This window comes from Jaculus jaculus, chromosome 6, assembly GCF_020740685.1.
Source record: "Jaculus jaculus isolate mJacJac1 chromosome 6, mJacJac1.mat.Y.cur, whole genome shotgun sequence".
Lineage (NCBI taxonomy): Eukaryota > Metazoa > Chordata > Mammalia > Rodentia > Dipodidae > Jaculus > Jaculus jaculus.
Window position 1 is genome coordinate 99,843,195 of NC_059107.1, and position 56,633 is coordinate 99,899,827.

A 56,633-nucleotide genomic window follows, 5' to 3' on the forward strand; every position below is an offset into this window, starting at 1 on the left:
ATGGGATATGGTTTACAATTACGCAAGTTGTCCAAAAAAAAATATATATATATATATATTGGCTTTTCAAGGTAGGGTCTCACTGTATCCCTGGCTGACCTGGAATTCACTATGTAGTCTCAGGGTGGGCTCAAACTCACAGCGATCCTCCTAACTCTGCCTCCCAAGTGTTGGGATCAAAGGCGTGTGCCACCATGCCCAGCTAATAAAAAAAAATTGTATAAAAAATTAAAAAAAAAAGTAAATATGGCTCTTCCCTGACTTTTGTTTTGAAAAAGAATCTTGCTACGAAGCTGTGGCTAGCCTACTTGCTATGAAGCCTAGGTTGTCCAGCCTTGAACTTAAAAAAAAATTTAATAGGCAGTTTATTTTAAATTTATTTTATTATTTATGAGAGAGAGAGAGGGAATTGGTGTGCCAGGGCCTCTGGGTACTGCAATTGAACTCTAGATGTGTGTACCATCTAGTACATATGTGCGGCTTTGTGCATATGGATCACCTTGTACATTGGGCTTTAGGGGGTGCTGGGAGCCGAATCTGGGTCCTCAGGCTTGGCAAGGAAATGCCTTAACCATAAAGCCATCTCTCCAGGCCCTATTTTATTTTTATTTGAGGAGGAGGAAGAGAGTGAGGATAAATGAATACACCAGGGCCTGTAGCCACTGCAAAGGAACTCCAGAGGCTTGTGCCACCTCGTGCAGTTGGCTTTACCAGGGTACTGGGGAACTGAACGTAGGCCATCAGGCTTTACAAGAAAGGGCCTTTCACTCCTGAGTCATCTCTCCAGCCCAGCCTCGAACTTTTGATAATCCTCTTGTCTTGGCCTCCAACTTTTTTTTTTTTTTTTGGTTGGGGGGTTAGGTCTCACTGTAGCCCAGGCTGACCTGGAATTCACTATGTAGTCTCAGGGTGTCCTTGAACTCATGGTGATCTTCCTACCTCTGCTTCCCAAGTGCTGAGATTAAAGGCGTGAGGCACCACGTCCGGCTTTCCAACTTCTTCTCATAAAGATTACAAGGGGAAATTCTGCCTTTTGGGAGGCTGAGGCAGGAGAATCTATTTCAGACCAGTCTGCACTGAGGAGTGACATTCTGCACCAGAACAACGAACAGAGCTCCTCACCGCCGCCGCAGGCGTAGGTTCGGAGGAGCTGGGGACATCTGCTGTTGTCACGCTCGCGAGGTCGCTCCTGGGCCAACGCTTCGGGTCCTGTGACCGCAGGCTCGCCAAGTAGTTTCTGCCCGGCGACCTCGTTCCCCTGAGAGCCAGCTCCTCCGCACGCCCAACGCCCTCCTCCTCCGGAGACTACATCTCCCGGCAGGCAGCGTGGCCCCTTCCTGCCTCCCTCTCCCGCTCCCCGGCCCCGGCCGCGGCGTGACGTGAAGGTTCCGGGAGCCGCGGGCTTCAGTTCTAAGCCACCCGGCGGGCCGCGCAGGCGGGGTGCAAGGGCGAGAGGAGCCGCGGCCCCGCGCGCCGCCCCCGCGCTCCCGGGCGCCGCGCCCTCCCTCCGTCCGGGCCGCCGTCCTCGTCTCTTCTCCCTCGTGGGCCGCGCGGAGCCCGCAGCCGGCCGCACCAAGGCCCAGGGCGCCGGGGAGGGCCGCGCGCATGGCCTCCGCGGGCGCTCGGCGGCTCCCGGCCGCCCGGGGCTGCTGCAGCTTCTCGCTCCGCGCGAGCGCGCGCCGGGCCCCGCCTTCGAGCCCTCGGCTCCGGCCGCCGCGACCAATGAGGTGAGGAGGGAGGCGCGGGCGTCCGCGGCGCGGGGAACGGGGGGTCGCCGGGCTCCTAGGACGATCCGCGGGTCGCCCGACGGCCCCTGGGCTTGCAGGCGCTCTCGGAGCCGGTGGCCGTGGTGTCCCGGGAGCCCGAGTGCATCTTAGAAGGAGAATGCTTGTGCAAGCTGTACCCTCGGGGTGGGTGCCGCTTCTCTGCCCTCGAGGGCACCCCCGAACGTTCGCTGATCTGGAGGGCCCTCCTGGGGGAGGTGGGGACTGTGACACTTCCCGAGGTTTTGCTTGAGCCGAAGCCGCGGCCCCCGGCAAAACCGACGCATCGGACGGGCCCTTCTTTTTCCCCACCCTGGCTGGCCCTGTCCTCAATTGCCCTCGACCTTTCGCACTCGTGACTGCTTGGCCAGAGAGGCCGGCAAGCTGCAGCAGGTGCTGAAGGGGAAAAAGCATGTCTCAACGACCTTTCCTCCTGGATGCGCCCCTCTTCCCCTTCAAATGGCTGAATACAAAAAAAAAAAAAAAAAAAAAAAAAAAGCTTCGTGACGCTGTTGCTTCTTTTCTTCTGGCCTTAGGTTTCTGATTTCCTGCAATCTCCTCTTGCCACGGACTGCTCCAGTCTTGGCGGCGGAGGCTGGCCTACCTCCCAGTCGTTCTTTCATGGGCTTTGCCCCCTTCACTAACAAGCGAAAGGCTTACTCGGAACGTAGGATCATGGGGTGAGCAGTCTCCTCTTCCCATCCAAAGCAATGATCATATCCACTCTATAACGGTTCTGATAGTGGACAAGATTACAAGATTCATCCCTGGCCATCCACAAACAGGAATATTGCTGATCCGGTCTCTTAAGAATTTTTTTAAAAAAAAACAACTTTATTAGCATTTTCCATGATTATCAAAAAAAATCCCATGGTAATTCCCTCCCTCCCCCCCACACTTTCCCCTTTGAAATTCCATTCTCCATCATATTACCTCCCCATCTCAATCATTTCTTAAGACTTTTTTAAAAAATATTTTATTTATTTATTTGAGAGAGAGAGGAAGAGTCAGAGAGAATGGACGTGCCAGAACTTTCACCCACTGCAAACGAACTCCAGACGCATGCACCCCTTGTGCATCTGGTTTACGTGGGTCTTGGGGAATCGAACCTAGGTCCTTCGGCTTTGCAGGCAAACACCTTAACCACTAAGCCATTTCCCCAGCCCGACTTTTGTTTTTTAATTTTTGTTTATTTGAGTGAGAGCGTCAGAGAGAGAAAGAGGTAGAGAGAGAGAGAATGGGCACCAGGGCCTCCAACCACTGCAAATGAACTCCAGATGCATGCGCCACCTTGTAAGTCTGGCTTACATGAGTCCTAGGGAATTGAGTCTCGAACCTGGGCCCTTAGGCTTCATAGGCAAGCGCTTAACCACTAAGCTATCCCTCCAGCCCATGTAGCCCAGTCTGGCTTTAAACCTGCTATGTACTTGAGGATGACCTTGACCTTTTGATCCTTTTGTCCTGTATGGTGACTTTAGGTATGTTACTATGCTGGTTTTATGCAATACTGGGTAATGAACCCAGGATATTGGGCTATATTCCCAGCTCTGGTTTATGTTTTCTTTGAGGGTACCACTATGTACAGTCTTGACTGGCCTGAAATGCACTAGGTAGACCAGGCTAGCCCTTAACTTGCAGTGACTTCTGCTTCACTCTCTTGAGTGATAAAATTACAGGCAAGCACTGGCAAGATAGATACCATCTCAAAACAAAAGTTCAAAGTGGGGCCTGGTAGCATAAGCCTGTAATCCCAGCATCTTGGGAGGCTGAGGTTGAAGAACTGAAGTTCCAAGGCCTCCCTGGGCTACAAAGTGACTTTAAGGCCATCCTGGGTAACTGAGTGAGACCCTGACTCAAAATAAAAAGTAAGAAGAGTAGAGAATGCAGCTTAGTGGTAGGGCATGTGCCTTATTCTGTAGGTACCAATCCCTGTACTCCTAGCATTCCAGAGGCTGAGAGGGGAAGATCCTCATTCCAGCCAATTAGTCTGGGATACAGGGTGCATTTGGACCTTGTGTCAGAAAAAAAAAAAAAAAAAGAGAGAGAAAGAGAAAGAAAGGGAGAGACAGGGGGTGGGGGAGACACTGGGTGTGGTGGTGGAAGCCTTTAATCCTAGCGTGAAAGAAGCAAAGTAGGAGGATCCCTGGGAGTTCAAGGTAGTTTCAGATTTCAAAGGGTTTTCACTCTAGTGCAGGCTGACCAGGAATTCACTATGTAGTCTCAGGGTGGTCTGAAACTCATGGGGGATCCTCCTACCTCTGCTTCCCTGGGCTTGAAGGCATGAGCCACCACTCCTAGGGTCTCTAGCCCACTGGAAGTGAACTCTAGACACATGCAGTACCTTATGTATCTGGTTTATGTGGGCCCTGGAGCATTGAACCAAGGACTTTTGGCTTTCTTTGTAGGCAAGCTCCTTAACCACTAAGGGATCTCTCTGGCCTTAGTCATTTTTATTTTTTTTTGATGTAGGGCCTCACTCTAGCCCAGGCTGACCTGGAATTCACTATGTCGTTTCAGGGTGGCCTTGAACTCAAGGTGATCTTCCTACCTCTGCCTCCCAAGTGCTGGGATTAAAGTCATGTGCCACCATGCCCGTTGTAGTCTTTTTTATTTTTAATATTTTTGGTTCACTTTTATTTATTTATTTGAGAGTGACAGAGTGAGAGAGAGAGAGAGAGAGAGAGAGGGGCAGATAGATAGAGAATGGGTGCACCAGGGCTTCCAGCCACTACAATGAACTCCAGTTGCATGCACCCCCTTGCGTATCTGACTAATGTGGGTCTTGGGGAATCGAACCTTGAACCAGAGTCCTTAGGCTTCACAGGCAAGTGCTTAACCACTAAGCCATCTCTCCAGCCCAGTCTTGTTATTTTTGAGACAGGGTCTCATACATTCCAGAGTAGTCTCAAACTCACTATGTATCCAAGGATGACACTGACCTTTTTCTTTTTGATTTTTCGAGGTATGCCCTGGCCCTTTTTTTTTTTTTTTTCTAGGTAGGGTGTCACTCTAGCTCAGGCTGACCTGGAATTCACTGTGTAGACTCAGGGTGGCCTTGAACTTGTGGTGATCCTCCTATCTCTGCCTCCCGAGTCCTGAGATTAAAGGCATGTGGCACCATGCCACTGCAAATAAATTCCAGATGTATGTGCCACTATGAGCGTCTGGCTTATGTGGGACCTAGAGAGTAGAACCTGGGTCCTTAGGCTTCGCAGGCATGCACCTTAATGGCTAAGCCATCTCTCCAGCCACTCACCCTGTTCTTTTGAAAAAAAAAATGTTATCTTCTTATATGTTATTATATTCTGTCTTCCTGTTTCTCTCAAATATTAAATAAAAATATTAAGGGGCTAGAGAGATGGCTTAGCAGTTAAGGCACTTGCCAGTGAAGCCTAAGGATTCAGGTTTGATCCCCTAGTACCCACATAAGGCAGATGCACAACGTGGTACATGTGCTGGATTTTTGTTGTTTTGTTTGTTTTTGTTCAAGTAGGTGATAGGGTCTCACTCTAGCTCAGGCTCATCTGGAGTTTACTCTGTAGTCTCAGGGAGGCCTCAAACTCACTGCGATCCTCCTACCTCTGCCTCCCAAGTGTGCCACTACACCTGGCTTTATTATTATTTTTATTAGTTAGAAAAAAAGAGAAAGCTGGCATGGTGGTGCATGCTTTAATCCCAGCACTCAGGAGGCAGAGGTAGGATTGCTGTGACTTTGAGGCCACCCTGAGGTAGAGTGAGACCCTACCTTGAAAGAGAGAGAGAGAGAGAGAATGGGCACATCAGGGTCTCTAGCCACTGCAAATAAAACTCCAGATGCATGCGCCACCATGTGTATCTGGATTACATGAGTACTGGGGAATTGAACGTGGGTTCTTAGGCTTTGTAGGCAAGTGCCTTAACTGCTAAGCCATCTCTGCAGCCTGATAAAAGTATTGTTTTGTCCCCCCACCCCACCCCACGTTAGGTTTCATACTAGCCCAGGTTGACCTGGAATTTACTATGTAGTCTCAGGGTGGCCTCAAATTCACGGCAATCCTCCATCCTCTACCTCCCGAGTGCTGGGATTAAAAGCGTGCTTCACCATGCCTGGCTGATCACAGAGACATGAATGTTTGCTTTTGACAAATCATTCACCCAATCTTTAGGATGTCTAGTTTCCAAAGGTGTGTGGTTAGTGGGTGAAGGTATTAACTGAGGGCCAATGGCAGGGAGGAACCTGACCCAGATGGCAGTGCCTTGGCCTGATTCCTCTTCTCCTAGGTACTCAATGCAAGAGATGTTTGAGGTGGTGTCCAATGTCCAGGAGTATCGTGAGTTTGTGCCATGGTGTAAGAAGTCACTGGTGGTATCCAGCCGTAAGGGTCACCTCAAAGCTCAGTTGGAGGTTGGCTTTCCACCTGTCTTGGAACGTTATACCTCTGCAGTCTCCATGGTCAAACCTCACATGGTCAAGGTGAGGTCTGTCTGGAGGAATGCACCAGTAAGGTTTTTGTGTTCCTTAGCATCTTAACTTTTAAGGAGTATTTTGCCTTTTTTCTTTCTTGCATGTTGTGTATGCAGTGTGCTTGCATGCTCATATGGATGCATTTGTTCAAGTGCATGCTCACGTGTGCATGTATGTGTGTAGGCCAGAGGTCAATGTTATCTTCCTCTACTGTTCTACACTTTCCTCCCAACCTGCTTTTTTCAAGTCAGGGTCTCACTCTCGCCCAGGCTGACCTGGAACTGTAGTTCCAGACTGGCCTCAAACTCAGTGATCCTCCTTTCTCATCCTCCCAAGTGCTGGGCTTAAAGTCATGCCCCACCATGCCTGACTTCCACCCTTTTTTTTTGTGGGGGGGGAGAGGGTATATATATATATATAATGTGTCTACCTGATATCTTCTATGACTCTTCAGTGACCATGCCCTAGTTTTTAAAATTTTTATTATTTATTGAGTGTGAGGGGTCAAATAAGGTCTTCATGGTTGCATAGGAAGTGCTCTGTGATCACTAACCCATCTCCCTCATCTGTCCACCTTATTTTTTTGAGACGGGGTCTTTCACTGAGCCTGGAGCTAACCAATTTGGCTACTCATACTAACCAGCAAGCCTCAGGGATCCTCTTGTCTCTACCTTCACACAGGGATTACAAGTGTCTACTAACTACCACATCCAGTATGTAAGCACCATGTAAATAGGTGCTTGGATCTAAACTCATCAGCCTGGGCTAGAGTGAGGCCCTACCTCGAAAAACAACAACAAAAAATTATATATAATTTGAGAGGCAGGTAGAGGGAGAGAGAGAATGGGCACACTAGGGTCTCTGTAGCCACTGCAAATGAAGTTCAGATGCATGTGCCACTTTGTGCAACTGGTTTAAGTGGGTCCTGGGGAATCAAACTGGGGTTCTTTGCAAGCACACACCTTAACTGCTAAGCCACCTCTCCAGCCCACAGTAAGCATTTTTTTTTTTTAAATTTATTTATTTGAGAGCGACAGACACAGAGAGAAAGACAGATAGAGGGAGAGAGAGAGAATGGGCACGCCAGGGCTTCCAGCCTCTGCAAACGAACTCCAGACGCGTGCGACCCCTTGTGCATCTGGCTAACGTGGGACCTGGGGAACCGAGCCTCGAACCGGGGTCCTTAGGCTTCACAGGCAAGCGCTTAACCGCTACGCCATCTCTCCAGCCCCACTGTAAGCATTTTATCCAGTGATCCTTCTCCTTAACTTTGGTCCTTGTTTATGACTTTTTTTCTTTGTTGCAGTAGGGTCTTGCACTAGCCCAGGCTGACCTGGAATTCACTATGTTGTCTCAGGGTGGCCTTGAACTCATGGCGATCCTCCTACCTCTGCTTCCCGAGTGCTTGGATTAAAGACGTGCCCCACCACGCCCAGCTGTAATGACTTTTATTTCTACAAGTTATGTATTTCCCTAATATAAAAGGAAAGGAAAATAGCCTTTAAACCCTCTAAACCAGACACGGTATATGGGAGGAATGGCATATATTTCAGACTTACAGATCCAGGGGACGTTTCATAATGGCAGAAGAAACTGGGCCCTTTACCAAATCCATAGAGAAACCCACCAGCAGCAGCACAAGTATTTACAATGAACAGCCAGACAACAGGGACCCAGGCAGAACTCAAGTTCTTAGCCTACTGGAGGCTGGAGTTCAGACCCACCCCCAGTGACACCACTTCCAACCAGATAGCTGGAAATACAAGTTATAAGCTTTTACAGAACACGTGGTTCTGTTGGGGGACATTCATTCAAACTACCACACCCCCCAATACCCTTCCTTTTGCTTTGTGTGTACATGTGTAGGGGACCACTCCCCTCAATCCCTCCAATTTATTCTTTGAACCTAGCCCTGGGATCACAGGTGCATGCTACCATGCCAGCTTTTGGTGTGGGTACTGGGGATCCAAACTCAAGTCCTCATGCCTGTGCAGTAAGTCCTGTATGTACTGAGCCAAGTCCCTAGCTCTTCTCAGTTATGTGATTTAACTATCTAATTGTCCTATTCTAGGCTGTTTGCACCGATGCCAAGCTCTTCAACCACTTAGAAACTATTTGGCGATTCAGCCCTGGCATTCCTGCCTACCCTCGAACCTGCACTGTGGACTTTTCGGTGAGTCAGGTTCTGTGTCACAGGCCTAGGAGGAGTGGGTATGAGGGCACAGCTGAGCACTAAGCACTTCTCCAAACCACAGGCCTGAATTTTTATCAGACCAACACTCTGCTCAGGCCCAAATCAGGGTACTTGAGGGAAGGGAGGTGCAGAACAAGCACTGTGGACCTGTACTCTTGCATTTGTCCAGGGATTATTGAACATGGCATTGGTTCTGATGGTTTCTTATGCATTCCCAGATATCCTTTGAATTTCGTTCTCTGCTGCACTCCCAGCTGGCATCCATGTTTTTTGATGAGGTTGTCAAAAAGAATGTTGCTGCCTTCGAGCAACGGGCAGCCACCAAGTTTGGTCCAGAAACAGCCATCCCCCGTGAATTGATGTTCCATGAGGTGCATCAGACTTGAGGCAAAGGACTGCTCCCTGTCTCTGCTCTACTCTCCTTTCCCACCCAACACTCATTTGCTGGCTGGAAATGTCCTGGATGAAAGGCAGTAGATATGGACATGAGAAAGCCTCATATGCTCACAGCCTTTCCATACTGAATAAAGGACTGTGATTAGCTCTGGCCAGGTCAGATAACCTTCATACCTGACCAAGGGAATGTAGTAATGTCTTGAAGGCTTTAATAAAATTGAGCTTTTCCTTGCACAGAGGTACTGGGTGGCAAATAACTTGCCCTGCCTGAAACTCCTCAGGAAAAAGGCATCCATGCTGCCTGACAAGTAGAGTGAGGAGCTGCTTCACTGTCAGTGCCACAGAACAGGAGGAAAAAAGCACTGAACACAGTTGTCTGTATTCATGGGTGTACCTTATTTATTCTTCCATGTGGCCTGAGTTTTTATAAAACTTTAATAAATCGTGACAGTGTGAATTTGCCTTTTCTGTATTGTTTCTTATGGGGATAATGTATACGTAACAGAACAGAAGAAAGTCACAGCTTCTGGGGATGTACATGTGTAAGAAGGCAGCCTCTTGGACACAGTGTCCCTGCTAACTATAGTAGCACATTCTGTATGCCAGGATCCAGTGCCCACCCTCTTGCCTATTTATAGACTTTTTCAGAAGGTCAATTACAGTAGGAGTCTCAGAACAAAATCATAGGGTCTAAGCTCCCATATTTGATACTTTGAGGATCACCCTGTATTTTGGGGGCCTCCTTAAGGCCACAGAGTAGGTAGGATGCTCAGGATAACTTACAATGTACTTAGTTCAGCACTTTGCTAACCAGGTACTTTTTCTCATAATATTCTCTCAGGCCTTATGTAATAGCAGGCTCAAGCATTGTTAATAAAAACATTTATTTTTTATTTTATACAGAACAACCTGAAGTCTATATCATGACTTAACAATTACCCAGGGGTTTACAGTGTGTTCATCTTAACATCATGTTTTTGGGATTTGGGTTCCACACAAATACAGGCAAGACTTTTGGGAGGAGGGGCACAGCAGGAGTGTATTTCAACCCTTTTTCAAAGAAAAGGCAGTAGAGCATTCTGAGTCACTGAAAATCTGTGCAAATTGGGTTGCTAAAATAAGCACTGTACTGTGACCTCTTACAGAAGGGGCAAGAGAAAGACATTGATAAATAAGAACTTTTTTTCTGGTATGAGATGAGAATGGGAGGTTTACTATTTTGAATGTCCCCAGTTCTAGTACCATCCGACATTTAAAGGGGACCATAATGCAATTTTGAATCATTTCTTGTTCAAAAAGAAATGCTAGAACCCCTGGGACCAGAACATGAAGGGGCTGATCATTCCTGAGCCCCTGTCCTATGTGCCGTAGCACAGTAACAGGAGAAAACAAGGTCAGAGTAGTGGCTTATGTTCCATGGAAAGAAAAGGCCTAGTTCACATTAAGTACTGATAAAGCCAAATGACTGGGGAAACCACAAGTCACACAGACCTGCTGAAAGAGGACCCAATAGAGACCCACAGGGTGAGACACAGAGCATCCTCAGCTTGAGGCACAGCAGGTAGAAAGTCTGGAGGTTTTAATATAGTTGGAATCAGAACACTCCAAGACTTTAATTTGAATGGGAGAATAAAAAAAAAAGAAATAAAAATCAAATGCCAGTCATAATAAATGCCATGCCATTGTGGCAACCTGGTAGCATAAAAAAATTGCCAAAGCATGCCAGGCTAACCAACCTCTGTGCATGTTCAAGGGCTGTGGGGACTGACAGAACTGACAACTCAATACGACTCCTGTGGGAACGAGGCGCACAGGCCTGGTGTGTTGATCTGGCAGGACGCGCAGAGTGGAAGCAGAAGCTTCAGCGTGACTACAGTGTCTCGGAACCTGCTTGGACTTAAGGACAGAGGAGCCAGACTCTCTCTAGAGATGGGGTGGCCAAATCTAACCCATACCACATGCACTAGTCCTGGACATCCTACAGCTCATACCAGGCAGGGAAAGGGGCGCTGGATAGGGAAGAAGGGGGTCACTTCATCTTTGAGTCTTAATTTATATTTTAACTTCAAACATTTTCAGTGCCTCAGATACAATTTAATCTTAAGTCTTTAAAGGCCCCCTGAAACAAAAAAAAGTATATTTTTAAATTTCCTCCTTTTCTTGTAGTCGGTTTCCCCCCAAAATCCCATTCTACCCTGACTTAGAGTCCACAAACTTCATCAGACCATCTGTGCTCATGGACTTGGGCCTTTCTAGAGGGAAGCCCAGGGCTCGGCTCCAGATGAGTTGTGCCAGCACCCCCAGTGCCCGTGACACCCCAAACAAGACTGTGTAGTAATTCATCTCCGTCATGCCGTAGTACTGTAAGGTAGAAGAGAGAAAGGCTTTGTTAAAGGCCCATAGACAGCTTGGGAGTTGGTTCAGTGGATAAAGTGCTCATGTGCAAGCATGAAGAGCTGACTTCAAACAGTTAGGACCCATATAAAAGCTGGGCATGGTGGCACATGTCCGTTAATTCCAGCAGTGGGGAGGCAGAAACAGGAGAATTGCTAAGGCTTTCTGGCTAGCTAATGTAGTTCAATTGGTGAGCTCTAGGTTCAGGGTAAGAGCCTGTCTCAAAAAATTAAGGTGTAGCCGGGTGTGGTGGTGCACGCCTTTAATCCTAGCACTCAGGAGGCAGAGGTAGGAGGATCAGGTGCAAGGCCACCCTGAGACTACAGAGTTAATTCCAGGTCAGCCTGGACCAGAGTGAGCCCTACCTCGAAAAACCAAAAAAAAAAAAAAAAAAAAAAAAAAAAAATTAAGGTGTAGGGGCTGGAGAGATGGCTCAGCAGTTACAGGTTCTTGCTTGCAAAGCCTGACAGCTTGGTTTTGATTCTCCAATACACAAATAAAGCCAGATACACAAAGTGGCACATTTATCTTGAGTTCATTTTCAGCAGCAGGATGCCCTATTGCAACCATTCTGTCATTCTGCTCTTTTTTTTTTGTTTGTTTGTTTGGTTTTTCGAGGTAGGGTTTCACTCTAGCTCAGGCTGTCCTGGAATTCACTCTATATTCTCAGGGTGGCCTCGAACTCATGGCGATCCTCCTACCTCTGTCTCCCGAGCGCTGGGATTAAAGGTGTGTGCCACCATGCCCGGCTCTCTGCTCTCTCTTATATAAATAAGCAAGTCACGGTGGCACACGCCTTTAATCCCAGCGCTTGGGAGGCAGAGACAGGAGGACTGCCTTGAGTTGGAAGTCACCCTGAGACTACATAGTGAGACCCAGGTCAGCCTAGGCTAAAGTGAAACCTTACCTTGAAAAAACAAAAATAAATAAATAAATAATAAAGAAGCCAGGCGTGGTGGCACACACCTTTAATCCCAGTACTAGAAAGGCAAAGGTAGGTGACTCAACTGTGATTTGAGGCTAGCGTGGGACTACACAGTGAGTTCCAGATCAGCCTGGGCTAGAGTGATATACAGCCTCAAAAAAAAAAAAAAAAAAAGAGGTTAAGGCGTTATCTGCAAAGCCTAAGGACGCAGGTTTGATTCCCCAGTACCCATGTAAGCCAAATGCACAAATTAGGTTTGGAGTTCATTTGTACTGGCTGGAGGCCCTGGCATGCCCCTTCTCTCTCTCTCAAATAAGTGAATAAAATAAAGCTAAGAGTCCTTGCTCTGATGAGAGCATTACTTTGTGTACAACAGAGGTGGCAGTACAAAAGACAGGGAACACAGGGAAGGGAGGACTTACCTGGAGCAGTACTCCACTGTGAGCATCTACATTGGGCCAAGGATTCTTAGCCTTTCCTTGCTCTAATAGGATATTGGGCACAATCTTGTAAAGTTGAGCAACCAACTTAAACAGGGGGTCATTAGGCAGGTGTTTAAGAGCAAACTCTCGCTGACATGAATACCGTGGATCCGTCTTTCTTAGTACTGCATGGCCATAGCCTGGGACAACCTGTAAAGGGTGAGGAAAAAAGGCATTCTCAGGCAGATTTCCCCCATCCCTAAATTCTCATGGTAAACTGGACCTGGTGGTACAGGTCTACAGTCCTAGCTATGAGGAAGACTAAGGCTGGGGGAATGTCAAGATCAAGGCCCACTTAAATAACTTAGTGTGACCTTCAAAATAAAAATAAAAGGGGGCTGGAGAGATGGCTTAGTGATTAAGTTGCTTGCCCACAAAGCCAAAGGACCCAGGTTCACTTCTTCAGGACCCACGTAAGCCAGATGCACAAGGGGATGCACACATCTGGAGTTTGTTTGTAGTGGCTGAAGGCCCTGGCACATCCATTCTCTCTCTCTCTCTTCCCCTGTCTATTTCTGTATCTCTCTCTCAAATAAATAAATAAAAATAAAATATTTTAAAAAATGGTCCTGCTTTAAAAAATAAAAATAAAGGGCTGGGCATGGTAGGACACACCTTTAATCACAGCCCCCATGAGGCTAAAGTATGAGGACCTCTGTGAGTTCAAGACCAGCCTGGAGCTACAAATTTAGTTCTAGGGGCTGGAGAGATGGCTTAGTGGTTAAGATGCTTGCCTGCAAAGCCTAAGGACTCAGGTTCAACTCCCCAGTACCCACTTAAGCCAGATGCACAGGGTGGTACATGCTTCTGGAGTTCGTTTGTGGTGGCTTGAGGCCTTGACACACCCATTCTCTCTCTCTCTCAAATAAATGTGAATTCTTCTTTTTTGTTTTTTTTGAGAGCGACAGACACAGAGAGAAAGACAGATAGAGGAAGAGAGAGAGAATGGGCATGCCAGGGCTTCCAGCCTCTGCATATGAACTCCAGACGTGTGCGCCCCCTTGTGCATCTGGCTAACATGGGACCTGGGGAACCGAGCCTCGAACCAGGGTCCTTAGGCTTCACAGGCAAGCGCTTAACCGCTAAGCCATCTCTCCAGATCTAAATGTGAATTCTTAAAAAAAAAAAAAAACAACATTGCAGAAGAGGTGGTGGACGTAATGTAAGAGTCAAAGGAAGGGTTAGGACTCCTTACAACGTGCTCCTCCAGACAACAAATGGCCTGAATATCCATGACCTTGCAGTGCCTGACACTACCTACACAAGACCATCATAATAGGAAGAAAAGATCATGACATCAAAATAAAAGGCTGGAGAGATGGCTTACTGGCTAAGGGCTTGCATGTGAAACCTAAGGACCCCACTTCAAGGCTCAATTCCCCAGGACCCACATAAGCCATGTACAAGGTGGTGCATGCATCTGGAGTTCGTTTGCAGCGGGTAGAGGCCCTGGCACACCCACTGTCTCTCTGCCTCTTTCTCTCTCTGTCACTCTCAAATAAATTAAAATAAAATAAAATAAAGAGGGGCTGTAGAAATGGCTTAGCTGTTAAGCACTTGCCTGTGAAGCCTAAGGACCCCAGTTTAAGGCTCGATTCCTCAGGACCCAGGTTAGCCAGATACACAAGGGGGCGCATGCATCTGGAGTTCGTTTGCAGTGGCTGGAGGTCCTGACACACCCATTCTCTCTATCTGCCCCTTTGTCACTCTCAAATAAATAAAAAATAAAATAAAGAGACTGATTGGAAGGGGGGATATGATGGAGAGTAGAGTTTCAAAGGGGAAAGTGGGGGAAGGAGGGAATTACCATGGGATATTGATTATAATTATGGAAGTTATCAAAACAAAAAAACTCCCTCCAGGTGTGATGTGGGGTATGGTGAGAAAAAAATAAATAAAAGAAAAAAATTTACAAGGTAGACAGAAGGGAAAATAAAATGAAAAAGAAATCCTCTTTGATTTAGGGACTGTTCTTATTCAGTCCACCTCCCTCCAAGGTAGGGTCTCACTCTAGCTCAGACTGACCTGGAATTCACTGTCTTCTCAGAGTGGCCTTGAACTCATGGTGATCCTCCTACCTCTGCCTCCTGAGTGCTGGGATTAAAGGCATGGGCCATCACACCCGGCTAGTCTTGGTTTCTTTTCTAGTTGCTGAGTATCTCTACTTACCCGCCCTGAGTTAAGTGTATTCCAGATGTAGTCTCGTAACTTTTCATCTGACACATCTTTACCAACTTCCTTCTGTAGTTGTGTTAGCCAGACAAGTACTTCCTATGAGAGAGGGAAGAAATGTCAGTATGTATGCTGTGGTGGTTTGATTCAGGTGTTCTCCATAAATTTAGGTGTTCTGAATGGTAGGTCCCCCCACTGATGGAGGCAGTGTGTTGTTGGGGGCAGGCTTATGGGTGTTACAGCCAGCGTCCTCTTGTCAGTGTTTTGCACACTCTCCTTTTCTGTTGTCCAGGAGGTGATGTCCACCCTCTGCTGATGTCATCATTTTCCCTGCCATCATGGAGCTTCCCCTTGAGTCTGTAAGCCAAAATGAACCCTTTTTCCCCCCATAAACTGCTCTTGATTGGGTGTTTTCTGACAGCAATGCTAACCTGACTGTAACATATGCCAAGGAGGAAAGGCTAAGTAACAAAAAAATAGTAAGTGAGTAAAAAAAAAAACAAAAAAATCGTAGCAAAAAAAGACTAGTCCTACCTGATTTGCAAGTCCATGCAGAGGCCCTGCTAGCCCATTCATAGCTGCTGCAAAGGACAGGTAAGGGTCTGAAAGGGCACTGCCCACCAAGTGGCTGGTATGGGCACTTACATTGCCACCTTCATGGTCACTGTGGAGAAATGAGAGGGAGAACTTTGCTTTTATTTCATCACATCTCAGCCAATCAGCTGATACTCTGGCTCTTTTAAAAATGATGTCCTAATCTCATTACCGGCTTTTACACCACAGTACCACAGAGCTGAAGTTACTGAACGATAGTGATGCTGTGTGCCCAGCTTCCTAATTCCTGTAGTATGCCAGTATTTGTGTGTGTGTGTGTGTGTGTTAATACTAGCTAACAAGTCCCCCTCCCTACTTGCAGTGTTAGAGATCAAGTGCTAGACAAAAATATTTTACTACTGCCAGGCATGGTGGCACACACCTTTAATCCCAGCACTTGGAAGGAAGAGGTAGGAGGATTGCCAAGAGTTCAAAGCCACCCTGAGACAACATAGTGAATTCCAGGTCAGCCTGAGCTAGTGTGAAACTCTACCTTGAAAACAAAATAAATAAATAAAATAAAAATTCTACTAATGAGATACATTATCTCCAGCCCCTACCCACCAGTTTTAACCACAAAAGCCAGAAGAGGGAGCTCCTGGAAAGCTTACAGAGCATCTAATAAACAAGCACCTCCAGTTTTTAGCATCCTTACAGCAATTTCCCTAGACTCTGAACTTTCCTTTCTTCCCTTTCTTGCCTAGTATCAACCCTATCTCTCTGCTATGACATCATCTGTTCTCAGATGAGATCCTTAAGGAGACTTTTACTTTTTCTACCAATCTTGACATCCGCTGGCTATGGTTGATGAATCTAGCTCACCTGTGGATGGTGAGGTACAAACGCATGAGCTCAGTGAACTGGGCATCAGTATAGCCTAACATGTTGGTGAAATTGTGGGACCAGTCCAACTTTGAGTCAATGGCCCCAATACTGCTTCCTTCCCGGTAAAGATTCCGGTAGATCTTTGCTGCAACACATGGTAGCTTGGCAATCAGGTCCATACAGTCTTCATAAATCAACTGATGAGAGAAAAGGTAAGATGAAGGATAAAGAGATGTAGTTTCCTGCCCCCTACCATGGTAGAGTCTCATTCTAGTACACGCTGACCTGGAACTCACTTTGTAGGCTTTTCAGTGAGGTAGCTTGGCTGCCTTTGAGTCACCCATGCTCCTGTAAGCAATCCCTCCTTCTGCTCTGTAAGTAATCCCTGTAAACTCATAGGTTCATTAAAACTGGTTTTTGTGCAATTGTACTTGGCCAGTCCTGTGGATCCTCTCTGGAATGAACTGATGAGTATTTGAATCTCCTCTGGACAGAAGTTTCTGGTGACAAGGTCATAATTTATTTTCAGACAGTGGTTTGTTCTGGGATCCCACTCTCTGGAATGCTAACTACCTTTCCACTCCTCACACTGCTCAGGTAGCCCAGAACATAACTGATTGGCAATAATCTTCCTAGACTCTATAGTTGTCATTATTATATTATTATAGTTGTCATTCACTAAGGTTTCTCAAAGTTCTCCTTATTTGAAACAGTGGGGGTACTCTGGAGCTAGGGTGAGATTATTCTGAAATTTCTCAGGGACTCTTCATGGAATTGTAGCTTGTGCAACAATAACCAAACAAATTAATTAAAAAAACAAAATTAAGGGCTGGAGAGATGGCTTAACAGTTAAGGTGTTTGCCTGTGAAGCTTAAGGACCCAGGTTCAATTCCTCAGTACCCATGTAAGCCAGATGCACAAAGTGGCTCACGTGTTTGGAGTTCCTTTGCAGTGAGTGACTGGAGGCCCTGGAGTACTCATTCACTCTCCTTCTCTCTCTAAAAAAAAAAAAAAAAAAAAAAAGAAGCCAGGCAAGGTGGCACACACCTTTAATCCCAGCACTGAGTCTACATGGTGAATTCCAGGTCAGCTTGGGCTAGAGGAATAACCTACTTTGAAAAACCAAATAAATAAATAAAAACTTGAAGGCCGAGTAGATGGTTCACCAGTTAAAGACACTTGTTTGCAAAGTTGCAAAGCCCAGTACCCATGTAAATTCAGATGTACAAAGTGGCACATGCTTTTGGAGTGGCCAGTGGCCCTGGTGTACCCATATGTTCTCAAAGAAATAATCTAAAAAAGTAAGCTAGGGCCAGGCGTGCGGTTACAGTGCTTTCCTAAGAAGCCCAAGGACCCCTGTCCTCACATAAGCCAGATGCATGTGATTGGAGTTCATTTGCTCTCTCTGGCTCTTTCTCTTTATCCCTTTAAAATACATAAATGAAGGGCTAGAGAGATGGCTTAGTGGTTAAATGCTTTCTTGTGAAGTCCAAGGACCATAGTTCAAAACTTGATTCCCCAGTAAACCAGATGCACAAGGTGGCGCATGCTCTGTAGTTTATTTGCAGTGGCCGGAGGCCCTGGTGCGCCCATTCTCTCTCTCTCTCCTCTTTCTCTCTGTCTGCTGCTCTCAAATAAATAATAAATAAAATTAAAACAAACAATAAATAAACTTTTTTTTTTTTTTAAGCAAGCTAGTTTGGCCAGGCGTGGTGGCACATGCCTTTAATGGCAGCACTTGGGAGGCAGAGGTGGGAGGATCGCTGAGAGTTCAAGGCCACCCTGAGCTAGTGTGATTCTACCTCAGAAAACAAACAAACAAACAAACAAACAAACAAACAACAACAACAAAAAAAAGTAATCTAGGCATGGTTAGGCAAACTCCAAGTTCAAATTATGCAGAACCATGCCTCAAACTAAAATTTTAGGAGCAAAAAAATGTAACTTAATGGAAGAGCACTTGCCTAGCATGAACAGGCCTTGGGTTCAATCCCCAACACTGCAGTATATTAAAAAGGAAAAACAAAGGCTAACTATGTTCTAGTTTCTTTATAATTCCAGTAATGAGCAAATAGCAAACAACCCTACAATGAATTTTTTTGTTTGTTTTTTGAGGTAGGGGCTCACTCTGGCCCAGGATAACTTACAACTCACTATGACCTAGAATTCACCAAGGGTGGCCTCAAACTCACAGTGATTCTCCTCTTACCTGTGTCTCCCAGTGCTGGGATTAAAGGTGTGCCAGCATGCCCTGCTTTACAATATATACATATTTTTGTTCCCGAGGTAGGGTCTCAGTCTAGCCCAGGCTGACCTGGAATTCACTATGGAGTCTCAGGGTGGCTTTGAACTCACCGAGATCTCTGCCTCCCAAATGCTGGGATTACCACCACGACCAGCTTCTACAATGAATTTTATAAAATTATTTTTATTTATTTATTTATTTATTTGGGGGTGGTGGGAGAGAATGGGCATGCCAGGGTCTCCAGCCACTGCAAACTCCAGATGTACATACCACCCTGTGTATCTGGTTTATGTGGGTCCTGGGGAATCAAACCTGGGTTCTTTGGCTTTGCAGGTAAGCACCTTAACTGCTAAGCCATCTCTCCAGCCCTTATTCATGCTAAGCATATGTTCGATTACTGAGCTACAGTACTAGTTTCTAAAACTTTGTTGCTTTACTCAGAGAAGTATGTTCCTAAGAGTTTAGATTTCCTTTTCTTTCTTCACACTGAAGTCCTTTGAAGACCACCAATTGCCCAATCCAAATTTCCTACCTCCCAGTACTTGGTTCGGTGGACACCCTCAGAATATGCCCGGGCAAAGTTACTTTCACTGTTGAGGGCTGTAATGGCTGCACTGAGCTGAGACATTGGGTGTAGGTTGTTAGGAAAGTTGTCCAGCATGGTGACCACATGAGAAGGCAGAGCTGCTCTTTTTGCCCACTCCTGTGAGAGCCAAGATACCTGTCAAAAAGGAAACAGTGCTCAGGATACTAGCGAAAATAGGAAGGGTAAAATAAAAGAACATTGATACCTGAGTAAAGAAAACCCAAGAAGGCTGGAGAGATGGCTTAGCAGTTAAGGTGTTTGGCCTGCAAAGTCTAAGGATCCAGGTTCAATTCCCCAGTACCCACATAAGCCAGATGCACAAAGTTGTTCATGCATCTGGAGTTCATTTGCAGTGGCTGGAGGCCCTGGTGTGCCCAATCTCTCTCTCTCTCTACCTGCCTCTTCCTCTCTCCCTCCTGGTATATAAATAAATACATAAATAAGTAAGTTAAAAAAAACAAACTGAAAAGCATTCAACACAATCCACATATATTTCCCCTCACTGGAAATTCCATACATGATTCCTATAGGAAGGTCAGGATTGTCTAACAGGGAAAAGGAGGGGACACTGTCTTGTAGTACCTGTTCCTCTGTTGGTATCTGACCAGTTACCAGCAGCCAAAATAAACCTTCAGGCAGGGGTTCTTCTCCACCCTTAGCCTTGGGCAGCAGCTTCTGACATTCAGGTATACTGTGGCCACGGAAACGGATGCCCTTGATGGAGATAAATGAAAATTATAACTCAAGCTAATTAACTTATAAACCATATAGCTAACCGGTAGTACTCATACCAGACTTTTCTTTTTTTCTTTTCTTTTTGGTAGGGTTTCACTCTAGTCCAGGCTGACCTGGAATTCACTACATAGTCTCAGGGTAGACTTAAACTCATGGGGGATCCTTTTACCTCTGCCACCCAAGTGCTGGGATTAAAGGCATGCACCATCACGTGAGCAGCTATATCAGACATTTTAACAAGAACAGAACTTTCAAAGGTTCAATCTACACAATTTACTTTTGCTTTTGTACTCTGATATACTAAAAAGGGAATCTTGGCCTTCAGTTACTCAATACATATCCATTTTATATAGTGTGCTGTTTGGTTTTGGAACTGGTTTGCATGGTTAGATACTCACTGGCAATTAGTGATATACATACATAATTGCATCTTACCTCATCAGGATCAAGAACTGAAGTTTCATATACCAGTCCCTTCATGCCTCTCATGCCACCATACATCTAAAGGATAAAGGAACATGTTCAATAGTCAGAGTAATTCAGGTTACACCTTGTTAAAGCTTCATGGAACCCAGGAGAAGAAATTTATTCTCTGACCTGGACAATTTCTGAGGAGTTTAATTACTAGACTGAATTTAGCAAAGACTACTAATTCTAGAAATAAAAAATGTAAGAGGAGAAATCATTGTTTTTTAAAACATTTCTGCCCCTGTTTGTTTCCTTTTCTTTTTTTAGTTCTTAAGGTACAGTTTCACTCTAGCCCAGACTGACCTGGAATTCACTCTGTATTCTCAGGGTGGCCACGAAATCACGGTGATCCTCCTACCTCTGCCTCCAGAGTACAGGGATTAAAAGGAGTGTGCCACCATGCCCAGCATCCTCCTGTCCATTCTTAACTGCCTCCCCACTCCCAACTGAAGTAAACAGTTCTATCATGGTAAAGGAAAGAAGACAAATGGCTAAAAACTGTTAGCTGAGTGGCTCAACTTCTTAAGGCTAGTTGAAAAGACTTACTAGGGCTATAGTTTAACTAGATGGCTATTATAGCATCAACTCAAAAAACAGTCCTAGCCCCACAGGATGAGGAGTTAGACTCAACTATTACATGTATAGAAAACAACAACCTACTCCCTAATGAGCACTATAAAACCCAACATTTTGCTGCCTAAGGATAGAATGCTTTTGAACAGTCAAGAAAATACTACTTCTATTAGACCACTTCATATTCCCAGTTAAGACACCACAACCCTTACCATGTCCACAGTGATTTGGCCCACCACTGTCTTGCCATGTTGCTGCCTGAAGGTCTTAATTCTGGCCTGCTCTTTAGGTATCAGATTGGCCAGCACATCTTTCAAATTCTAGAAAGAAGCAGAAAGGCTAAGTGATGGTCAGAGAGTTTATGAGGCTTCTTCCTGAAAAGTATGTGAAGACTGCTTTTCAGCATTTAGCTTTCTCTGTCAAATGAAAGAAAAAAAAATTATACAGAGAGAGAAGAGGGAATAGGGAGTTATTATTCAATGAGTTTCATTTTAGGGAGATGAACATGCTCTAGATATGGGCTATGGTGATTACAGAGTAATGCAAACACACATACTACCACTGCACTATGCATTTAAAGCTCTCTGGAGGCTGAGGTAGGAGGATACCTGTGACTTCCAGGCCAGCCTGAGCTACAGTGAGATCCAACCTCAAAAACAAAACAGCAAAAAAATATTAAAATGATGGGCTGGAGATGGCTCTTGCTTATAAAGCCTAAAAGCCTAATAGCCTGGGGTCAATTCCCTAGATCTCATATAAATACAGATGCACAAAGTGGTGCATGTGTCTGGGGTACATTTGCAGTGGCTTCTGCCCTAGTGTGCCCATACTCACTCTGCTTGTCTGCCTCAAATAAATAATTTTTCCCCCTGAGATAGGGTTTTGCACTAGGTAAGGCTGATCTGAAATTCACTATGTACTCTCACAGTAGCCTTGAACTCACGGCGATCATCCTACCTCTGCCTCCTGAGTGATGGGATTAAAGGCGTGTGTCACCATACCTGGCCTAAATTAAAAATAATAATAATCATTAAATTGAGGGCCAAAGAGATGGTTTAGTAGTTAAGGCACTTGCTCCAAAGCCAAAGGATCCAGGTTCGATTCCCTAGGACCCATGTAAGCCAGATGTGCAAGATGATACAAGCATCTAGAGTTCGTTTGCAGCAGCTGGAGGCCCTGGTATGCCCATTCTTTCTCTTACTCTCTAATAAATAAATGAAAATTTAGAAAATTAAAGTGAGCTCAGAGTTCAAGGCCAGCCTGGGCTAGATCAAGACCCTACCTCAAAAATACCAAAAGCTCAAAGATACAGCAGGCTTCTGTAATGCCAGCACAACGACACTGCTCTAACATAGCAGGCTGAGACAGAATTTCATGTAAGCTCATGGTGATTAACAGCAGAGTGAGAATCTAGACCAAAAAACCTGTCTTGGAGTGCTCAGTACTGCAATATCTCTATCACACCTTCCAAGGCTCAGGGTCTACTGTGGAAGAGGTGGTGAAAAGAATGTAAGAGCCAAAGGAAGGGTAGGATTCCTAACAATGTGCTTCCTCACAGTGCCTGACACTACCTCACAAGACCATCATAAGAGGAGGAAAAGACCATGACATCAAAATAAAAGAGAGACTGACTGAGATGGGGAGGGGATATGATGGAGGATGGAGTTTCAAAGGGGAAAGTGGCGGGGGGGAGGGTATTACTATGGGATATCTTTTATAATCATGGAAGTTAATAAAAAAATTAAAAAGAAAAAAATAACAGTCTCAAAATGAGGTGGAGGGTTGAAGAGATGGCTAAGATCCAGGTTCGATTCCCTAGTACCCACACAAGACAGATGCACAAAGTAACACATGCATCTAAAGTTCATTTGTAGTTGGGCTGGAGAGATGATGTAGCAGTTAAGCGCTTGCCTGTGAAGCCTAAGGACCCCGGTTCGAGGCTCGGTTCCCCAGGTCCCACGTTAGCCAGATGCACAAGGGGGCGCATGCGTCTGAAGTTCGTTTGCAGAGGCTGGAAGCCCTGGCGCACCCATTCTCTCTCTCCCCCTCTACCTGTCTTTCTCTCTGTGTCTGTCGCTCTCAAATAAATAAATAAATTAATTAATTAATTAAAGGTAAAGTTCATTTGCAGTGGCTGGAGACCCTGGTAAGCCCACTCTCTCTCTTATCTGCTTCTTCCTCTTTCCCCCTGCCTCTTTCACAAATAAGTAAATAAATAAATAAGCTGGGCATGGTGGTGCACACCTTTAAATAAATAAATAAATAAATAAATAAGCATATATTTTTAATAAAATAGACAGGTGAGGACCAATCCAAATGTCCTCTGACCTCTACATATGCACCGTGACATGTATGTACACACATACAAACAAGTGCACAAATAAGGAATTACAAGTAAATAAGTAATAACAATTACAACAACAATAATAATGGCTATTCCTGGGAGATTTATAATAAATAGGCCAGGCAGTTGCTAAACCCTCTGTCCTAGGATCAGGCTGCCCCAGTGATTTGGGGCTTTTTCTAAACCTTACCGTGGAAGAAGCACTGGCATGGCGGGCAGCAAGGACAAGGCAGGATGCATTCTGCAAGAAAAAAAAAAAAATCCTTACCAAAAATAAAATAAAATCGCAAGCCCGGTGTGGTGGCGCTCGCCTTTAATCCCAACACTTGGGAGGCAGAAGTAGGAGATTGCCATGAGTTCAGCGTCACCCTGAGACTACATAGTGAATTCCAGGTCAGCCTGGACTACAGTGAGACCCTACCCCCGCCAAAAGAAATCCTTATGTAATAACCCTCCCAGTGACTCAACCTGTCTTTTCCTTTCAGCATCTTAGGACAATGTGACATAAAGTTATAACAGGGAGTAAATAGTGCGGAAGAATTCTAATCTGAAAATAGTAGCAGGTTTAACTCTATATAGCCATAGTCACTAGCATTCTGTGAATGTCCCAAAAGAAAACAACTGAGAAAAGTGACTGTTACTTAATTCTGCTGGTAAGATCTCAGCCACGCCTTGTCTTCTAGTAGCACTCAACCTCTCTAGTCTAGGAGCACCTACAGGCAGGAGGCAGCAGCCTTTCACAACAGCACTTCTAAGCCTCCTGTTTTTGTTTTGTTTCTGAGGTAGGGTCATTCTATAGCTCAGCCTGTCCTGGAACTCACAGTGATCTTCCTACCTCAGCCTAAGATTAAAGTCGTGTCACCAAGCCCTGGTCCGCCTACTGTTTTTCTTTTCTTTTTCCCTTGAAGGTAGCATCTCACTCTGGCCCAGGATGACCTAGAACTCACTCTAGTCCCAAGCTGGACTCGGACTCACACTCACAGCAATCCTCCTACCTCTCCATTTGCTGGGATTAAAGGCATGTGCCTGGCTAACTCTACTGGTTTTGAAAGCACAGAAAAGATAATATCTACAAAGAAGCAACTGGCAGAAAACTATTTAAGACAAACAGGGGAAACTAGGCCATACCCACTAAAGACAGATGCACAAACTAATTTGCAGTGGCAGGAAGTCCTGTTGCATCCATTCTTTCTCAAATAAAAAAAAATATTTTGGGCTGGAGAGATGGCTCAGCAGTTAAGGCAAAGCCAACCCAGGTTCTATTTCCCAGTACCCACGTAAAGCAGATGCACAAGGTGCCACATGCACGTTGGGGTTCCTTTGCAGTGGCTGGTGGCCCTGGTGCACCCATTCTCTTTCTCCTGGCCTGTTTCTCTCTTAAATAAAAAAAGAGTTTTTTGGGCTGGAGGGATAGCTTAGTGGTTGAGCGCTTGCCTACGAAGACTAAAGACCCCGGTTCAAGGCTCGATTCCCCAGGACCCCCATTAGCCAGATGCGCAAGGGGGCGCATGCGTCTGGAGTTCGTTTGCAGTGGCTGGAAGCCCTGGCGTGCCCATTCTCTCTCTATATCTGCCTTTCCTTCTCTGTCTGTTTCTCTCTGTCACTCTCAAATAAATAAATGAAAAATTTTAAAAATATATAATTTTTTTAAAAAAAAATAGTTTTTTTGAAGACAGGCATGGTGACAAAGCCTTTAATCCGAGCATTTAGGAGGATCAAGTAGGCGTATTGCTGTGAGTTCCTGGCCAGCCTTAGACTACGTAGTGAATTCCAGGTGTATCTGGGGTAGAGTGAAACTCTCCCTCAAAACAAAACAGAAATAGGTAATTTTTTCCCTTCAAAAAAGTATTAGAGTATCAGATCCAAGGAATAAGTTGCCCTTTCCTGATTGTTTCATTTAGAAAATGAGCCAGTCCAGAAAGTAGCATGGTAGCCCCCTTTAAGAACAAGGGGGTGGGGGCTGGAGAGTGGTTAAGGTGCTTGCCAGAAAAGCCAAGAGACCAAGGTTCAATTCACCAGGACTCATATATGCCTATAAGCCATATGCCCAAGGAGTCACATGCATATGGAGTTCATTTGGAGTGGCTGGCAGACCTGGCACACCCATTCTCTTTCTGCTTCTTTGTCGAATAAAAAGAAGCCAGGCATGGTGGCACACGCCTTTAATCCCAGTACTTGGGAAGCAGAGGTAGGAGGATCACCATGAATTAGAGGCTACCCTGAGACTACATACTGAATTCCAGGTCAGCATGGGCTAATGAGACCCTACCTTGAAAAACTAAACCAACAACCAACCAACAAACAAAAACAACGTGTGTGGTGGTGCACACCTTTAATCCCAACACTTGAGAAGCAGAGGTAGGAGGATCTCCATGAGTTCAAGGCCACCCTGATACTACATAGTAAATTCCAGGTCATCCTTAGCTCAAAAAACAAAAAGGGGACGGGAGAGATGGCTTAGCAGTTAAGTGCTTGCCTGTGAAGCCTAAGGACCCTGGTTCGAGGCTCCATTCCCCAGGACCCACGTAAGCCAGATGTACAAGGGGGCACATGCATCTGGAGTTCGTTTGCATTGGCTGGAGGCCCTGGCGCGCCCATTCTCTCTCTGCTCTTTCTCTTTATTTGAGGTGGTAAAGGTGCTTGAAAAGCCTGATGGCCTGAGACTGATTCCTCAATACTCACATGGCACAAACATCTGAAGTTCATTTGTAGTGAAGTGGCAAGAAGCCTTAGTGTGCCCATTCTCTTTCTGCTTGAAAATAAATAAAATAAAATGTTCAAGGAGCCTGTGCTTTCTGTCTGAGTATATTGGTGAGATGGGAAGAGACTTATCAATTGTGTTGTGCTGTACTACCATTGCTTGAAGATCCTTTAATGGATCAGGACCTCGGACACACAGACAGCTGGTGTGGAGGTACAGCACATGTCACTTGGGGATTATGGATCTGGTTGAGAAGAGTCTCTAAATCACACTGAACTATGTATAGACCAATGTGTTTGAGACATCTGCCCATGTAACCTAGCTCAGAAAGTGAGAGACGTGTACTGAAAATTTGTAACTCCAACTACATTGGTTCCCAGGATATATAGCACATTACCCAAGAATCTACAATGATGTTAAGAACACCTGCATTTGCTAAGTAACTATATCTGTAATCTTATTTTGTGTCTAATACACAGCTGTTTCACACCTAATGGATTTGGTGATACAATCTTTTGTTGTTGTTGTTGTTTCTGAGGTAGGGTCTCACTCTAGCCCAGACTAACCTGGAATTCACTATGCTGCCTCTTGAGTGCTGGGATTAAAGTCATGTGCCACCATGCCTGACTTTTTCTTTCTTTCTTTTTTTTTCTTGCGGTAGAGCCTCCCTTTCTAGCCTAGACTAACCTGGAATTCTCTATGTAGTCTCAGGGTGACCTCGAACTCACCGTGATCTCCTACCTCTGCCTCCCAAGTGTTGGGATTAAGCCACCATGCCTGGCTTGGAGATACAAACTTTCTTTCTTTCCTTCCTTCCTTTCTTTCTAGGCAAGCCCAACATACTGATCTTCTTTTTATGTGAGAAGGGGGGGGGAAGGGGAAAGAATTGGCACGCCAGGGCAATCGAACTCCAGATGCAAGTGCCACCTTTATGTGCGACCTTGCACTCTTGCTTCATTTTGTGTGCCTGGCTTACGTGGGACCTTAAGTCAAACATGGGTCCTTAAGCTTCACAGGCAAGTGTCTTAACTGCTAAGCCTCCTTTCCAGCCTAAAACAAACTTAAAATTACAGATCAAGCCAACCATGATGGTACACACCTTTAATTATAGCACTCAAGAGGCTGAGGTATGAAGAATGCTGTGAGTTTGAGGCCAGCCTGAGATAACATAGTGAATTCCAGGTCAGCCTGGGTTAGAGTAAGAACCTACCTTGAAGAATTTAAAAAAAAAAAAAAGAAGAGGAAAAGATGATGACATCAAAATAATAGACAATGGTTGATAGGGGGAGGGGATATGATGGAGAGTGGAGTTGCAAAGGCAAAGTGGGGGGAGGGAATTAATTGGTTTAAATGGTTTATTGTCTATAATTATGGAAACTGTCAATAAAAATATCAAAACCAAAAACTCAGAGCTGAGAAAAGTTGACTCTGGAGTGCTCAACACTAAATGAAGTATCTGTATTACCCCTCCAAGGTTCAGGGAATAATGTGGAAGAGGGAACAGAGAAAATATAAGAGGCAGAGGATGGGAAGAAGAGCTGGGATGGGAAGAAGGCATGACATGACTGTTGCTTTTATGACCTCATAGTGACTGTCAGAACTTGCACAGGGCCCACACAATACTGGGCCTATCAACATCCCATCACAGATGATGGAGTAGGGCACGAGGCTCCATCCTTCCCAGAGAGAGGAGTTGAGGCCATTAATGGAGTGGGAAACATTCTGTGCAGCAGCATAGCCACTGGAAGGACCTGTGCCCATGCAGGTAACCCTAGTTCAACTCACTTGAAGAGGGGCTTCTTTGAAAGAAGTTGTTCAGTAGAAGCGGAATGGGGAGGAAGGGCAAGAGAAAGTAATGAGAGCAACTGTAATCAAAATACATATATACATGTACAAAAATTGTCAGTAAAATTTTTAAAAAGAAAAAATTACAGATCAGTATAGAGCTGGTCAGAGGAAAAACTAGAAACCCAGTAGCATTTTTTTTTTAAATTAAAAAAAAAAATTAAACTGTCTTTGAGAGAGAGGGGCAGATAGAGAGAAAATAGGTGTGCTAGGACCTTCAGCTGCTGCAAACTGCATGTACCACCATGTGCATGAGGATTATGTAGGTCCTGGGGAATTGAAGCTGGATCCCTTGGCTTTGCAGGCAAGCACCTTAACCACTAAGCCATCTCTCTAGCCCTTATGTTTATTTTACTTGAGAAAGGGGGAGGGAGGAAGGGGGGAGAGAATGGGCAGATCAGGGCCTCCAGCCACTGCAAACTCCAGACATATGTGCTACCTTGTGCATCTGGCTTACATGGGTCCTGGGGAATTGAACCTGGGCCTGTAGGCTTTGCAGCCAAGCCATCCCTCCAGCCCCCTTATTTTAAAAAATATATATTTTATTTATTTATTTGAGAGAATGAAGCAGAGAGAGAGAGAATGGACACGCCAGGGACTCCAGCCATTGCAAACAAACTCCAGATGCATAAGCCCCCTGTGTATCTGGCTTACATGGGTCCTGGAAAATTGGACTGGGATCCTTTGGCTTTGCAGTCAAATGCCTTAACCACTAAGATTCCTCTTCGGCCCCCAGCCCCTTTTTTATTAAATTTTATTTTATTATTATTAGAGAGAGAGAGAAAAATGGGCATACCAGGGCCTCCAGCCACTGCAAATGAGCTCCAGATGCATGCGCCACCTTATACATCTGGTTTACGTGGGTATTGGGGAATCAAACTTGGGTCCTTAGGATTCACAGGTAAGTGCCTTAACCTCTAACCCATCTCTCCACAGTTGTTAACTCACTGGCTACAATCCCAGTCAAGTCATTAAACCTTTCATTGCCTTACTTTCCTTTTTTCCATTGAAACAGTGTCTCTCTAGACCAGGTTGTCCTTAACTTCTGTAGTTCAGGCTAGTCTCTAACTCATTAACAGCCTCCTAATTCACCCTCCCAGGTGTTAGGATTAAAAGCATGTACTGCCAGGCATAGTGAGTGGCACATGCCTTTAATCCCAGCACTTGGAGGCAAAGGTAGGAGGATTGCCCTAAGTTTGAGGCCCCTCTGAGATGACATAATTAATTCCAGGTCAGCCTAGGCTAGAATGAAACCCTACCTCAAAAAAAAAAGAAGAAAGGGCTGGGGAAACTGCTTAGTAGTTAAGGCCTACGAAGCCTAAGGACCCTGGTTCAATTCCCCAGGACCCATGTAAGTCAGATACACAAGGGGGCACATGCGTCTGGAGTTCATTTGCAGTGGCTGGAGGCCCTGGTGTGCCCATTCTCTCTCTCTCTCTGCCTCTTCCCCTCTCTCAAATAAATAAATTAAAATATTAAGAAAAACAAACCAACAACAGCATTGTGGTAGACAGCTTCAGGTCACTAAAATGAACTTCTAGACCAGGCACAGTTATGGAAGAAAGGATAGTAATTGAAGCTTACAGACCCAAGGGAAGTTCCCTAATAGCAGAAGAAGCTGGCCCTCTCATAGGACCAAGCAGAGAGAGAGAGAGAGATGCTCCAACACCAAAAAATAAATCAGGCCGGGCGTGGTGGCGCACGCCTTTAATCCTAGCACTCGGGAGGCCGAGGTAGGAGGATCGCTGTGAGTTCAAGACCACCCTGAGACTACAGAGTTAATTCCAGATCAGCCTGGACCAGAGTGAGACCCTACCTCGGAAAAAAAAAAAAAAATCAGTACAAAACAAAACCAAAAGCCATACCACACAGCACACTTCAGGAACTCCCAGTGGAACTCAGACACTTTGCAAATCTTTAATTTGGCATTTCAAATTCACCACACCTTAGGGCTAGACCCTAAAACCTGCCAGGTAACGCCTCTTCCACCCAGGTGGCTGAAGATCTAAATTACAAACTGAAAGAAAATCCTGAATGCACATTTCTGGTGTCAGAGGACAGCGCTTGACCAGTTCTCCTGGCAATGGGTGCTGCTCTCATGAACAGTAAAAGAAAAAAAACCATGCTCCTACAGAAATCTAATGAACAGAAGTGGCCAAGGGGCTTGGCACCCTCACTGAGTTTCAGTTCTAGATGTGCACTCCACCCCAGCTGGCGATAATCACCAATTACTATTCTTGGCCCTCTCTCTAGTGCCCATTTTCTTCCCTCCTTGACAAGCTTGCTGTCTTTTAATTAAATGAGGGCATTTGTGAATTTTTTTTAAAAAATTAAATTAAAAAAGAAAACAACTTCCTTCGGCATTTATTCACAAGGAGAACTCACCTGTGCTCATTGGTTGGGGGAATAAGGACGTGGAGCCAATATACTTCCCTCACCAGCTCCAGATATACTTAAACATGCAAGCAAACAAATGTCCTAGGATCCACAAAACAATTCTAGAAATGCGTCATCAGTGACAACAATTACTTATCCCGCCTAATATCCTCATTATCACTAAGGCAGGTATGTGTGTATGTGTGTGTGTGTGTGTGTGTGTGTGTTATAATGCCTAAGTCACTCTATTAAGTGTTTACATCATAAAGCACTGTATTTTGAGGAGTGAAGAGCTCTAACTATGGCAAGTTAGCAGAGGTGGCTGGACCACTATCCAGGCAGTCCATCTTTCAGATTGGACTCATTTTCCACAGCGAAGCAGGGGGCACATACACAGTGCAATTATGGGACCCTAAGTAACAAACCACATGGGAAACATCCCAACATGCAAGTATGTAAGCACCACGTTGGTTGGTGATGGGCCTGGTCCTCGAAGATGGCACATAGTTTGGAGGGAAAACGATGACAAGACAGAACTACACCAGCACAGGCAAATTATAGTGCAAGCAAGGACAGAAAAGGCAAAGCCAACCTAAGAAAACTGAACTGTCCCGAGAAAACCCAAATGAACTGGAACTCTGCAGGCAGAAGGGAGATCACTGAGGCTGAGGAAAAGCAGTGCAACAAACATGAAGGTAGACAGAGAAAGGCAAGTTCAAGGAACTACATGTAGTTTTGTATGGCAGGACCAAGATGTTCTTGTGGGGATAATGTAGATGCAAGGGGACACAAGATCCATGAAGTTCAGGGTGCTATTGTAGGAGCTTCCAGCAAGATGGAATACACATTGCCCTTGATTCTTCTTCCTGAATACAAGTAAAAACTCTGAAAGGTGGAGAGAAGCAGCACCCTGGCTAGGACTTCGGGATCCAAAGAAGCACATGGCAGAGAGTTAATTCCTGGGTTTTCTTTCTTTCTTTCTTTTTAAAAATATTTTATTTTTGGTGACTGGAGAGATGGCTTAGCGGTTAAGGCGCTTGCCTGCAAAGCCCAAGGACCCAGGTTCATTTCCCCAGGACCTATGCAAGCCAGATGCACAAAGGGGCATATGCATCTGGAGTTTGTTTACAGTGGCTGGAGGCCCTGGTGTACCCATTCTCTCTCTCTTTCTCTGTCAAATAAATCAATAATAAATATTTTCAAAAAATATTTTTTTGTGTGTGGGTTTTGGATGCAACGTCTGTGGCAGCCGACGGCATGAACTAAAGTTCTCACCTAATGGTATCATCATCACGCAGTGCACAATCATTTATTGATGTTATTCAGGGACCAGGGCTTGAGCAGGGGAGGGCTTGTTTTATTGACATAACCACAGCATGCTAATGGGGCACACCATTGACTTCATTTGTACTTAGTTATGTTGGTCAGTATAAGAGGATACATTTTGGGGTTTGTCATTCTTGAGTGGAATGCTGGTTTTAAGTAAAGAAAGTCAAATGATTCATTAATCTGCTCATGGGTTGCCTAAGCTTTTTAACATAAAAAAATGAATATATATATTTTGTTTTTTATTTATTTGAGAGAGAGAATGAGCACACCAGGGCCTCTAGCCACTACAAACAAACTCTAGACACATGCGTTACCTTGTGCATTTGGCTTTATGTGGGTACTGGGGAATCGGACCGGGTCCTTTGGCTTTGCAGGCAAGCACCTTAACTGCTGAGCCATCTCTCAAGCCCCAAGTCAGAAAAATTTTAAAGGTAGCAATTTATCTTGAAAACCACTACTCCACAGTTAGGGTGCTTGCCTGAAAAGCCTAATAACCGGGGTGCAATTCGCCAGTACCAACAGAAAGCTAGATACATAAAGTGGCACACACATCTGGAGTTTGGCTGCAGTGCTTAGAGACCCTGCCATGGCCATTTCCACTCTCTCTTCCACTCTCTCTCTGCTTGCAAATAAATATATATATATTTTTAAAGTGGGTGCTGGAGAGATCGTTTAGCAGTTAAGGCACTTGCTGTGAAGCCTAAGGACTTTGGTTCACAACCCCCCCCCCCTCAACCCATGTAAGTCAGGTACACAAGGTGATGCCTAAGCCCAAGGTGGTGCACACATCTGACGTGGAATTTGAATGCACTGGCTAGAGACCCTGGCGTGCCAATTTTCTCTCTCACATGAAAAAATAAAAAAGTAAACATTTAAAACTGTTGTTAATTTAAAATATTTTTGGCGGGGGGGAGGGGTTGGAGTTAGCAGTTAAGGCACCTGCCTGTGAAGCCAGGTTCAATTTCCCAGGTCCCATGTAAACCAGATGTACATCGTGGCACATGCATCTGGAGTTCGTCTGCAGTGGCTAGAGGCCCTGGTGTGCCCATTCTCTCTGTCTCTGTCCCTCTGTCTCAAGTAAATAAATGAGGATTAAAAATTTTTCTTTTTAATATGGAACACTTCACAAATTTGTGTAATCCTTGAGCAGGGGTCATGCTAATCTCTGTATCCTTCCAATTTTAGTATGTGTGATGCCAAAGCAAACACATTTTTTAAAATTTTTGTTAATTTATTTGAAAGATAAAGAGGCAGAGAAAGAGACAGAGCGGGCACACCAGGGCCTCTAGCCACTGCAAACGCGATGCATGTGCCACTTTGTGAAGGTTGTTCTTTTTTTTTGGTTTTCAAGGTAGGGTCTCATTCTAGCCCAGGCTGACCTGGAATTCACTGGGTAGTTTCAGGCTGCCTCAAACTCACGGCAATCCTACCTCTGCCTCCCGAGTGCTGGGATTAAAGGTGTACCCCACCACGCTGGGCCCTGTTGTTAATTCTAAGGGTCAATTTGAGAGTATGGATAAAAATGCCTAAGGTATGGCAGTGCACATCTTTAATCCCAGCATTCAGGAGGCAGAGATAGAAGGATCGCTGTGAGTTTCAGGGTCAGCCTGGGCTAAAGTGAGACCCTACCTCATACCCTCCCTTACCTCACACCTCAAAAAGTCCTAAACTGGCTTTGGTGGTTCATGCCTTTAATCCCAGCACTTAAGAGGATCATTATGAGTCAGAGGCCAGCCTAGCCTACACAAGTGATTTCCAGGTTATTCTAGGCTAGTGAGTGTGTTTTCAGAAGGTTAAATAGCATTGGGGTCCAAGTGGACTAAGTGTAAGGGTCCACCTATCATGTAGACATGAACTACATCTGGCCATCAACTGGGGAGGGCACCCAGACAAAGCCAGAGTAGGTAAGTCAATGCCACCCAACTCCTGCTAGCTTAGACACACAAGCTCTAGGTTCTGTGACCATTGAACATTAGGACCAACACCCTAAGCTTCTCAGGTTCTCTGACTTGGTCTGAGAGGTATATACCACTAGCTTTGCTGGTCTTAAAGCCTCTAGACTTAGACTGAGACACATTACTAAGATTTCAAGGTCTCTAGTTTGCAAACAGCTTGTGGTAGGAATTCTCAGCCTCCATAATTATTTGAGCCAATTTTCCTAATAGCTACTCTTTCATATCTCTCTCTCTCTGGTTTTTTTGTTGGTTTTTTTTTTAATTTTTATTTATTTATTTTATTTGACAGCGACAGACACAGAGAGAAAGACAGATAGAGGGAGAGAGAGAATGGGCGTGCCAGGGCTTCCAGCCTCTGCAAACGAACTCCAGATGCGTGCGCCCCCTTGTGCATCTGGCTAACGTGGGACCTGGGGAACCGAGCCTCGAACCGGGGTCCTTAGGCTTCACAGGCAAGCGCTTAACCGCTAAGCCATCTCTCCAGCCCTCTCTCTGGTTTTTCTTTTCTTTCTTTTTCCTTTTTTTCTTTGAGAGAAAGAGGCAGAAAGAGGGAGAGAGAGAATGGGCATGACAGGGCCTCCAGCCACTGGAAACAAACTCTGGACGCACGCACCCTTTTGTGCATATGGAATATGTGGGTCCTGGGGAATCGAACCTAGTCCTTTGGTTTTGCAGGCAAATGACCTAACCTCTAAGCCATCTCTCCAGCTCTTTTTTCAGGTTCAAGGTAGGGTCTTACTCAAGGCCAGGCTGACCTGGAATTCACTATGCAGTTTCAGGGTGGCCTTGAACTCATGGCAATCCTTCTACCTCTGCCTTCTGAGTGCTGAAATTAAAGGCATGAGCCACTACACCTGGCTCGTATATATACACATTTTTGTTTTTCAAGATAAGGTCTCACTCTAGCTCAGGCTGACCTGGAATTCACTATGTAGTCTCAGGATCACCATGAATTCAAGGCAACCCTTGAGATTACATAGAGAGTTCCAGGTCTGCCTATTTAAAAAAAAAAAAAATTAGAAGCTGGACGTGGTGGTGCATACCGTTAGTCCCACCATTCAGGAGGCAGAGGTAGAAGAATAACTGAGTTTTAGGACAACCTAGGACTACAGAGTGAGATTCTAACTCAGGGGAGAAAGAGGCTCTTGCCATTCAGTCAGTCAAGCCAGGTGTGGTGCTACAAGAAACAGAGGTAGGAGGATTGCCATGAGTTCAAGGCCACCCTGAGACCACAAAGTGAATTCCAGGTCAGGCTGGCCTAGAATGAGACCTTACCTCAAAAAAAAAAAAAAAAAAAAGAAAAGCCAGGGCTGGAGACATGGCTTAAACAGTTAAGGGGCTTGCATGCAAAGTCTAAGGACCCAGGTTTAATTCCCCAGTTCCTATGTAAGCTAGATGCACAAGGTGGTCCATATATCTGGAGTTCATTTGCAGTGGCCATTCCCTTTATCTGCTTCTCACTAATAAATAAAATTAAAAAAAAAAAAAGCCAGGCATGGTGACACACAACTTTAATCCCAGCTAATTGGGAGGCAGAAGTAGGAGGATCACTGAGTTCAAGGCCAGCCTGAGACTACATAGTGAATTCCAGGTCAGCCCGGGCTAGAATGAAACCCTACCTTGAAAATCTAAAATGTCAAGCCAGAAGAAAGGGGAAATGGGCTCTTGTAGACCAGACAGACTGTCCTTGAACTTGATATTCAGCCAAGGATCTCATTCAACTCCTGACTGGACCCAATTTCCTTTTTAAGGATTTCTTGGCCAAGAAGGGAGGAGTCTCAGGGAGAGAAAACAAATTTAACTTTAAGATATCTGTCAGTAGAGCAGACAAAGGACACTTTAGGACTCCTCACCTAAGACCACACACCTCCATTCAGATATCCACTGGCTGCAACATTAAGTTGTGGAATGGTTGTGTACCATATGAACAGGTTATACTGATTGGACAGATTAAAAACTTCTGAGTCATCCTTGAACCTCCACCTCCCAGCTCCTCCAATGCTGGAGGTGTGTCAGCAGGGATTTTGGCTTCTGGTTCCAAGTTATAAGTCAAGTCACCTTCCTGGAACAGCAGCTGTCAGGTAACCTCACTCAATAGGTCAGTTCCTTCATAGGGAAAGCTGGTGAGCTGGTTCCAAAGACAAAAGCCTGGGTCACATGGCTTTTGACAGCCAAGATTCTCTATAGGGTGTAAATGGGAGCACCAGGATGTTGCAATAAGGTTCGCATTGCTGGCAGAAGTCACCCAACCAAGAGCAGCTTTTGGGGAAAAAAAAATAAAGTGTTTATTTTGGCTTACAGACTCGAGGGGAAGCTCCACGATGGCAGGGGAAAATGACAGCATGAGCACAGGGTGGACCATAGATAGCAACAGGAGAGTGTGCCAAACATGCCAAGGGGACACTGGTTATAACACCCATAAGCCCACCCCCTACGAGACACTGCCTTCAGGAGGCACCAATTCCCAAATCTCCATCAGCTGGGAACCTAGCATTCAGAACACCTAAATTTATGGAGCACACCTGAATCTAACCACCATACAGGACCTTTCAAACATCACTTGCTACTGCTCCTTGCCATACCTCCAGTGAGTCTGTCACTTAGTAATGTCTTCCTTTTTATTTCCTGTGCATCTGCAAAGTGGTGTATGTGAGATATTTCCACATGTGTATGCCCTTGCAATGCAGCAGGGAGTGCTCTCTTCTGCAGGCTCTTATTTGAGCTGAAGTCTTTCTTCACTGAAACTGGAGTTTGCTGTTTTTCTGGAGCTAGGGTGATTCCCTGGTGTGTGCACACTACTGTGGGACAGAGGTCATAGGTGTACATGTCCATGCCAAGCTGTTTACATGGGATCTAGACATTCAAACTCTGGCCCTCATGCTTGCACAGAAAGCACAAAACCACTGAGCCAACTCTTCAGTCTCCCTCCAGTTGCTTTTTAAGACAGGGTCTCACGTAGCCCAGGCTGGTCTTGAACTCTCCATGTACCTGAGGATGACCTTAAACTCATGATCATCCTGTCTCCCCATGTCCCTCTTAAGTCCTGGGATTAGGTTTATAGCACACCTGTCTGTTTTGAGACAAGGTCTATGTTGCTCAGGCTGATGTGAAACTCATTAGAGCGCAAGCTAGCCTTTAACCTGTGATCCTTGGACTCCTGAATGCTGAGATTAAAGACATGCACCACACCTGACAAGACAAGTTTCTCGAGTCTCCATTCTGAGGGCTTCATCCTACATATCCGGAGCTCCAACATTAAAAACTTGAGAGGGCTAAAGAGATGGCTTAGCAGTTAAGGTGTTTGCCTGTGAAACCTAAGGACCCAGATTCAATTCCCCAGTACCACATGCTCAATGTGATGCATGCATCTGGAATTCCTATGCAGTGGCTAGAGGCCCTGGTGTGCTCAATCTCTATCTGCCTTTCCTTTTTCAAATAAATAATAAGAAAGACAAACAGACAGACAGACTTGAGCCGGGTGTGATGGCACATGCCTTTAATCGCAGCACTAGGAAGGCAGAGGTAGGAGGATCACCCATGAGGTGCAGGCCACCCTGAGACTACATAGCAAATTCTAGGTCAGCCTGAGCTGCAGTGAAACCCTGTCTTGAATAGGAGCACATCCCACTAGTCACCAGTTGAAAACACCTTGAGCTAGAACTGCCCCCCAATGCAGAAGGAACAATTTGCACTAAGAGAAAAATGAGCTGCTCTCAACCTTGACCAGTTTCTTTTTGAAGTGGGCAGTAGTTAATGCAGGCAGGCACAGCTGGCATGATCAGATTAAGTAACTACTTTGTGCTCAGCTCAACCCTAGAGGGAATATCACCTCCTCCAAAGCTCAGCCCAAGAACTTTGCAGAAATGGGTATTGACAGAATGTAAGGGCTGGAGGATGGAGAACAGTGCTGTGGAGCGCCATTCTGGAGATGACATGGCCCTTAACATTCATGAACTCACGGCAGCTATGACTTTGCACAAAATTGAGCCATCATTTCCGTCATGGATGGAGGAGGAGCTCATGAGATCCCATTCCCTCCTAGCTACAGGCAATTAAAGATATCTGGGGGCGGGGGGAACTGGAGGGATGGCTTAGCGGCTAAGGCATTTGCCTGCAAAGCCAAAGGACCCAGGTTCGATTCCCCAGGGCCCACATTAGCCAAATGCACAAGGGGGAGCACGCGTCTGGAGTTTGTTTGCAGTGGCTGGAGGACCTGGCATGCTCATTCTCTCTCTCTCCCTCTTTCTCTGGCAAAAAATTGCTGGGGAAGTTCAGGTTAGCCTGAGCTAGAGTGAGACTCTTATCACAGTGCCTGACACTACCTACACATGACCATCATAACAGGAGGAAAAGATGACATCAAAATAAAAGAGACTGATAGAGAGTGAGACTCTACCTTGAAACCTCCCCCACCAAAACAATGAAAGGCTGGTGTACTTATGATGCATACCTATAATCCTACAACTTAGGAGGTAGAGCAGGAGATCCAGTAGTAGTTCAAGGCCAGTTTCAGCCACATGAGACCGTCTTAAAAAAAGAAAAAGGAAAAAAGAACTCCCTCAGGACAAAGGCTCCTCTCTCTCCAGAACCAGGTCAGAGAACTAAAGTCACTTAATGTCAGTATTTCACAATGGCCATGCTGGAAGCTGGCCTGCAACGTTTGGTAAGGCCACTTAGTAGCCTAGCAAGAAAGTCTTCAGAGTTCACTCTTGACCTCCTCCTCAGAGCTCCCTCAATAATTCTACCTACCATTTTCTAACAGCCTAAAAGTTCAGATTACTCAGAAAAAAAAAAAGATAAAAAAAAAGATAAACCTCACACCTCAGAAAAGTCCCCAAAATAAAACTAGAGCCCTAAATATTTTGTTTCAGTATAAAATATAACTGTTCTTTTTTACATTTATTTATTATTAATAATACCTTGACTTTTTTTTCTGAGGTAGGGTTTCACTCTAGCTCAGGCTGACCTGGAATTCACTGTGTAGTCTCAGGGTGGCCTTGAACTCATGGCAATCCTGCTATCTATGCCTCCTGAGTGCTGGGAGTAAAGGCATGTGCCACCACACCCAGCTACATTGACATTTCTTTAAAAGATTTTTTATTTATTTGAGAGACAGAATGGGTATAGCAGGGCCTCCTGACACTGCAAAGATCTTCAGATGCATGTGCTTTTGTGCATCTGGCTTTGCAAGGGTTCTGGGGAACAGAACCTGGGTCATTAGGGCTTGCAGGCAGGTGCCTTAACCACTGAAACATATCTCCAGGCGTTACACTGATTTATTTAAATTTTTTGGTTTTTTGAGGTAGAGTCTCTTTCTAGCTCAGGCTGACCTTTGGAATTCACTATGTAGTCTCAGGGTGGCCTCAAACTCATGGTGATCCTCCTGCCACTGCCTCCCGAGTGCTGAGATTAAAGGCGTGCACCACCACGCCTGGCACATTTGATATTTATTATTTTTTATCCCTTACTATCCTGTCAAATATTTAGCACCATATTGTATAAGATGACCTGTCATCTTTCTTTTTCTTTTCTTTTTGTTTTTCCAAGGTAAGGTCTTGCTCTAGCCCAAGCTGACCTGGAATTTACTATGTAGTCTCAAAGTGGCTTCTAACTTTGTTCCATAATTTAAAAAGTTTTTCTTGGGCTAGAGATGGCTTAGTGGTTAAGCGCTTGCCTATTAAGCTAAGGACCTCAGTTGGATGCTCAATTCTCCAGGACCCACATTAGCCAGATGCACAAGGGGGCGCACGTGTTTGGAGTTCATTTGTAGTGGCTGGAGGCCCTGGCGTACCCATTCTCTCTATCTGCCTCTTTCTGTCTGTTGCTCTCAAATAAAAAAAAAAAAGTTTTTCTTAGCCAGGCACGGCAGCGCATGCCTTTAATGCCATCACTCTGGGGCAGAGGTAGGTGGGACACTTGAGTTCCAGGCTGCCATGAGACTACATAGTGAATTCCAGGTCAGCCTAGGCTACAGAGAGACCCTACCATGGAAACAAAGATGTTATGAATAAGCCATATGGAAAGCTAATTCTTTGTGGACAATGGCACACCCAGAAGCCACAGATTGTTACTAGAAAAAGTTCAGTGCCAGGGATGGGATACCTTCCAGGGAAGCTGTGGCCAGAGAGGTCCCTGATGCCCCCAAAACATTACAGGCCATTGCCAAGGCTCTTGGTTTCTCAACAGGAATACGTGGTAAGACCCTATTGCTGAAGACTCCACATACTTGGGCTTCAAGGTCACTGAGAAACCCTGCTGGAGCTGAGCTGATAACCTCTTCCATGTAGACCAGCAGACAGAAAGCTGGAAAAAACCACGCTGCATGCAGTTCAATGGGAGAGAGAGAAATCACCAGTGAAGATACTCAATAGTGGACACTGCAAGCCCTATATTTGGCCAGCCAGGCCAAATGAGTCAATGGGTGCAATAGTGGTACATCTGTTATGTAGGAAAACAATGGTCCTCTAATTTGACTGGAGGCTCGCTCCATAGGAGGGAACACATCCCTGATAATGAAAACCTACAACAGGGGTAGTCATGAGCCCTAGAGGTGTAACGTCTGCTTCTATCTGGCTAAATGTATATACTATGCTCACCAAACTGCCCAGCAAGCACTTCTCTTAATACTCATACCCATATATTAATGCTACTCTCACTTTTGGTAAGAAAACCTTCTCTTTTCAGATGGCAGTGACCTTGGAATGACTCACAAGGCATCACAGTGCTGAGAAGAAGTGACAGAGGAGTGCTCAGCACTGAAATATCTCTATCACACCTTCCAATGTGCTCCTTCAGACACAAAATGGCCTGGATATCCATGTCCTCACAGTGCCCGACACTACCTACACAAGACCATCATAATTGGAGGAAAAGATGATCACACACACACACACACACACACACACACACACACACACAAAGAGAATGATTGAGAGGGAGAGGGTATATGATGGAGAGTGGAGTTTCAAAGGGGAAAGTGGAGGGAGGGAGGAAGGGAATTACCATGAGATACTGTTTACAATCATGGAAGTTGTCAATAAAAAGAAAATTTTAGTTATTTGAGAAAGAATGGGCACACCAGGGCCTCCAGCCATTGCAAATAAACTCTAGCTGCATGTGCCACCTTGTGCAGCTGGCTTATGTGGGTACTGGGGAACTGAACCTGTGTCCTTAGGCTTCGTAGGAAAGAACCTTAACCCACTAGGCCATCTCTCCAGCCTCCTACATACATACATACAAACACACGCACATTTTTTTTTTTGAGAAAGAGAGGCGGGGTTCAGGGAAGGAAAGAGAGAATGGGCACACCACTGCAAACAAACTACAGATGCATGCACCCCTATGTGCATCTAGCTTACATGGGTTTTGGAGAGTCGAAGTTAGGTCCTTAGGCTTCGCAGGCAAGCCCTTAAGCCATCTCTCCAGCCCTAAGACAACTTTTTTTTTTTTTTAAATGGGCACATCAGGGCCTCTAGTCACTACAAATAACTTCAGACACATGTGCCACCCTGTGCATCTGGTTTATGTGGGTATTGGGAAATCGAACCTGGGTCCTTTGGCTTCACAGGCAAATGCCTTAACAGCTAAGCCCCTCTAAGTCGACTTTTTCCCCCCCCAAACATTTTTTTTTTTAATTTGACAGAGAAAGAATGGGCACACCAGGACCTCCAGTCACTGCAAATGAACTCCAGACACATGCACCACCTTGGGCATCTATCTAATGTGGGTCCTGGAAAATTGAACCTGGGTCCTTTGACTCTGTAGGCAAACGCCTTAGCCGCTAAGCAATCCCTCCAGCCCTAACTCAACTTTAAATTGTGTTTACTTGTGTACAAGGCATGCCAGGCTCTCTTACCACTGCAAGTGAATGCCCGTCAAGCTTTTTTTCTTTAAAGTTAGAGAGGAAAAAGGCAGGTAAGACAGAATGGGTGGCCAGGGCCTCTAGCCACCACAAATGAACTCCAGACATTTGTACCACTTTGTGCATCTGGCTTTATGTTAAGTACAGTGGAATGAAAACCGGGTCATTAGCTTTGCAGAAAAGTGCCTTAACTGCTAAGCCATCTCTCTAGCCCCAGTATATCTTCTTGCTTTGTTTTGTTTTCTTTGAGGTAGGGTCTCACTCTAGTTCAGGCTGACCTGGAATTGACTATATAGTCTCAGGGTGGCCTCGAACTCACTGCGATCCTCCTACCTCTGCCTCCTGAGTGCTGGGATTAAAGGTGTGCGCTACCACACCCAGCTCAGCCCCAATATTTTTTAATACAAATTTCCAGGTAGCATCCTGCCTCTGCTGAATCATAATCTGAAGGCAGGATTAAAGTGAACAAGGTGAAAAATCCTATTTTGAATTCAGACTCTTTAGACAGCATGTTAAAAGAATGTAACATTGTGAGAAGTTTGAGACCAGTTTGGCCTATAGAGTCAGTTCCAGGTCAGCCTGGGCTATAGAGTCCCTGCTCAAAATAACTCCTCCCCCCTCCACCATAAAACAAACAAACAAAAAAAACCCGTTTGTAAATTTCATGTCCTATACATAAAACCCTGCCACCAGGCACCAAGAATTACTGAGATCTACCAAGGCTGTTTGCTCTGGGCTGCATGCTTGGATTCTAAAAACAGGAAAGCCAGTACTCCCTTTTCTCAGAATGTACTTCACTGCCCACCCTTCTGTCCTCACAATTTCCCTATGCCCATGTGTTCATTCACTTGGGAACAATCTAAAGGTTGTGACTGGGAAGTCTATTACAAACATGACAAAACTAACTTGGTTTCAGTTGAAATTTTCAGACTAGAATTTTGTAGGAGATATGCGGTGTTTTAAAGCACATGCCTCAAGGTAGGATTGCTGTGAGTTCTCACCAGCTTGGGGCTACATAGTGAATTCCAGATCAGCACCAATTTGAGTGAAACCATTCCTCCAACTAAGAGTGATTGCAATGTGGTGGTAAAAGACATTCAGGAGGCAGAGATAGGATTGGGGTTGATCTGAGACCAGCCTGGAGCTACAAAGTAAATTCCAGGTGGAAGAGTGAAAACCTACCTCAAGAGATAATGAAGGTGGTTGGTCATGGTATCCCACGCCTTTAATCCCAGCATTTGGGAGGAAGATCACTATTGAATTCAAGGCCACTCAGCGACTACATAGTGAATTCCAGGTCAGCCTGAGCTACAGGGAGACCCTACCTCGGGGGAAAAAAAAAAAAAAGGCTAGAGAGATGGTTTAATGGCTAAGGAGCTTGCATGGAAAGCCTAAGGACCAAGGTTCTATTCCCCAGTACCCAGATAAGCCAGATGCACACCCATTCTTTCAAATAATTTTTTTAAGATAATAAAAGTTAAAAAGGGAGAGAAGCTGGGCATGCGGCATGCACCTTTAATCCCACCATTTGGGAGGCTGAGGTAGGGGGATTGTTGTGAGTTTAAGGCCAGCCTATGGCTTCAGAGTGAATCCCAGGTCAGCCTGGGTTAGAGTGAGACCCTACCTCTAAAACCTAAACAAAACAAAATCTACTACCAATGACAACTACCAATTAAGCTACATGTTATAAACAGAAACTCTGGTAGGTAAGAACGCTGACATGCTGAGAGGCACCTCAGTACCTTCGACACGTTGCTTGGTTCTCTTGAGAACTCAGCCCATTTTGTTGGACTGTGCTAGCTTTGGGTTTTTTGTTGTTGTTGTTTGTTTTTGTTTTTTTGAGACAGGGTCTTATAATGGAAGTTTGGCTAGCCCCAAACTTCCCAGTGCTAGATTACAAGTGTGAGCCACCACTCCCAGTTTCAGGGCTTTCCTAGTTTTGTTTTCCCAGGGGCTCACTTTAGCCCAAAGTGACCTTGAACTCTATAGGCCCAGGCTGGCCTGGAGTTCTTGGCAATTGTCCTACCTCAGCCACCCAAGTGCTAGAATCAAAGACACTTGCTACCCTACCACACCAGGTTTTTCTTTCCTTTTTGGAGATAAGGTTTCTCATGTATCCTAGGCTGGCCTTAAACTGGCTATATGACCAAGGAAGTCGAAGAACTTCTGATTCTCCTGCCAACTCCCAAGTGATGAGATTACAAGCATGCACAACCACACTCAGTTTATAGGGCGCTGGGGATCAAATCTAGGGCTTCATGAGTGCCAGGCAAGCACTCTACTCACGGAGTTACAGCCTAACCTAAAAGACTTTTAATTTATCAGTTTCTAAGATTCTCAGAGTCCACTTCTAACAGGCAAATAAAGGAATATCACCACAGATGTCAAATGTAGCTCAGTCATCCCAAAAGCATTCTGAGATTTCCTATGGGCTTATGAAATCAGTTAAAAAAGTTAATTCATAGGGTTTTCCAAGTTCACTGTAGGGTTAGACTAGGTGCTCTGGAATGAGCTAATTATAGTGCACCCTATTCTGCCAGAACTCTAGACCTTGCTTCATTTCCCAAGGTTTCCGTACCCTGCTCCCCTGGCAGCAAGGATAGCAACACCACGAAAGACATTTATCTTTCAAATGATCAATCTCTACTTTTATGTCTGGGTAGTCAGCAGAACCCCGAGATAAATCCTACAGGTTTCACTTCTGATTTGTCAAGCATACATGATAGTACAACACAAAACCTGACCCATTCTAAGCCTTTCCCCCTCTTTAGGTTCTCTCAGTCTAAAGCTGTCTAAAGAAAAATATAGGTTCTTTGCAGAAGCCAAGGTCGCTCGAGGGACTTTCCCTACTTGGGTTGGAGAACTGGAACTCCCTCACAACAGCAGTATTTCTGTTTAAAGGGCCATGTTATGCACAGCCAAAAGTAGTGACAACTTGAAAAACAGAGGCATCATGACTTGGAACAGTATTTCCTTCTTCCAAAAGGTAACAAATGTCAAATAAAGGAAATCCTCCTGTGTAGACTTAAGACCAACAGCAACACTTCGGCAAGCAAGTAGTAGTAGGACTGGTCATGTGACCTTGCCATTACTATCTCTTTCCTGTCTTCATGTATTGGCCTGCAGTTTGGTGGAACAACCTTTCTGGTTCTTGCTCCGGTCCTATGTGATAATCAAGCAGGAGGTTTTACAGAAATGCCCCACCCCATCCAAGCTCCTCCTATAAAGGGAGTTAAGTGCGAGTCCCAAGGACAAAGAGGAGCTGAAGGGAGGGGGGGGGGTCCTAATTTTCTAACAGAAACTGCAACGGTGTGGTCCCGAAAGGCTCCGATTGCACAGGAGAGATGGAAGCAGGCAGTTCAGGAACGGACAGGGCTCTCCCTACAAAGCAGAGCCACAATTAGCGACTGCTCCAGCTCAGGCACCAACGACAAGAGTGCACATCATGTACTCATCCCCACTCCTTTCTTCGAACAATTCTGAGCACTCCGATGGACCGCCTGCCACCCTCTCTGTTCCCTCCTGGTGGCTCCTTCTTGCGGAGCCACGCATCCCTCACTTCCACCTCACACAGAAGAGGTGACAGTAGGGTCGGGCCTCCCCACCCGCCGGGACTGCACAAGCCCGCGCCAGCCAGCGCTCACCCATTCGCCCGCAGGAGCCCACAAGGGCAGCGCGGCACATGGCCCCCGGGAGCTGCGGCCAGGGCTGGCGGCTCTCCAAACGCGGGGCCCCTTTAAGGCGCGCAGGGGTGCGCACGGGGGCGGGAGGGAGAAGCCGGCGCTCGAGGGCCTGCGGCGGCCTCGGCCCCACCCCGGCACGGCGCGCTCCCTCCCGGGCTCACCTTGGCTCCCCAGAGGCGGGCTGCCGCAGTGAGTAAAGCCATAGCAGGTGAATTCCGGGATCCGGCGGGGAGGGAAGGAAGGGAGAGAGCTGCGGCAAGGACAGGAGCGGCGGCCGCTGCAACCCGAGACCGCGCCAAGCCGTGGACAAGGTTGAAAGGAGGTGGCTGAGGGGAAGGGTAGACGAACCGGCGGCGGCGCCCAGCCCAGGGTCCTCAGCGAGGCCCCGCCCACTGCCCGCAAGCCGCTGCCGCCCCCCCCGCACGGTGTCACCCCGGGATCGGCCATTGGTCCGGCGTGGAGGAGGGGCGGGACTTGAGCCCGTGACGGCTCTTGTGGCGGGGAGGATTGGACCGTGCGGATTAGGCTAATGAGAGTGGGTGGGAAGGGGACTGTAGGTGGCCAGGGATGTGCCTGAGAACTCAGTTAACTTCCTTCTTTGGTTTTTCCCTTTGCCCTTAACACATTGAGGGCTAGTGCTGCAGGGTATGCAGACACGAAGCTCCAGAGCCTTGGAAGGTCAACTGCTTAATAAACTATCATGGCAAATGATCTTTGCCCACTCTCTTCCTCTCTTGACATGCTTTCTTGAAGGAGGTCTAGTTAATACTTCATTGGCCATCGTATGGAAAAACAGGCCATGATACCCAAGTTAGCTTGCTTGGTAGCTGTCATGTGAGGCTAGCAGAAATCTTGGTATTGTAGATACTAACGTACCTCGCTAGGTGGAGAAGAGCAAAAATGGGAGCCTGAATATCTAGTTCTGTTTGCGAGCTTTAGGTTCTTTAATGCCAGGAAATCTTATTTTAAAAATATATTAAAATTATATGCAAGTAAGCCGGGCGTGATGGCGCACGCCTTTAATCCCAGCACCCGGGAGGCAGAGGTAGGAGGATTGTAAATTCCAGGTCAGCCAGGGCTAGAGTGAGACCCTACCTTGAAAAAACAAACAAACAAAATAAAAAATAACAACAAAAATTATATGCAAGCAGAGAGGGAAGAGAATGGGTCCACTGTGAATGAACTCCAGACGCATGTGCCACTTTGTATTTATGGTATCACATGGGTACTGGGGAATTCAATTCCCAGCCGACAGGCTTTGTAAGTAAGTACCTTTAACTGCTGAGCCATCTTCCCAACCCAAATGCCAGGAAGTCTTAATTTACGAAGGCCTCCTTAGTATGGAGATTTCAAGCACCTGTCAGGCTCTGGGTCCTGGACTTTATTCCTATCATTCCAGTCATAATCCCAAACAGGCAGCCTGTCTCACATTGAACTAGAGAACCAGGAGCTGGAGACTTCCCTTCCACCCAAGATTAGACTCTTCCTCCCACTCCTCAACCCAGGTAGGATCTTCCTCTACCCCAGGCTGACCTGGAATTCACTGTGTAGTCTCAGGCTGCCCGCAAATTCACGAAGATCTTCTTACCTCTGCCTGGGAGTGCTGGGATTAAAGGCGTGCACCAGCAAAAATGTTATTAAAAAATATAATGGAGCTGGGCTGAAGAGATGCCTTAGTGGTTAAGGTGCTTGCCTGCAAAGCCAAAGGACCTTGATTTGATTCCTCAGGACCCAAATAAGCCAGATGCACAAGGTGGTGCACGCGGCTAGAGTTCATTTGCAGTAGTGGCTGCTGGCGCACTGATATTCTCACTCTCATCCACTCTCATCCTCTCTTCCTCTCTCTCTCTATCTCGTCTGCGTCTATCTCTCTCTCAAATAAAAAAAAAATTACTGGAGCTAACTAAGGGCTGGAGAGATAGCTCAGAGGTTAAAAGCACTTGTTGGCAAAGCCTGAAGGTGTGTGCCACCACACCTAGCTTTAGACTCTTCCTTTTTGTCAAATCATTAACATTCTTTCTAGAAAGCTCTGGGTCACTTCTACTTGGTTATCTTCTATACCTCATTATCCTCTGCTTCTTGAGAGACCCATAGCACTAAAGACCCATGACTTTAAAGTGATTTTTCACACCATTCTAACTCCCCTGGGTAGAACACAACTTAGAACTTTTTGTACTTCCTTAATGAAATCAGTCTTTTTAATTGTCCTAAGGACAGAGGGGAGCTGGCCCAAGGATCAGGGCACCTTATCTACAAACTCCAAGCCTCAAGTGAACACTCTTTATCTTCCCACATATCAGTAACACGGTTCAGAGGTCTCAGTATCCATGTAAGCCAAGTTTAGATAGCCCTTGTTTAAAGAACTTACCTTGGAGCTTACACTTGTAAAAAAAAAAAAACAAAAACACAGAAAACCCCTATTTTTTCTTCAAAATTTTATTATAGCCAGACTCGTAGCTGGCAAGCAGTGTTCTGGCTTGGGGATCAGATGGGTAGTTTTTTTTTTTTTTTTTTTTTTTTTTTGGCTTTTTGAGGTAGGGTCTCACTCTGGTCCAGGCTGACCTAGAACTCACTATGTAGTCTCAGGGTGGCCTTGAACTCACAGCGATCCACCTACCCTGCCTCCAAGTGCTGGGATTAAAGGCATGTGCCACTATGCCCGGCTTCGATGGGCAGTTTTTAAGACAGAACTTTATAAAGATAAATGCTCAGAGAAGCAGTGACCTCAGCTACCTCCCTGGGAACTTCAAAGCTTCAGTGATCAATATTTGCTCCCAATTTAGCATCTCACAGAAGATTTCCTCATAACCCTGGAAGAGTCTGAGCTGGTTCTTTCCCCTTGGTTAATCATCCACAGAGACTAGTTAGCAGATCAAAGGAATGAACTCCAGTGTCCCAAGAGACAGGAGGCACCAGGTATGGTGGCACACGCCTTTAATCCCAGCATTTGGGAGACAGAGATAGGAGGATCACCATGACTTCGAGACCACTCTGAGACTACATAGTGAATTCCAGGTCAGCCTGAGCTAGAATGAGACCCTACTTTGAAAAATCAAAAACAAAAGTAGCTGGAGAAATGGCTTAGTGGTTAAGGTACATGCCTGTGAAGCCTAAGGACCCAGGTTTGATTCTCCAGGTCCCATGTAAGCCAGAAGGTGGCACATGTGTCTGTAGTTCATTTGCAGTGGCTAGAGGCCCTGGTGAGCCCATTCTCTCTCATCTATTTCTCTCTTCCTCTTTCTTTGTCTCAATAAATAAAAAATAAAAATAGTTAAAGAAGCCTTTAATCTCAGCACTCAGGAGGCATGTTCATCTGGCTTATGTGGGTCCTGGGGGAACCAAACCTGGGTCCTTTGATTTTGCAGGCAAATGCCTTAACCACTAAGCCATCCATCCAGCCCCCCACCTTTTTTTTTTGTTGTTGTTGTTTCGAGGTAGGGTTTCATTCTAGCCCAGGCTGACTTGGAATTCACCTATGTAGTCTCAAGGTGGCCTCAAACTCACGGCAATCCTCCTACCTCTGCCTCCCAAGTGCAGAGTAGGATTGCTGTGAGTTTGAGGCTACCCTGAGGTCAGCCTGGGCCAGAGTAAGACCCTAATTTGAAAAACAAGAAAACCTATGGCCTATCACATGCTATATTAGTACTCTCCACCACTGAGAAATAGAGAATGGGTGTGCCAGGGACTCCAGCCATTGCAAATGAACTCCAGACACATGTGACACCATGTGCATCTGGCTTAAGTGGGACCTGGAGAACTGAATCTGGGTCCTTGGGCTTCACAGGCAAGTGCCTTAACTGCTAAGCCATCTTTCCAGCCTTAGAGTGTTCTTTATTAATATGAATGAGAATATTAAGATTGCCATGAATACAGCAGTAAAGTGAACTCTAGGTTCAAATATAATTAAGTGCCTGGGAACTTGAAAGTAACTAGAGGTCAAGCATTGAGATTATGACCTTGGGAAGACTTCTTTAAAATGCATAGGGACAAAGCTGCCCCCTGGTGGCCACAACCTAGTAGGTGAATGCAGCCTAACTACATACACCATGGGTAAGCCAAACTTCCTTAACAAATAGCTACTAAATTGGTGATGGGGGGCGGGGGAGTAGGCTCTTGGGATTGAATGCCTGAACCCTACACATGCTAGACAAGGGCATTACCTACCCTACCCCTGAGCTACATTCCAACACTTTTTTTTTTTTCTGAGGTAGGAACTCACTCTAACTCAGGCTGACCTGGAATTCACTATGCAGTCTCGGGCCTTGAACTCATGGCGATCCTCCTACCTCTGCCTCCTGAGTGCTAGGTGCCACCACACCCCTCAACATTCCAACTCTTTGAAAATTTTATTTTGAGAAAGTGGGTGTGGAGTGACACATACTGCAGTCTCAATACTTGGGAAGGTGCAGGCAAGAAGAAGCCAAAATACATTGAGTGCTTACTACTGCAAGTTAGTATCTAAATATGGTGCATGAGTCATCTTAATCCTCAGAAGCTCAAAGATACAGAGGTAATAGTATCTCTAAAGAGGAGAAACTCAAAACAAAAATTAGTAGTCCTAGGTACACATATTAGTAGTCCCTAGGACTACAGAGTAAATTCCAGGTCAACCTGCTCTAGAGGGAGACCCCACCTTGAAAAACCAAAACAAAAGAGGGTAACTCAGACTTTAACAGACTTAAAAGTATCTTGTCAAGGGTCGTAACTTATAATTGTCCTTACTGAAACTAATATCAAAATTAGCTCCAGGGCTGGAGAGATGGCTTAGGGGTTAAAGCGCTTGCCTGTGAGGCCTAAGGACCCAGTTCAATTCCCAGGTACCCATGTGGAGCATGGGTCTGCATTTTGTTTGCAGTGCCTTGAGCCCCTGGCACTCCTATTCTGTGTGTGTGTGTGTCTCTGTCTCTCTCTCTCTTGCTCTCTCTATCTCCCTCAAATAAATAAGTAAATATTTTTTTAAAAATTGGCTTTGCCAGGCATGGTGGTGAACATCCTTAATCCAAGCACCCAGGAGGCAGAGGTAGGAGGATTTTGGTGAGTTCAAGGACCCCCTAAGACTACATAGTAAATTCCAGGTTATCTTGGGCTAGAGTGAGACCCTACTTCAAAAAACAAAACAAAACAAAAAAGTTGACTTTGAGCCGGGCATGGTGGTGCACATCTTTAATCCCAGCACTCAGGAGGAAGAAGTAGGAGGACTGTCATCGCTGTGAGTTCAAGGCCACCCTGAGACTACATAGTGAAGTCCATGTCAGCCTGAGCTAGAATAACACCCTACCTCAAAAAATAAATAAATAAATAAAACAAAAGGGGGGAGGGCTGGAGCAATGAGTTAGCGGTTAAGGCATCTGCCTGCAAAGCCAAAGGACCCAAGTTCAATTTCCTAGGACCCATGTAAGCCAGATGCAGAAGGTGGCGCATGCACCTGGTTTGTTTCCAGTGGCTGGAGGCTTTGACGTGCCCATTTTTAATCTCTTTCTCTCTCTGTCTCTGCCTCTTTCAAGTAAATAAATAATTTTTTTTTTTTTTTTTTTTTTTTTTGGTTTTTCAAGGTAGGGTCTCACTCTAGCCCAGGCTGACCTGGGGTTCACTATGGAGTCTCAGGGTGTCCTCAAACTCACAGTGATCCTCCTACCTCTGCCTCCTGAGTGCTGGGATTAAAGATGTGCGCCACCACGCCCAGCTAACAAATAAATTTTTAAAAAATCAAGGGGAGTGAGAATCAGCAGTTAAAGGAACTTGTTTGCCAAGTCTTGTGGCCCAGGTTTAATTCCCCAACCACCCACATAAAACCTGATGAGCACTCATTAATTTGCAGCAATAAGACTTTGATGTGCCCATGCACACACACACATGTTGTTGCAGTCCGGTTCGCATTGCTGGTAGAAATCACCCAGCCAAGAGCAGTTTCTGGGAAAAAGATGTATTTTGGCTTACAGGCTCGAGGGGAAGCTTCACAATGGCAGGGGAAAGCGATGGCATGAGCAGAGGGTGGACATCACCCCCTGGCCAACATAAGGTGGACCACAACAACAGGATGGTGTGCCAAATACTAGCAAGGGGAAAGTGGCTTTAATACCCATAAGCCCGCCCCCAATAATACACTCCCTCCAGGAGGCATTAATTCCGAAATCTCCATCAGCTGGGAACCTAGCATTCAGAACACCTAAGTTTATGGGGGACACGTGAATCAAACCACCACACATGCACACACACATGCTGGCACATAAATAATAAATCTGAAACCTGCAAAATCAAAAAACAAATAGCATCTGGGCATGGTGGTACATATATCTGGAATTTATTTGCAGTGGCGGAGGCCATGGTGTGCCCAATACTAGCAAGGGGAAAGTGGCTTTAATACCCATTAGCCCGCCCCCAATAATACACTCCCTCCAGGAGGCATTAATTCCGAAATCTCCATCAGCTGGGAACCTAGCATTCAGAACACCTAAGTTTATGGGGGACACGTGAATCAAACCACCACACATGCACACACACATGCTGGCACATAAATAATAAATCTGAAACCTGCAAAATCAAAAAACAAATAGCATCTGGGCATGGTGGTACATATATCTGGAATTTATTTGCAGTGGCGGAGGCCATGGTGTGCCCATACTCTCTAGCTCTCTCAATAAATAAATAAAAATATTTTAAAAAGAGTTGTAGCCAGGCCGGCATGGTGGCACACGTCTTTAATCCCAGCACTTGGGAGGCAGAGGTAGGAGGATCGCTGTGAGTTTGAGGCCACCCTAAGACTACATAGTGAATTCCAGGTCAGCCTGGGCTAGAGTGATACCCTACCTCAAAAAACAAAACAAAACAAAACAAAAAATTAGTTAAATAAAAAGAGTTGTAAAGATTAAATGAAAGCGTATGGGATTATACCTGTAATCTCAATATTTAGAAAGCTGAGGCAGAAGGATTTTTTAAAATTTTTATTAACAACTTCCATGATTATAAAAAATATCCCATGGTAATACCCTCCCCCCACACTTTCCCCTTTGAAACTCCATTCTCCATCATATCCCCTTCCCCTTCTTAATCAGTCTCTCTTTTATTTTGATGTTATGATCTTTTCCTCCTCTTATGATGGTCTTGTGTAGGTAGTATCAGGCACTGTGAGGTCATGGATATCCAGGCCATTTTCTGTCTGGGGAGAGCTAAAGTTGTTTTTTTTTTAAGTTTTTTGTCTTATTATTCTTACATACACAGATGTTTATTTTATTTTATTTTATTTTATTTTATTTTATTTTATTTTATTTTATTTTATTTTATTTTATTTATTTGAGCTAGTGAGAGAGAAAGAAGCAGATAGAATGATTGCACCAGGGCCTTCAGCCACTGCAAATGAACTCCAGGCACATGTGACACCATGTTCATCTGGCTTATGTGGGTCCTGGGGGAACCAAACCTGGGTCCTTTGATTTTGCAGGCAAATGCCTTAACCACTAAGCCATCCATCCAGCCCCCCACCTTTTTTTGTTGTTGTTGTTGTTTCGAGGTAGGGTTTCATTCTAGCCCAGGCTGACTTGGAATTCACCTATGTAGTCTCAAGGTGGCCTCAAACTCACGGCAATCCTCCTACCTCTGCCTCCCAAGTGCTGGGATTAAAAGTGTGTACCACCACACATAGCTGAGGCAGGAGGATTCAGAGTTAAAGGCCAACTTGAGCTACACAGTGAGTTCTAATCCAGCTTGGGCTACCTCGATTCTGTCATCGAAACAAAAAAAGATTAAAGCAAATGTATGTGCTATTTATTTTATGAGAATTCAATATAAATTCATTTCTTATACCATTCATCTTTATTATTTTTTAAATTTTTTAACATTTTATTTATTTATTTGAGAAAGAGTAAAAAGGGCAGATAGATAGGGAGAGAAAGAGAGACTGGAAAGATGGTTTAGCGGTTAAGGTGTTTGCCTGCAAAGCCAAAGGACCTTGGTTCGATTGCCCAGGATGCACGTAAGCCAGATGCACAAGGCGGAACATGCATCTGGAGTTTGTTTGCAGTGGCTGGAGGTCCTGGCATGCCCATTTTCTCTTTCTCCCTCTCTCTTCCTCTTTCTTTCTCTCAAATAAATAAACATAAAGTAAAAAAAAGGTAGAGAGAGAGAGAGAATGGACATGCCAGGGCCTCCTGCTATAGTAGATAAACTCTAGACACATGGGCTGTTTTATACATCTGGATTACATGGGTACTGAGGAAACAAACCTAGGTCCTGAAGCTTCACAGGCAAGCACCTTAACTACTAAGCCATCTAACCAGCCCATATTTTAAATTTTTATTTATTTATTTGCACATTTATTTGACCCAGATATCCCCCATAGACTCATATGTTTTTCCCATATATATATATATATATATATATACACATATACATATATATATGTATGTATGTATGTATATATATGGTAGTAAAGCAAGACATTAAATTACATAGTACGTGAGAAGTCATAACTGCATGCAATGGAATGAAAGAAAGCAGAGCACGGAGTCATTGATAGCTACATTGGAATAGGACTAACACGTGAGCCCACACTCAGACGTCTGGAGAAAACTTCTAAGCCCCTGACAGAAGAGCATCAGGAGCCTACCAGGCAAGTCTAAGGTGGTTGGGATGAAGCAGAAAAAAGAAAGTTGAGAGTCCAGAAAGGGGCAAGCCGACCTGAAACCATATACACTACCATGGGCTTTGGCTTTGACCTCCAAGGATGCAGAAAGCAGCTGCAGGTTTATGAAGGACAGGATCCAAGGTACCCCACACCCCAAGCTCACGTTTCATGATCCAAGGTTCCCTGCACACCAAGCTCACGTTCCATGATCCAAGGTACCCTGCACCCCAAGCTCATGTTCTATGAACCAAGGTACCCTGCACCCGAGCTGACATTCCATGATCCAAGGTACCCCGCACCCCAAGCTCACGTTCCATGATCCAAGGTTCCCCGCACCCAAGCTCATGTTCCAGGATCCAAGGCACCCCGCACCCCAAGCTCACATTCCATGATCCAAGGTACCCCGCACCCCAAGCTCAAGTTCCATGATCCAAGGTACCCTGCACCCCAAGCTCACTTTCCATGATCCAAGGTACCCCGCACACCACGCTCAAGTTCCAGGATCCAAGGTTTCCTGCCCACCAAGCTCATGTTCCACATCCAAGGCACCCCACACAACCAAGTCCCATGGTCGAGGTGGCGGCAGCTCTCTCCATCCTCAGTGCTGAAGTTGGCACCACCGGGCTACAACTTCTGGTGGACTCATGTTTTGAATGCATAGTCTCGGGCAGGATCCAAGGTACCCAGCACCCCAAGCTCAAGTTCCAGGATCCAAGGTACCCCGCACACCACACTCACGTTCCAGGATCCAAGGTATCCTGCACACCAAGCTCATGTTCCACATCCAAGGCACCCCACACAACCAAGTTCATGTTCACTTTCGGGGGCCCCAGCCCCAAGGTCCCAACCGCCTCCTACCTTGGCCAGGTGGATGTGAACACCTACCCACTTGTGCCTGGATGGACACGGCTCTGTCATCACAATTCTTTTCTCCCTACTGCACGGTCTGTCCAAAGATGCCTCATCCCACCCTCAGGGACGCGCACACACAGCAGAAGTCACACACGCCTCCCACAGCTGCTCTCAGACACGCTCAGGCCGAGCTCCGCAGGGGTGCGGCCATCCCGAGTCTGCCAGGCACCCCTGTCCTCACCTTCAGGTTCCCCTTGGTCCTCATCTTGTTCTTCCCGCCCTTGGTTGAGGCGGCGGCAGCCCTCTCCGTCCTCAGTGCTGAAGTTGGCACCACCGGGCTACAACTTCTGGTGGACTCATGTTTTGAATGCATAGTCTCAGGCAGGTAATTTGGTAGGTGACGTCATGCTGGAGGTGTGTTGGGGAGGGGAAGGGGGATATTATAGCCAAGCCCAGCTTTCCCTTTGCTACAGCTCACTCTTGCTGCTTTCTGCCAGCTGCTGTGGCAAGAAACGATGTCCAGCCCATGCTTTTCCCTGCCATTATGAAGCTTCCCTCCGCATTGTAAACTGAAATAAACCCTTTCCTCCCATCAGCTGTTTTTGGTCAGGTGTTCTGTCCTAGCAATGAGATGGTAACTATAATGCGTGTGTGGTTGTTTATATGGGCAGGCCAGGTTCTCTTGTCTCTGCAGATGAAAGCCAGATTCTTGTACCACTTTTTGGGTATGGCTGATGTGGGTAGGTTAGGAATTGAATCCAGGCCAGCAGGCTTGACAAGCAAGTACCTTTAATTGCTGAACCATCTTTCCAGGCTCTGGCTATTTTTTTTTTTTCTCCTTTCTTTCTTTTTGTATAGAACACATTAGCCTGGAACTCACTTTGTAGCCAAGATTCATCTTGAACTTGTGGTGTGAATACTGAAATTACAGATGTGTACAACACCTGGCAAGTTTTTTGTTGTTTTTTTTCAAGGTAGGGTCTCCCTCTAGCCCAGGCTAGTCTGGAATTCACTATATACTCTCAGGGTGGCCTCAAATTCTCAGCAATCCTCCTACCTCTGTCTCCGAGTGCTGGGATTAAAGGTGTGTGCCACCAGGCCCAGCTGCTATTTAAAAATTTTTTTTTCACAATTTTATTTATTTGCACTCAGGCACACAGAGAGAAGAGAGACACAAGAGAAAGAGACAAAGTGAGAGAGAAGATGGGCACACCAGGGTCTCCAAGTTTTGTCACTTTAAAAGTGGGGCTTCAGGCCTGGAGAGATGGCTTAGTGGTTAAGATACTTGCCTGCAAAGCCAAAGCACCCAGGTTCAATTCCCCAGGACCCACTTAAACCAGATGCACAAGAAGGTGCATACATCTATAGTTTGTTTGCAGCCTCTGGAAGCTCTGGTGCACCAACTCTACCCCCCTCTCTTTTTCTTTCTCTTAAAAAAAATAAATAAAAATAAAATATTAAAAAAAAAAAAGCAGAGCATGGTGGCACATGTCTTTAATCCCAGCACTTGGAAGACAGAGGTAAGCAGATCACCAGGAATTCAAGGCCACCCTGAGACTACATAGTGAGTTCCAGGTCTGCCTGGGCTAGAGTGAGACCTTACCTCAAAACAAGCAAAAAAGTAGGGCTGGAGAAATGGCTTAGCAGTTAAGGCACTTGCCTGCAAAGCCAAAGGACTCGGTTTTGATTCCCCAGCACCCACGTAAACCAGATGCACAAGGGGGCACATGTGTCTGGAGCTCGTTTGAGTAGCTAGAGGCCCTGGTGCGCCCATACTTTCTCTTTCTCCCTCTGCCTTTTTTTTCTATCTCAAATCGAATCATTTGCAGTGGTAAGATACCCTGGCCCATATGTGTGCACACACATGTAAATAAATAAGAATTAAAATTAAAAAAAGAAAAAGACAGGTGTGGTGTTACATGCCTTTAATCCCAGCACTCAGGAGGCAGAGGTAAGAGGACAGCTGTGACTTCTAGACCATCTGAGACTGGTGGTGTCTATTTATAGTTAGCACTCAGGAATTAGAGGCAGGAGGATCTCCACAAATTTGAAGCCAGGAGGAGCAACATAGTGAGTTCAAAGCCAGCTGGGGCTATTGCTATTGAGCTATGAAACCAAGACCCTATATTAAGGTGTTTTTTTTTTTTTTTCCTTTCCGTTTTCCCTTTATGTGAGACAGAGAGTGAATAAACTCTCCAGGGCCTCCAGCCACTGCAGTTGAAAGCCAGACACAAGTGCCCCCTTGTGCTCATGTGGGACAATGCATCCTTG

The 56,633-nt window shown here is 45.5% G+C and overlaps 2 protein-coding genes and 1 non-coding gene across 4 annotated transcripts; 1 reads left to right on the forward strand and 2 right to left on the reverse strand.

The window, feature by feature from the left end:
- The first annotated feature begins 1,605 nt into the window (after positions 1-1,605).
- Positions 1,606-9,254, forward strand: Coq10a (coenzyme Q10A). Of its 2 annotated transcripts, none has more exons than XM_045152119.1 (5): positions 1,606-1,727; positions 2,300-2,443; positions 6,024-6,243; positions 8,279-8,380; positions 8,620-9,254. In XM_045152119.1, exons 1-5 carry the CDS (start codon positions 1,606-1,608, stop codon positions 8,785-8,787), a joined length of 756 nt encoding a protein of 251 aa, XP_045008054.1. In that variant the 3' UTR covers positions 8,788-9,254. The 2 variants fall into 2 exon arrangements, with proteins under 2 accessions (XP_045008054.1, XP_045008055.1); XM_045152120.1 differs by having other exon boundaries at positions 6,024-6,216.
- A 410-nt stretch (positions 9,255-9,664) lies between these two features.
- Cs (citrate synthase) lies at positions 9,665-45,271 on the reverse strand. Its single transcript, XM_045152118.1, has 11 exons — positions 45,052-45,271; positions 23,331-23,381; positions 21,009-21,116; positions 20,191-20,256; positions 19,603-19,734; positions 18,967-19,155; positions 16,187-16,386; positions 15,305-15,434; positions 14,768-14,869; positions 12,539-12,748; positions 9,665-11,158 (listed from the first exon to the last, which is right to left on the reverse strand). Exons 1-11 carry the CDS (start codon positions 45,091-45,093, stop codon positions 10,988-10,990), a joined length of 1,401 nt encoding a protein of 466 aa, XP_045008053.1. The 5' UTR covers positions 45,094-45,271; the 3' UTR covers positions 9,665-10,987.
- LOC123461872 lies at positions 32,499-32,600 on the reverse strand. Its single transcript, XR_006637931.1, has one exon. It is a non-coding gene; the product is annotated as a U6 spliceosomal RNA (small nuclear RNA).
- Positions 45,272-56,633: the final 11,362 nt, after the last annotated feature.

What these genes read in the sequence shown, in the direction of transcription:
- Cs (XM_045152118.1), bottom strand. Translation starts at nt 45,093, where the DNA reads ATGGCTTTACTCACTGCGGCAGCCCGCCTCTGGGGAGCCAAG. An exon ending in ATGCCAGTGCTTCTTCCACG is followed by an intron (nt 21,117 to 23,330) that starts GTAAGGTTTAGA and finishes GCTTCTTTCTAG; the next exon opens with AATTTGAAAGATGTGCTGGC. An exon ending in TGCATGGACTTGCAAATCAG is followed by an intron (nt 14,870 to 15,304) that starts GTAGGACTAGTC and finishes CCTCTCTCATAG; the next exon opens with GAAGTACTTGTCTGGCTAAC.
- Coq10a (XM_045152119.1), top strand. Translation starts at nt 1,606, where the DNA reads ATGGCCTCCGCGGGCGCTCGGCGGCTCCCGGCCGCCCGGGGCTGCTGC. An exon ending in CGGCCGCCGCGACCAATGAG is followed by an intron (nt 1,728 to 2,299) that starts GTGAGGAGGGAG and finishes TTCTGGCCTTAG; the next exon opens with GTTTCTGATTTCCTGCAATC. An exon ending in CTGTCTGGAGGAATGCACCA is followed by an intron (nt 6,244 to 8,278) that starts GTAAGGTTTTTG and finishes GTCCTATTCTAG; the next exon opens with GCTGTTTGCACCGATGCCAA.